Consider the following 72,089-nt stretch of genomic DNA (forward strand, 5'->3'; position numbering starts at 1 on the left):
CCGCAGTGGGCTATGGGCTTGAGTCTTATCAGGCCATACACATTGGCCGAAGCAGGTTGGGCCCCACAGTGGGCCTGCATGGGCGTTATTGGGTTTGGGCCTGCATCACAAATTCACGATCCTATCCATTCTAGTTTTGGCCCATTAATAGATAGTTAACAAGGGATACTAGTATGGTCTACGTTCAATTGAAAAAGGCTCAATATTGGTGGCTAGGATCTTCTCGATCCGGGTGATTTATTAGGACATGGTCCATTGATACGGGTGACCAACAAATCAATAGTCTAGATCACTGAACCATACTCTACTTGAACAAACTAAAAACCAAGGTATTCCAAAATGGTTACACAATAGCTATAATGGTCGTTATATAATGGTAACAGTGATAACCGTTATGCATTACGAGGCCATAATGGTTGTTGCCCAAACAATGGCCCGTAACGGTCTGTTACCGGGCCGATCCATTTTTTTTTTCCGAAAAAGAGAAGGCTGTAACGGCTATTGTAACAATAACAACCACTATTACAGTTATAAAATTCCTTGTTAAAAACCGAAGTATACAACGCATATCCTAGACTAGATCACACAATTTCTCCTCATGATTGACAAATCACTGAGTTTTAGAATTATGGTTTTAAAGAAATGTTTGTACAACATGCAATAACCACTTAAAAAGTAAGGATACTCTCCGTTGCAATATATGATTACTGATCGTACAAAACCAGATTATGGTGTCATAAATACATATCAAACATTACTTACTCAATGCTACTTGAATTTTTGACATAAAAGAAATTTTTCAATGATCATTGGAAGCCTCATCATGGTTTTGAATGACAATATCGGCCGCTGTATCAGCCCCACAGAAAAATGATACGATATGGCATTGCATATCAGAATCGAGCCGTATTGGTCAGAATTTTTTTGTGATGCAAAAAAAAATATCGAAAAAATAGGATAAAATGATATATTCACCAATCTATCATTTTTCTATTCTTATTTTGTATTTTGACGATATATTCAATGGTGTATCGAACCATTCTTTGGTAAGAATGTTGTCCTGACGGGCTTACCTACTGTAAGTTCTGGTGTTGATTTTTTATTTATATAAACTGTTGATATATGTCTATAATTTGATATCATATATTGCTAATAGTCTAATATGCCCAAGAACTATCACTACTCAGTACTCACTAGTCTATTCACTAGCATGTACATGCTTGCTTGGAAAATGTGTGTGACAGATGAGGTGTATCGGAAATACTTAGTACTCACCAATTTCCTTAAATATGAATAATCTCTTTTTTTTTAAAACATTACTCTTAAGTCATAATAAAAACTCACCAGTCACTAAGTACATGAAATTGAAATTAAAGCAACCAAGTAATTTGCATCCCCCTAGAGTGAGCTAGACATGCATAATGCTTTACATTTCGAGTTTTGACATATTTAAAAATTAAAAAATAAAAACTAGACATAATATTTGAAAAATGGTGACCAAACTGCTCAGATCAGATTAAAAAAAACAACCCAAAAAACCCAAAACAATAAACTTAGCCCCCTCTAAAGCAATATATTTGAAAAATATATATATTTTTAGAATTTTCAGAAATCTCCGAATTCCAAAAAAAAAAAAAAAAAAAACCTTCATTTTTTATCAGATCTGATGTAGATCTGTGATCAGAAACATCAGATATATATATATATATATATATATATATATATATATATATATATAGAGAGAGAGAGAGAGAGAGAGAGAGAGAGAGAGAGAGAGAGAGAGAGTCATGCTCCCCTGCGCACCTTTGCACACGTGTCATGGGTGTCTAATCTGAACGGTCCATGTGATGTGGAATCCCATGAAGCCCCATGTGACAAATTGTCACCCTGATCTAAAATTCTGGTGGGCCTTAGCAAAGAGAAATGCAAATCAAGGAAGGAAACTGTTTTCATTTTTCATGGACCATCAAAGTTTTAGATCAAAGTAAAACTTGGTCCTGGGGGCTTTCACGAGGTGCTGCTTCACATGAACAGCTCAGATTTTGGATCCACATCACGTGTGATGAGTTCTCAAAAAAGTTTGTATGTAGTACATACGAACTGGTTCACATATATATATATATATATATATATATATATATATATATATATATATATATATATATATATATATAGATATATATATATATATATATATATATATATATATCAACAGATTTAATAAAAAATTAAACTCTTTTTTTTTTTTTCGATCCTGGAGAGTACATATCTGAGAGCAGATTAAAAAAACGATTTTTGAAAAATAATAATAATAATAATCGGGCATAAATGCCCAAAAAAGCTCAAATCGATCTTTGAAACTGATAGTTTTTGGTCGATCCAGGGGTCTAATAAGCATAAAAATGGATTAGAAGAAGGATCAACAGCAAAAAATGGAATTTTTTTTTACCTTTTCAAAACCGGCCCCAAAATCTTTCGATCCTTCCAATTGGTTGAAATCGGATGTTTTGATCCTCCAAGTTGCTGTTATGGCGCCAAAAATCACTTGGGATTGATTTATTCGAGGTATTCCAGAGATTGGAGGAGAAATGAGGGAGGGAGAGAAAACAAAGGGGAAAGAAAGGGCCGATTTGGGCCTTTTATACGCATATCGGGTTTGACTGATATGCATTCAGGATATCGGACCCAATACAGCCCGTATCGGCCGATATAGATCGATAGTCGATACAGCCCAATATAGGCCACACATTACCGATACGGCCGATACAGGGTCGTATCGCGTATCTTATAGAGCCGATACAGATACAATACACCCATATTGACCAATAGGATACTAATATTCAGATCTATGAGCCTAATGGGAAAACAAACAATAAAAGATTAGTATGACTTTCTCATGGGATCTTTCATTATATAAGGAGCTGGATACCTGATATAACCAGCGTTCGAAGTATCGGTATTGCTACAAGTTTCTCTAGCCGGGGTTACGGAAACAATATCATTATCATTGATAATTCCTGAAAATGTGGGGAAACGTGGGAAAAACAATGGAATTTTCTAGTGAAACTTCATGAGATGCTAAAATACACATACTTGCATATTTAAGAATCAAATAATAGCGAAAAAGACTCATATCTGCATATTTAGGAATCAAATAATAAGTTTCCCTTTAATGGGGCCTAAAAGCATGTATTGTTGACTCAAGGAAACATTGAGGAAAAATGGGGAAAATGGTGGATCCAACCAATCATCCATCCATGCATGCACATGCGTACATACAAAGACACATGCATGACCCATCCATCCATGCATGCATGCATATGCAAACACACATCCATCTATCCATGATCCGTTCATCCATGCACGCATACATCCATCCATGATCCATTCATCCATGCACGCATACATCCATCCATCCATCTATCCATGCATGCATACATATATACACATACAAACATGCATTTTATCATACAACCATGTGCCCATAAAAAAATTGAAATGATTTTTTTATTAATAAACAGATTTTTGGCAATATCCATGCATTGGCAATATTATTGAAATATTGTCGATACAATGCAATACAATCGACACCTAGAATTTACACAGTTGAAAATATTAACGATACATTGGCGATATCAATGCATTGGCGATACAAGAGACACCTGGAATTTACACAGTAAAAAATATTGGCGATACATTGGCGATATCAATACATTGGCAATACTTAGTGATATATTGCCGATATCTGGAAATTTCAGATACTACAATGTTATCGGTATCATTACCAGTGTCATCAGTATCATTACCAATGTTTCGATATTGCCGAGCTAGAGATAAGGATAACATCGGGTATACTCCGAACAATGGATATAACTAAACCATAATCCACCGAAATACTGGAATCTCTATTTCAAATCCTATCTTTAGAAACTGCCACTAAGCATCTACAACTGGGGTAGCCCTTGGCAAGGTTTTAGTTGTTGCGCAACTTGGAACAGTTCTTTTGGTCTTGAGTCAAATTGTGAATCAGCCGCATCACGCCCTATTTTCAATTCTGACTCATGGTTCCAAACCATATTGGACTTGGCCGAGTCCATGTCAACTTCGATTAGTCATCAATCTATGGTCATAGGTTGAGAGTTTGGGTGCTTTGATTTGCGGTTGAACCTGATTTAGTAGTCTAATCAGGTGGAAATATCCAAATTATTTCCTAGCATTCATATTGAGGGTATTGGCTCCCAACTGCAACTATGTTACTTCTAATCTGAGAGCCACTTCCTCGTTATGAATAACAGGAAAGATCAGTAATTTTGTAATTTAATCTTGATTAAACTTAATGACAGAAATTCAGTTCTGTTGTGCTTCCAAACACAACCTTAGGGATGCATCAGTGTCAGGAAATATATTGTTTTTGAACCAGGAGAGCCAACAAACAGTTCTGACATCATTTTCCTGAACCAAGGGAGAGCAAGCTACATCCTGTCATGTCCTCCTGTCTCTGAATCTGCACCTTTTTTTAGTATGTATTGGGTGCTATGTCCGACTACAAGAAGACAGCCCCAATAACACAACCTAGTCTGAGTTGTTGATACCTCAGCTATGAGTGGAATGCCAATTCATTGACTTGAGGGAGGTTGATGTTGTGGTTCGGAAGAAACACGCTCAGAAGGTTCACCATTAGGCTGACCAGCAACCTGACCCTGCAAATATGAACCAAATGCTGGCATATGAGACGTGTGGTACATTTTAGCAGGAGTTTAAGGTACAAGAAAAAAAAAAAAATCATACTTAGAAAACTCAGCATAACACCCCCTCCGTCCGTCCCTCCCTCTCTCTCTCACACACATTCTTGAATATTTCATTTTTTTTCCTTTTTTGATATTTTCCCCAAGTCTTTGGCTTAAAAAGTTTCGACCCATACAAGCCGGTAACGATACGCAACGCTTGTATCATATTGTTTTTTTTTTCCTTTTTGCCCTGCCAGGCCAATACTCCCCTTGATACTGATATTCAGAAAGATGTTCCCTCCCAATACTTCCAACCTATGGTACAAAACTCACTCCCTTCCTCCCGATACTATAACCCTTGGTACATACTGACCTCTCCCTCCCTACCTGCCTCCACGATTGCCAGTTTAGACTACCAGGCTGTTGAAAATATCATGCAGTTAATTAATTGGACCTAGTTATCAATTTTGTGGCATGGAATTGGAGGATTTGATTCCTAACATGGTACGTATTCTATTTATTTAAATTTGGTCCAATTCTTCCAATTTGATATATCGGACAGGTTTGACTGATTCTCTAAATAAATAAATGCAAATGAAAAGTGAAAGGTAGTTTTGGGTCAAATTGAGTTGGCTGGACTTGAACAAGTCAAAGCCAAATCACTTCTATGATTGTAGCCAAGTTCCAGGACTTATCAGAAGACTCCTGGCCTCCTGGGTGAATCAAAAGATGAGTCACCATATTTTAAACATTATTAGAGGCACAACGAACCTGAGGATAATAGTTGCCGTTCCACGTCTGAATCTGTGATGGAGTCGTTTGTTGATGGGGTTGCTGTTGATGCTGCTGCTGCTGCTGTAGCTGTTGTTGCAGCTGAAGTTGATGCTGTTGTAGTTGTTGCTGCTGTAGGTGTAGTTGCTGCTGTTGCTGTGGGTGTAACTGTAGCTGCTGCTGCTCTTGCTGTTGCTGTAGTTGTGTCTGTAACTGTTGCTGCTGTAGCTGATGCTGTTGTACTTGCTGCTGCTGTAGATGCATCTGCGGATGTAGTTGTTGCTGCTGTAATTGTGGTTGGAGTTGAAGTTGTTGTTGTTGCTGTAGTTGCTGCTGCTGATAATAGTACCACATCTGTGAGTCAAATCCTGGGTAACTCTGCACAGGATACTGATAAGCCTGAGCCTGAGGGTGAGAAAGGGTTGGGACACTTTGTTGAGCCTGAGGTACAGAGGCAAAGTTCTGCTGCTGCATATTTTGCGCTGGCCAGTAAGCCTGAGCAGCAGCAGCCTGATATTGTTGATTGGCTTGCTGAACCTGCAGCGCCTGCCAAGGTTGTTGTGGATAAGGATAACCTTGAGTCGCAAGCATTCGAGAGTGCATTTCAGCCTGTGAGTATTGTTGTTGTGGAGAGGCCTGCCATTGCTGTGGCTGTTGAGCTTGAGCATACCCATGAGAACCTGAATCTTTAGGAGACTGCCCGGCATGACTCGTCTGTTGCCAGCTCCCTCCAGTGTCAACACTATGTTGAAATGTTCCACTCATGGGCACCGTTCGCTGTGATTGTGCTTCTTCCTGAGTTTGAGCATGCATTTGAGCTGGTGTTTCAGTCTGCGTGCATGTAGGATTGGATTTAGAAGAGATGCCATCAGTATCATCCTGTGGCTTGTTTATATATGACATAGAGGTCGTGTCAAGAGCTTTGCGGTCAACAGATGTGGTGGGTGTGGATTGTTGAGTTTCATCCTCCTGAGGATTTATTGAGAGAGTCTCCAGAGCTGGCGGTCTTAGATCATCTCGGGGCTCATGATCAGTTTCCATTTGAACTTTTTCTGTTGATATGGGGTATTCTTGTGGCGTCACTGGAGATTGGGGATTAGTATTACTAAATTCCTGCACCGAATCACAAACCCCCACATGGTGTATGGTTGCATCCAGTCCGGTATGTTCTTGAACAACTTCAGCAGATTGTACCTGTTGCAGCCTGTCGTCATTATTAGTCTTTTCTGGTTCAGACTGGTCAGTTGCAGCCTGGTCAGATTGGAGATCGGTAGTTTTCTGCAGTGAAGTGTTGAGCAGTGTATGTTGATTCTGACCTTGAGTGCTGTCATCTCCAGAAGTGTGATGAAGCAGAGGGACAAGATTTTCTTCTCTTCCTACCTTAGCTTTGCCCAAGGAAATATTACTGGAGGCCTTCTCAACACTCTCGTTACATGAAGAAGTAGGCCTCATTTGATACGGAAATAGCTTCCTGTGACGATCCCATGCCTTCTTTATTTCATGGACAGTCCCACAGAGGTCCACAAACTGCCAGCAGTACAGATACATCAAGAAACACATAAAGGCATGTCAAGAAATAATCCTCCAACTTGAACACATGGATACATTGCAGTTCAAAAAATTAATTCATATTTGCAATTCATAAACTGAGTATGATCTGAGGCTAACAGATAACAATCTTTCAGAGAAGCTCGAGGTTTACAACGGTCCGCTGGCAATTCCGAATTCGATGAGGAATTAAGTAAGGGCGTTGTCAATCAACTGAAGCGCCCTGCTGGTAATCGATGTACGAGCAAATGCACATAAACGCATGCCCAAACGTGCAGTAGCTAGTATGTCTGTGCCTAATATAACTTGGACTTGGACACATGTATCGGTGTCAGATGAGCCATTTAAAAATCAGATCAGCAGATACACCCATACAAATATTGAAAAGAGAGAAGTAGAATATTTTAACATTATTACCTCATCATCATTATCATCATAGCCTTGTCCTATGTACTTGGGGTGTATTTAAACAATATTTTGTAAAAAATAAACTAAATAAACTAACAATCAATCATGTATAAGTATAAAATAATAATAATAATAATAATAATAATAATAATAATAACCAAACATTAAAATAAATAAATAAAAGTTTTTTACATGAGTTATTTCCTTGAGTTTCAGACACATGAACTTGCATCTGCACTCTACCTGGCACAACTTCAAGGGGAAAAAAAAAATACCCGTGATTCAGCCTGAATGGCAAAATTTATGCATGCATGCTTGAGAGAGAGAGAGAGAGAGAGAGAGAGAGAGAGAGAGAGATCTGACCTCTAGAAATAAGTTTGATATTTCCTCACAGTCGTCAGTGCTGAAGCCTGGATATACATTTGTTTGTGGAGCTGTCGCTTGAGCTACAACTGAGTCTATAATATCTATCTTTCTTGGTCCCCCGTGCATCATCTCAAAGTGTATTAATCTCTGCAAAAATAATTAACATTCAACAATATGTTGTAGGGCTTGTGAAAGTTGATGTTAAAAATGGCATCCAATGTGATGCTCTTAAACTATATCTTATTCTCTGAGTTATAATCTAGTTATACAAACCTAAGCTTGTCCAAATCCAAGAAAATTTTGACCAGTTCTGAGTGTTATGCATGTACTAATCCTGCCCAAAACTTTGAACTTCTCAGTTTAAGTTCATACTCCAAAACATAGTTGTTTGAATTGTTTCGGGCACAGCTGGCTGATGGGAAGGATCCGCCCAAGCATACATATAATATTAACGATGATAAATCTACACCATGCTGGGATTGAAGAGAGCAAACTCTACAAATCCAACCAATGGTAGGCTGGGGTAACGCACGCCACACCAAAAAAAGAAGAAAGAGAAAACGACTGGATAGCGGTTGCCGTCCAGCGTGCCTTCAACCCCGAGAGAGAGAGAGAGAGAGAGAGAGACGAGAGCAATCCAGCAGACGTTTTGGACAGATAGGTGTCTTGCAGACCGATCCTGATTTTCTTCTAAGAGGTGAGTGGATTTAACCCATTTTCATCGTAATTATATAGTTATTTATAATATATACATGTATATATAGATGATTATATTGGATTTGATTAAATGTACATATAGTTTTGTATATAGTTCATGCATATAATTTTGGAAATATAATATGTACATCATGCTATAGATATGCAACCAAGTGGATTTACATCTTCATTACATGAATATAAGGAAATCCATCCGTACGTAATCTAACACATGAATTGCATACGCATCTTAATAGATTGCTATGCATAACATAATGATTGAACTATATGCCTAACTAGGATACCAGATTCAATCCAAAACTTTCAGATCTAAGTCTACACAAGTCAAGATTATCAGATCTAAGCCTACACAAGTCAAGATAAACATATCTAACTATTATCATTATATTTAAATAATATTATTAGGATTATCTCACATTACCAGATTCAACTGATATTATCAAATCTTAAGCATGCATTATCAAATCCCAATCAATATTATCATAATTAATCTATCACCATCAGATCAAATACATGTTATCAATCCTAAGCATGCATTAACAGATCCAATTCAATATTATCACGTCTAATCTATGATCATCAGGTCCGAACCAATGTTATAAATCCAAAGCATGCATTGTCAGACCGAAGTCGGTTTTATCGGATCTAAACTACCATCATTAGATCTACACCAATACTATCAAATCTAACATCCATTATCATATCCATATCAATCTTATCAGATCTAACTATCATCATTAGATCTAAACCAATACTATCAAATCTCATATGTATCATCAAATCCATGTCGATCTCATCAGACCTATCTATCAACATTAGATCCTGACCAATATAATCAAATCTAACACGTATTATCAATTCCATGTCAATCTAATCAAACCTAATTACCGTCACCAAATCTAGACCAATATAATCAAATTTAACATGCATTATCAAATCCAAAGCTATATGCATGCAATGTTGTCAAAATCCTATGATTAACGATATACGATATACGATTTTAGTTGAATCTTAAGCAAAACGATTTGAATCCCAACCCTGAATCCCTTTTTGTATGAATCCTACAATTTATGATTCAATTATACTTTTTTTCTTTTATTTTAAGCTTCACTTGACTTTCATTTTAATTTTTTTAATTGGTGGGACTTTTACGAATCGTTTAGAAAAGGAAAATTATTTTATTTGTACTTTGTAAGAGATTAAATTATATATATTCTCTTCAACATTAAATCATATAGCTTTTTTTGTGGTTTCTTACTTCTAAACTGGTCGAAACACCAAATTGATGTATGACTTGCCTGTAATATTATTATGGATGGTTACGATTATGCTAACTTATATGTATTATGGAAAGATATTTTGAAATCAAAATATCTTTTTTCGTTGGTCTACAATATCAAAGGCCGCTTTTCCACTGTGATTCTACATTTTAGAAAGGTAACAAGAACATAAATTATTAAAGGACCCTCGCATATTTTTTTAAGGGAATTTCTTGAAAGACAAAAAAAATTAAAGGAATAAGATTCCTTTAACACTATCATGACATGGTATTACTTGGTACACATTGACAGCAAAAGGAAGATTAATGAGTTTTTTTTTAAATAAAAATAAAATTTTTTGATTTATTTATGTTTTTCATATTTTTTCAATTTTTTAAGAAAATAATAAAAATCTTATGATTTGTGATTCCATATGATTCAGCCCCTAGTACGAATGATTTTGACAACATTATATGCACGAACTATATGTACATTTAATCAATCCAAAACTATATGCATTATCAAATCCAACATAATCATCTATATATACATGCATATATTATAAAACAAAATAAAATAAAATAAAATAACTACCAGGAAAATGGGTTAAATCCACTCGCATCTAGGATGTATGGGACGGCCTCTCTCGCATGACCAAAGGAGGGCTTAAGCATATGCTGGACAACAAGGTGTTGTCCCGTTTCAACAAAGTATTGTTTTCAAAACTTACTGGATCATGCCGATGTATGTCCTTTGGGATTTCCGGGTCGTGATGTTGATGTGTCTTTTGAGATTTCTGGGTCATGATGTTGATGTGTCTTTCGAGATTTCCGACCAACTCCCCACCCTTTTCAGCTGCGTCCACAGATGCAAACTCCTCTTATAAGGTAGTCTCAGCTTTTACAATGCCCTCTGCCAAAGAATTCATATCAAAAGCAAATGGCAATGCAAGGACATGACACCAAGGGGGGAAGGTCTTAATCTTAATCCTTCACTCAAAGGAGAACGCCGGGGTGTTGACTGTTACCGTTGCGAATAGATAGGGCACTTTTCTAATCAGTGTCCACAAGCCAGGAACCTCCATTACTGCAGTGATGAGGACCCCTACTACCAAGACGGTCATGAGTATTACAATGAACACATCGAGATGGAACAACCCTACGTAGAACCTACATCACAGCCTTGCTGAAACCGCAGTTGAAGCTGGGATGAAGGCCATACTCTTATCATATGCTGCCTCCTTACCACTACTGAGGAAGAAGAAAACTGGCAACGGACCACTACTTTCCGTACACAAGTAAAAATGCCAAGGGAGGTTATGTAACACGATCATTGATAGCGGCAGTGCAATGAACATTATATATCAAGAGATTATTGATAAGCTCAAGTTGCCAACCAGTAGACTCACAAGAGTTTCAACACGAGGTCATGGGTTCAAGCACCCATTGTGGTGTGAGTGTGTGGGTGTGTGAGGGGGTGTGAGTGTGTGTGTAAAAATTTAAAAATAAAAATAAAAATAAAAACCTCAAGTTAACAATTGAAAGGCAACCAAAACCATATAAGGTTGCATGGGTCATCGACACTACCATCCCTGTGACTCGAAGGTGTTTGGTATCATTTAAAACCGGCATATATGAGGATGATATTTGGTGTGACATAATTCCGATAAATGTCACCCACATCCTTCTCGGTTAACCTTGGCTCTAACCGAAAGGTACAAAGCGACAGTGAAGCTAACATGCATACCTTCCTATGGCGAAGTCATTCTATCCTCCTTCGCTCGTTGCAGCCTACGACACCTCGCCTCATCATTAGCTACTCTTTCAAACCCCCATGGCTCTCAGCATGCCGAAGTTCGAAGAAGAGAGCAAAGAGAGAGGCATAATGTTCGCTCTAGTCACAAAACAGGTGCAGGAGCCTGTTATTGAACAGGATGAGCCTATTCCTGATGAAGTCCAATCTCTGCTGCATGACTTCCAAGATTTGGCCCCTGATGATCATTACAAGGAGTTTCCTGTTGTGCGGGATATTCAGCACACTATAGATTTGGTTCCTAAAGCATCCTTACCCAATTTACCAACATATCGGATGAGTCCTGCCGAGCACGCCAAGTTAAAGCGTCATGTTGACGAGTTGCTTAAAAAGGGGTACATCCAAGAGGAGCCTAAGCCCATGTGCGGTGCCAAGCCTCCTTACTCCTAAGAAGGATGGAAGTTGGCACGTGTAGACAACCGAACTATTAATAAAATCACAATAAAGTACCGTTTTCCCATTCCTCGGCTTGATGATATGATGAACTTGATGCAAGGTGCTGCCATCTTCTCCTAGATTGATTTTCATAGTGGATACCACCAGATTCGCATAGGACCTGCTGATGAATGGAAGACGACATTTTAGACGAAAGGCGACCTCTACGAGTGGCTAGTTATGCCATTCGGTCTCACAAATGCACTACCACTTTCATGCACGTCATGACCCAGTGTTGCACCCTTTTATTAGTAAGTTTGTCGTTGTCTATTTTGACGACATTCTTATCTACAGTAAGTCAAGAAATGAGCACCTCAATCACCTAAGTCTCATCTTGAGAGTCCTTCGTTGTGAGTGCTTTTAAATCAACTTTAAAAAGTGTACCTTCATGAGTACATCAGTGGTCTGCTTACGGTACATTGTCTCATCGCATGATGCAGAACATGAAAATTAAATATGATATGCGAGATTTCAAGCATAAGATCACGTTAGTTCAGAAACAATTACATAAATTCCATATCCCACATGAAAGTCCAAACATTCAATTAAGGGGAATCTATACAGGTCCAGGCCTACACATGATAGGCTGGATCAATAAAAATTATGAACCAAACGATACTCAAAAATAAGAAATAATCATCCACACATGCATAGTAATCAGTCTCTAATCCAAGGGATTCAGAAATTTCAATTCGGGGAACCCTAGGGTAAGAAAATGGGCATAAAATTGGAGATTTGAGTAATTTAGGGTTAGGTTTAGGGATTTTGGGTGAAAGCGGAGTGAAACAGAAGAGAGAGACGAACCAGAGAAGTACCGCACGCGTGGACAATAACAATGGCCCAGACGTACGTGTGTGTGATCCCGGCCGCACGTGTGTGGGGCCCACTTTTCAAAAAAAATGCCACCTTAGCCCTGGTCGGTCAGGGATGGACTCCAAAACCCCCAAATCTCAGCTCGATCCGATGTACGGTTTATGCGGGGTGCTCGGCCGAAGTTTCAACCCTCCTGTAGGGCCAGATTCTGAAATTCTGATGTAGGGAGGAGAATTGTTGCAATAAATGATTGATTTGAAGTGTAGATGATGGGGTGAGATGAGAAGAAGGGATGGTAGAAGATGGGTAGTAGAGATGGCGGTGGATGGGGGCGAATCGGGATAGATATGGCTTCGCACTATGGTAGTTAACCCTTCGATGAAGGGAAGGCTTCACACCCAATTAGGCTTCACAACTCAGAGAGTAGGAAAACGCAGAATTTTTATTAATCTTCAATGAATCAAAAGAACTACAAGGGGTGCCTATTTATAGAAAAACTCTATACCCCAAAACTCGTGCCATGTGCGCAACCTATTACTTGGTGATGAAGTAAACTAAAATAAAAACCAAACAAAAAAATCTAAAGCGTTCATGATGTTCTAAATAATAACAATAAGCAAAACCTAAAATATGAAATCAATCCGACTAGTGGGCTACGATCATGAGATCCCATAGTGGGCTTTTCTTGATTGTCGGGTCTACTCTTTTGAATCAAAACTTCGTCTCCTAACTAGAAGGCCCTCCCTGGACATTGTCATCGATCCAGATTGACGGTGGGGTCTTCCTTCTTCTGGTGTACGTGCGTAGGAGACGACGTGCGTGCGCGTGTGCGTGTGATGTCCCCATCAATTCTCCCCAGCTGCGAAGATTTTGCTATTGGCGAAATAAAACTCCTGAACCACTCCAGGATGTCAGGATCAAGTCTCTGAAACCCCTCCTCAGTGAGCCACGTGCTGTCTGAAGCTGGGCGTGACTTTCATTTAACCAGGTACTTCTGAAACCCACCGTCCGACGTTGAAACTATCTGATGGTCCAAGATATCATCTATTTCCTCTCTGGGTGTGTAAAGGTTAGGTATAGGAGGCAGAGGCTGTGAAGAAAGGTCAGGAAGAGTAGGTATGGGAGATAGAGGCTGGATAAAATAGGTCGGGACGGGTAGGTATGAGACGTATAGGCTGAGAAAATGGGTTGAAACAGGTAGGTATGGGACGAAGAGGCTGAGAAAATGGGTCAAGAAATGTAGGTATGGGAGGTAGAGGTTGGAAAAATGGGTCGGGAGGGGGCCATGGATCAAGGGATAAATCTGGGGAATCAAGATGGGTGGGCGAAGGGCCGAACAAAATATCAGTGGTCCCCTAAAAAGTAACTAGATCCTCCACATTGAATGCAGAACTAATTCTCATGGAAGGTGAAAGATCTACCTCATATGCATTGAGACTGTTTCGTTTTATAATTTTGAAGGGTCCAGCGCTACGCACGTGTAACTTACGAACAGCCTCCGGAGGATACCACTCGGGCCTAATGCGGACCATCACAGAGCCCCTAATATTGAATTCTTTGAAACGTTCATGTTGGTCTGCAGAAAATTTGTAATGTTCATTACTAGTAGTGATCTTCTGCCTGATTTCTTGATGCCATGAATGAATGTGATGCACAAAAGACTCTGCAGGCTCTGACGGCTAGTGGGACAGAGACATAGGGACAATATCAATAAGTTTCTCAGGTTTATAACCAGTAACGACTTCATAAGAACTGAGACCTGTGGACCTATCGACATAACTATTAAACGCAAACTCAGCTGTAGGTATTACGGTGTCCCATGTTCTGGTGTGTTCTATATCCCTCCTAGGGGGAGACTCATCCGGTAGATCATTAGGAAAGACATCATCAAACTCATCCACTACCGGAATGGCATCAATAAGTAACTCTACACTAGCCTCTGGTGCACTCTCTCTGGGCAACAACGAAAACCAAGCTTTAGTTGTCCAGTGCCTACCACCCTCAAACTAATGGTCAAACGGAAGTGGTTAATTGTAGATTGGGCAAGTTATTACAATGTCTTGTCCACAATCATATAGCTATGTGGGGACCTAGTAATGCCCATGGCTGAATTTGCTTATAATAACTCAGTTAACGGGTCCACATGAATTTCACCTTTTAAAGCAGTAACTAGTATACAACCGCGTCTTATAGTTGATTTGGTTCCTCTACCTATAAAGTCGAGACCAAGTGCAGAAGTTGATGACTTCATCCGCCATATGCAGCAGGTGCATGACGAAGTTTGACGCAATATCGCCGCAAGTAATGAAAGTTATAAGCAACATGCAGACACAAGACATTGCTTTGTTGAATTTGCAGAAGGTGACATGGTTATGGCATGTATTCATCTTGAACGGTTGTCCCCAGGTACCTCAAAGAAGTTTCATCCTCGCAATGCGAGACCATTCAAAATCATAAGGAAGATTAGTATTAATACTTGTGTTTTAGATCTCCCACTTGATGTAGGACCGATGCATGAACTCAAATATTGGTGGGATCAATTAGCAAAATTAACTTAATTTTTTTATAAAAAAAATGTAAAAAAATAAAATAAATAAATAAATAAAACATAAAAATTGCTATCATCATCACAAATATCAAAATCCCAAAAGAAGATCATGCATAATTTTAGCCTAGGTTATCAAACATCATCTTACAAGACCATTGAATAAAGGAAACTAAAATCTAATGGATGTAGGGACATCCAAATAGTATAGGGTAAAACCTATTTCAAAGGAGAAAATCTAATACTACCTAGGGTGAAATTAGTATTTGAAATATTGGTATCGCGTTACGTATCGCACCCTTGGGATATGGATACGTATCGGTTATCACATGGGATATATCGGTTGTATCGCGTAATGTATCGTTGTTGTTGGAAACATGGGAAAACATTGGAAATTGGTCGATTTTTTCAATGAATTTTCAATGATTGTTAAAAAAGACATCAATACACACTTACAAATCAAAACATTACAAAAAAACAAGTGCATATCCCAAGGGTGGAAACACAAGCAATACATTCAAAAGTATATGCATTGTCTAACTGAATTGATGCAAGTATATTCAAAAGTAATTCATATAATTTATAAATGTAAGAAGACGTGTGGAAACACAAGCAATACATTCAAAAGCAAAAGAAGAATCACTAAATCAAGTTACATACATGTTTGATTTTATGTTTGGACACAGATTGCAACCAATTTGCAAGAAGTTGGGAAATTTTTATTTTTTTTTCAAATTTCTGCAACTTAGTCCTTCTCCAATCTCAAAATCGAAGCTCCCGATCCATGATTTTTCATGCAAAACATGACAAAACATAGATTTGTAACAATTTGATAATGATTTAACATGATTTACATAAAAAAGGATCAAAAAAAAATCTCACCAGATCGAACATGTGGGATATATCCCACTATTTGTGCGTTTCGTATCGCACGAGTGGGATACAAGAAATATCATGGGATATATCGGCCGATATCGTCGATATTTAAAACAATGGGTGAAATTATTAGGGAAATTGAGGAAAACTTGGAATTAGGGTTAATAAGGTAAATTGGGTAAAGGGGTTAAAGGGGTACCAGGATAAGGGAATTAGGGTTTTGGATGGAGGGAATGTAAGGATTTGGGCTTAATGAAAGAATGTGAAGAATTAGGTTTGGTAATTTGGGAAAATAGGAAGATTTGGGATTTCTAGGTTTAGGGTTAGGGTTTGAATGTATAAGGGATGAAGATTGGGTGGATGTTGATGACTTGGGATGAAGGAGAACGAAAAATTGGAGAACGTGGAAGAATACCTCGATGGTTGATGAAGGGATGCTAATAAGAGTGATAGATGGAGACCTTGCACCTCCGTTGATAAAGATTAGCTTCACACCAATCTTCCTTCCAAATCACATGGAAGTCAACTTCAAATCACATGAAGATGGAAGAAGAAGCAATGAGCTTTTCTTCTTCTTTTTTTCTCTCAAAAAACCTGATGAAGACGATCCACGATCAATGGCCCAATCATGTGATCCATGCGATCCAACAGCATGATCGTCACGTCCCTCGAATCCAACCCACTCCCTAAAGCAGCTCATGTGCATCATCCAAGTGTGTCTTCCAAATGCTCGCACATGCACATGGGGTCTTCAATTTGATCATGGGTACTCGCCTAGCCACAGAGAAATTGGTCTAGCCCACCTCCTCTGATACGTATGCAAAGGTGTACGTGAAGTAATGTCCTCATCACCTCCAGATTTACCTAATCAGTCCTACTTTCAATGTGGAAGATCTTTCCATCTATCATGGGCACCATACTGACGATGGTATCGAAGAACAAACCATCACACTTTCGACCGTTTTACCACCTACAGACACAATCGTTGATGTTCTCAATGACCAAATCGTCTCCACAAGCTAAAGTGGTTACCAAAAGTTTCACGCGTGCACTCGAGCACACGCACACATACATATATTCACACTGTGAAGTGGAAGAACATATTCTATTCACACACAGGCACACTCATAGATACAGTGCATACACATGTCCACAATGCGTAGAAGAACCTAGTCTAAGAAAACACACATGGCACACGTAAACACGGACAAAGCCACACATGAGTGTGCATATACATACATATATTCACAATCTAAGAAAATAAAGGTTTGAAAATACTAATTGTTGTTCTGCAACTGTCACTGACTACATAAAACAAGCTAATAATTATTAAAGAACTAAGGAGTATGAGTTCGTTTGTACTACATTTTTCATCTAGATGGTAACATGGACATAACACTAAAAGCATATTTGTAAGAAAGAAATCAACCATCCCAAATTAAGGGATCCAGTCAAACTACAAGTGTACTTAAAACTCTACAATAAATGGAACAGAAGAGGATATTGTACCTTAAGAAGTAATTTGTTGGGAGGCAAATGTTGAATACCTTTGATCAAGATGTCTCTAGCAGCATCAATGTTACCAGTGGCCTACAAAAATATAAGATGGTAGAAAAAATAATAATAAGATTAAGAATAAAGAACACATCTCATTGATGGGTATAGAGACCAGAGTAACCCTCTTATCTAAAGAAGTAGAAAGTATTTTTGAAACAAATTTGCAGTTCTCATTAGGCATGGCAATGGGTTGGGTTCAGTCCGGTTTGAGGTCCGCCCAAGCTCGACCCATTTAATAAAAAGGTCAAGAAATTTGGCCCTAAGCCAACCTCCTACCCATTACCCGACGACCCGACCCAACCCGCTTAAAATTTCTAGAGCCCAAACCCTACCCAACATGACCCATTTAACTGTAGTCAAATCGAGCTCAACTGACCTGCCCATCCTGACCCATATACTAACTAAAATCTCTCATGTTAGACTTCATGGCTCTTCTTGCAGTTTCATGTGTATGGAGTTCGCTATGACACACTCATGGCCCATCCACGGTGGATCTAACAAACCAATGGTTTGGATTCCTAAACATGGCCAATCCACGATGGATCCAACCATTGTTCAAAGTATCCCCAATATTATCAAAACATCCCCGATATTATCCATAACTCTAGCTTGGCGATACCAATAAAGCTGGTAGTGATACCAATAACAGTGGTAGTCTCAAAAATTTCAGGCATCAACAATGTATCGCTAAGTATCGCCTATGTATCGCTAATATTTTCGACTGTGTAAATTCCATATGTCGCTTGCATCGCCAATATTTTCGACCATGTAAATTCCAGGTGTTGCATGTATCGACAACATTTTGATAATTTCGCCAATGTATCAAAACTGCCAAAATTTTATTTATTAAAAAATTTTATTTCAAATTTTTTTTTTGGGGCCATGGTTGTATGTAGTGCTCAAATTGTCAACAATAATATCAATCATATTGCGATATTATCGTTATCGCAACATGGACAACATTTAGACCACAATCTTCCGTTTCCCATTTCCTTTCTAGTTGTCAAACAATTTCTCGATGAAATATCGTGTGTTGTCAATATTCGGAATTACCAATGGATGTTTGGATGGTTGAATGGATGGTTAGATGGACGTGATTGTTGGACTAGTTTCTTAAGACAACACATGCTTTTAGGCCCCCATTAAATGGAAATTATGTATGCATTATCTTCGCAATTTTTTGATTCCCAAGTATGCAAATATGTGTATTTTAGCATCCCCTGAAGTTTCACTGAAAAATTTCACTGTTTTTCCCATCTTTCCCTGCATTTCCAGTTATCGGCGATGTCGATATTGTTTCCATATCCCCGGCCAGCGAAACTTGTAGAAAAAACCGATACTTCAAACACTAGATCCAACAAACCAATGGTTTGGATTCCTAACCATAGGCCCACTTGAATTCTTAAACATTCATTAGTTTTCTAAATTGTTAATCAAAGAAAACATAATAGACACAAAGACGCCAACATTTGTTGTGGTACAAGTGGCAAGTGAATTGCTAAAATGTTTAAGAGGTCTAGAGGATCAAAACTATAGTAAGCATATTTTTGTTTTGGGTAGTGGATTGGGTTGGGTTAGGTCATTTGGCCCGGCCCATCGATTCAATATATGGTCATTCAGGTCGGGTTGGCTTAAACCAAAACCCAACTCATTAATCTAAATGGGCTGCTTTTTTACCCCGAGCCTAACCTGCAACCCAAATCCAACTTGGCCCGAACCTGGCTTAGAAGTAGGATGGGCCTAAACCCACCACCCCTAGTTCTCACTCTAAAAAGTGAATTGAACCTTTTCATTAATTTGCAGGGTGCCAAGAACTACAAAGCCAAGCCCAATTAATGTGAATTGGGAAGCAAGCACCCGTGACTTTATGGTAACAGTGTTTGTGGACTCCGTAACCATGTCAGATATGAATTTTATGGAAGCGGACTTTGGTAAAAATCCATCTTAACAAAGAGACATTTATTTGAATTAGTAATAGATAACAGTATTCAAAAAGGAAAGCATATCCAAGAAACTAGCATATACTACCGTGTATGTAAATCGAGAAAAATGAGCATAAAGCAGGGATAGAATCCATGGATTCTGTTTCTCTTTTGCCATATCAATTGCTTTCTCATATATTATTGAAGCTGTTTCAACATTTCCCTGGAAACATAGAACTGATGTCAGTACTTTTTCTCTTTTTTTTCTTTTTTTCTTCTTCTTTTTTTTTTTTTTTGTTTTTTTTTTTTTTTTTTTTTTTGTGGGGGGGTTGATATAATGCTGTACTTCATTACTGTATTTGAAAAAGATGTCGAGGGTAAATAAAATACCGAACGTTTTTCCATGTTAGCTTTCCTTGTAACATTCTCGATGAAGTGAGAGGCTAAATCTGGACTGCATGGAAGAAAGGCAGCATGTGCACAGACAGTATCTCCTATTCGCTCCTTAAACCTTGCACAGAAGAGATGGATGCCCGGAACTCTCTAGGCATTCAAGTACCATAAACATCAGCACATGCACAAAGAAAGATCATCAGGATAGCCTGATCCACAAGCAAGAGGTTTGCTAAACCCAAAGGCACCACTCCACATGCAGTGACACATGCCAACCTTGCACGTGTGCAGGAAATCCAAACTAGGCATCAGGTGGCCCCACCCTGTTGATGATCTGCCCAAAATTCAGGATGATCAACTCATTAGGTGAGCTATATATGTATAGAGAACAATGGACAGCGTTTTGGAAAAACGAAATTGCCAATATACATGTGGTATGCCTGATGATTGGACCAACTTGATTTTTTGGGACAGGTCATCTATACCCCACCTGATGCATGGTGTGAGTATCCCAGGCAAACGCATATGCAGTGGTATGTGAAGAAATTCTCTTTGCTCATTGAGTTTGCTTTCACAGTAAAGCTAGTTAAGTGTGTTGGTTTGGTGCAAACACTCATTTACAACATGTGTAAGTGGGATAATAATAAAGACAGCAAGTCAGCCGTCTAAACCACTTTGTAGTCATCCTTCAAGCAGCTGTCTTGTATCAGTTGAAAGAAAATCAAATGCAGAAGGTCCTCTTGTGAACCAAAATATAATTGTCTGATATGAGGTTCATACCATGAATAAAAACAAGACACTAAAATGAAAAATGACCAATGGACATTAATCTTAGTTATGCTAATTGATACCTTTAGAAAAACCTCAGTCGCACGATCAAGGGCTGCATTTGCTATCTCCCGTCCACCCTTAGCTTCCACAAATTCCACATAACGAATCCAGAACTCAGGGTAATTAGCACAAGGAATTAAACCTCTCTCATAAAGCTTTACTGCCTGTCAATAGCATCGAAAATGTTTCAGTTACTAACAGGGAAAACAAAGTCATCCACATTAATAGCACAAAAACAGACCAATGCATACCCAGTCAAAATCTCCTTGCAACTCGACAAAATCAAGATAGTGGTGCCAATTTTCAAGCTGAATGTCATCAAGCAGCTTTATATGGAAATAAGGCCTCCGTATACGACTCTCAAAGCCTTTGATCTTTGCATCCATACCACTCGCTCTTCGATAGAAGTGTTCACCAGCAGATAAAAATTTCTTCAATGTGTCTGGCCTAGGCAGGCCAGCTGGTGGGTCGAGAAGGTCCTCAATCATAATTGAGATTTCCTTTTCGTCATAAGCCTTTATGTCAGTAATTTCAACATCAGATAGACATTCTGATTCTGATTCTGCTTCTGTGGTACCTTTATCCTGACATTTTACATCTTCCTCCCAAATGGCAGCCAACTTCTTAAAACTGAAGTATTTGAGGGATAAAAATGAAATGTTGGTATGTATGTTCTTTGCAATCACATTCTAAGTGGGTCATAGATGTTGATAAAGATCAACATACACAGAATGATAAAAAGGATTGGAAGAATAACCACAAAATACATCTAATAGTAATTGAAAAGATTAGTGTGTGTTACAGTCACATGAATAACCTACACATGCATGCAGTGGAAGAGCAAACAAGAGCAACAAGGAAACTGATCCACCACAAAAAGGAACAAGCCAATATTTTCCAATTTTCTTGAACAATCCCAAGGTAAGATCTGAGACATGCCACATACCAGAAAACAAAAGAAAAGAAAGGTGAGATATACCTTCCATAATAGCTGTTTAATTTTTTTGTAGGAAACCTCAGAGTTCTGATGTAAATATGAGCTAGGTGACTCCATTGCTTCTGAGAGTACTCAAATTCAATATATTTATCCCACAGAAGATGGCACAAGTAATCCTTTCCAACAAAAGATATCCCTCTCTCGAATAACCTGTCAGGTAATTAAAAATTCAAGATAAAATCCCCCATTGAGGCATTGACACACGAAGGTTCAAATTCAATACACAGAATCAGATAAGTCAAATATTGGCTTAAGTGCATCCATTTCAACCAACTATTTAGAATTTTACACATCATATCAAGTGTCAAAACATGCAGAAAATCTTTGTTACCCAGATTTTTTTCATGCAGTGTGTGCTTATTAATTGATGAATTTAATATACCAACAAGGAAGGTGGCTAAAAGGGACGTGAGGCAGGCCCAAACCCTTATGATCATATCTACTCATATATCCATGTATCCACTTACATCAATGAGTGGATTTTATACCATTGGATTGCCATGGTGCTTGCGTGATTTTATCCATGTATCCAGTTACATCAATGATTGTTGTTTCAACAATATTCAGGTGATGGTTGAGGAGGTTATTAGTAGAACCACCTTGTTTTTAGATTCTTGGGTGTGAGTGCATCTTGGGGTTGTATTCTTTTCTCATCTTTTGCTGATCTTGTTTAATAAAAGTTTCGTTACCTCTCCAAAAAATAAAAAATAAAAATGCCATGGTGCTTGCTAAGGTTTAAGTTGACTGGATGGGATAAAGATAAGGACTTGACTGGACAAAGACAAATACATGGTAAATACCAAACAATGGATAGCTTACTTGGCTTGATGTGATTTAAGAATTCAATATTTCTTCTTTTTTTTCAAATTATTAACATATATGTCTGTATCTTTTCTTAACAGCAAATGACACAATTATTAATTTATGACAGCAACAAAGATTTGGGCCAAAGCCATTTGACCTCCAATTGAATTCATCTTCAAATAATTTCTACATAATAAGAGTGCATTGATGGAGACCAATGCTTGTGCAAACCTTCATTAGTGCCAGCCAATGTATAGATAGGTGAATGCTTGTGCAAATGTGTCGGTGCACACATTCATGTGTACATCTTTATCTACCCACCATCATCATCACCACCTTAGCCTCTCTCCCAAAAATTTGGAGTTGGCTTCTAAATATTAGATTGGCAAAAGTTTGACAATCAGATGCCCACCAGACACATCAACCTTCTTCCCTTACCTGGCCTCTTGGGACCAGCTATGGCAGAAGCTCAAATTGACATCAATCACATGCTAGCAGTCCCCCAGTATTGATCCCCTGACCAACTATTACAGGCAGGGCCCAAAGGGAAAGAAAGTAAAACTAGGGTCATGGATGATGTAGTATGAAGCAAAAATTATGCCCAAAAAATCAAAGGATTCGAGCAGCACTGCATGTACAAGATCTGTTGGTCACTTCCCGATTCTCCAACTCAATGACCTTCATGCAGGAAACAAAGGAAGAGGACATATGCAATAAGACGATGGATACAGTGGAATTAGTCACATCAGCCAATATTTTCCGCATCGCAGGTGGAATATATGAAACATAGGGTTATTACAAAAAATACAATGTTTCGGCGATATTGTCCATATTTGGGAATTGAATTTAACGTGATATATCAGCACTGGTCTTAAATACCTAGTACTGACCGATACTTGCAATAATTAAAATCATGAACCAAGCGCACATTCAGATTGGAACTCAAATGTGAGGATAGTTTAAATTTATTTATTTTTCAATAGATTAGCAAGAAAACAAGTGTGTGTGTATATATATATATATATATATATGCATTAGTTTCATGCACTGACATGGAAATCCAAATTTCTTCCGCTTTCACACGTTAAAATCAAAATGTAAATGTTGAGAAAATCTACGTTGATGAATGTAGCCTGATCTACAAATGGCTACTCTTTCATTTTTTGAAGAAAAAAAACTTATTTTTTAAAGATTAAAATTAAATTAAAAATACATTATTTATAATAGAGACATGTAGTGGGCCACCACTTGCATATTTCTTGTATTTTATGACCCTTGAATGATTTGAACTCATTTTGGATATAATTGCATCACTTATGGCCCATAGCGCATAATTTTGTCCCCCTAAACAATTGAAAACTGTTATGCATAATTTTTTAATGTTTTCAGTTCTAAGCGTGTAATCATGTGTCTTTTAACATCTCCAGAAGTTCCACTAAAAAATTCCACTATTTTCCCATGGTTTCCCCAATGTTTCCCTCATGTTGTGATACATACAATATTTCCCTATGTTTTCCATGACATTTTCATATCCCAAGGGTGTGATACCGATACTTCCAATACGGAGTGGAATCACTCCACTAGTTTAAGGAACATCCCATTCCTTGAACAACAACTCATTGTAGGTTCTGAGAAAAGTCTTTATTCATTTTTTATTTTTTTTTTAAAAAATCAAAATATCCATATTAACATTCGTAACCCCCCTTAGGTATAATTTATAACCACCGAAACAACTCTAAACCAATGTTACATAAAACGCGAAACCGTTGCGTTTTAAGTTCCGGATCAAGCATTCCGGATCGTGGATCATTTGCAATCCAAATTGTTGTTTTCAGCGACCCAAATTAGTGCTCTTTATTCTAACTATTGACTGAGTTAATGCAAATTTTTACTCACACCGTAGATATTTATATTTTTTTTAAGGATAATGAAATTTTATTCAAGGCTTGAAGGCAAAAGCCAAAGAGAGAAACCAAGGTGTGCAATATCAGTTACGTATCGGCCCTAACGACCAATACATAATGGTAACAACCTATACCGTTACGTGACACGGGAGTCGAAACGGTGACCCCCCATTTTTTGGATCAAATCGGCCGTTAATGACCGTTACTACCCCGTAACGGTCAGGGAGTAACGGTCCTAAAACGGTTAGTTTTCTAGCCTTTTTAAGTTGCGATTTTTCTCATTTTTTGACACTTTTGTCTTCCAAATTCATTCCTAAATTATTCTACTACAAATTTTGACCATTCTTAAATTCAATTTGAGGATCAAAACAACTTATTGCAAAGATTTGGGTGAATCGATTCTCCGTGGCCATTTTCCAAAAATTAAAATTAAAATTAAAAATTAAAAATTAAGTATTTATACCTTCTTCTTTTTTAATCTTTGTTGTTATGGTTGAATATGATGTGCTATTCAAATTAGAACATATCGATGTGTATTTTAAAGATTATGCAACTGATTTTCTTTTCTTCTTTTTTTTTTTTGCATTTTTTTTTATTTTTGGCCAATTTTTAAAAATTAGGAAAAATCATTTTTTTCAATCTTTTTCTGTTTTAGTGGTTGAATATGATGTGTTAATCATAGTAAAACATATCAATGTTCATTTTACAAATTATACAACTGATTTTCTTTTCTTTTCTTTTTTTTTACTATTTTCAGTCAATTTTTAGAAATTAGGAAAAATCATTTTTTCAATCTTTTTCTGTTTTAATGATTGAATATGATGTATTAATCATAGTAAAACATATCAATGTGCATTTTACAGATTATGCAACTTATTTTCTTTTCTTTTTTTTCGGCCAATTGTTAAAAATTAAGAAAAATCATTTTTTCCAATCTTTTTCTATTTTAATGGTTGAATATAAATGTGTCTTTTACAAAGTATACAACTGATTTTCTTTTTTTTTCTATTTTGCTTATTTTCAAACTATTTTTGGTTGATTTTTAGAAATTAAGAAAAATAATTTTTTTTTCAATCTTTTTCTGTTTTAATGGTTGAATATGATGTGTTAACCATAGTCGAACATATAAATATTGTTTTTACAAATAATGCAATTTATTTTCTATTTTTTTAGTAATTATTTTGTATTTTCAGCCGACTATTAAAAAAAAAGAAAAAATTTAAAAAAAAAAAAATCAATCTTTTTCTATTTTAATGGTTGAATATAATGTGTTATTCGTAATAAGACAGATTAATGTGCTTTTTACATATTATGCAATTGATTTTCTATTTTTCTTATATTTTTTTGTATTTTTGGACTATTTTCAACTGATTTTTAAATTTTTAGAATAAACATTTTTTTTTCAATCTTTTCTTGTTTTAATGGTTGAATATGACATGTTAATCATAGTAGAACATATAAATGTTCTTTAATGATTTAATAAGATGTGGTATTAATATAAGATCACATGATGTGCTTAAATGTCATATACTCATATTGTAATTATTGATTCAATTTTTTATTTTTTTTATTTTTTTTTTATTTTCATATCAGTGACTTTATGTCTATATTTTCTTATTTTGGGCAGGTTTTGGAGCTTCGTAGGGTTAGTACTTACTTTCTTCTTTACTGTTAGATTTAGAAGTTAGAACATTATTTCATTAATCTATTTACATCTAGTTATACGTTTCGAGATTTAATTAATTCATTCTCTTATAAAAATTGTATTTAGACTTAGAGAATCGAGTAGACTCTCACATAGGCCATATCTAGCTACGAAAATGCATGACCAACAAGTGATGATATTGGATGGCAACATTGTCAGAGGGTGGGTGGTGGTAGGCACCAAATGAAGTGTAAATATTGTGATATACTATAACTAGTAGAATTATGCGACTTAAGCAGCATTTGGCACATCGAAAGGGTCAAGTTGCCGGATGTACTAGAGTGCCAAAAGAGAATGATTTTGATGCAAGCCGGTTTGGATGAGTTGAAGGGGAAACAAGTTGTTGTGCAAAAGAAGAAAGATGCGATTTTGTAAGCGGACCGACATGAGGTGTTTGATCCTGAATATACAGGCATTCATGATGAAGAGATCATTGATTCTGACGAAGATTCGGATCAAGAAGTAACTATAGCTCAGAGAGAGTGTGTGCCTTACTCGTGAAGAAAAAGAATGTCGGTGCATGTTTAGCGCAAAGTCTATACATGATACAAGAGTGGGAGCGCGGCTAGCGGTCCGACTGCATCTGCAAGTAGGGGTAGGTTAGGTGGATTACAACGTATGTTTGGTAGCCGACGGGAGACATCTTCACGGCATGCCCTTGTGGATGTGAATGTGGAAGAAAATAAGCCAATGAGACCCTCTATTGATCTGATCATGTTTAGGAAAGAATCAACTAAACAAAAGAAGATAAAACAAATGTAGAGTAAAACTTTTATTGAGAAGCTAGGTAGGGCAGCAGCAAAGTTATTTATACACGCCAACATACCCCCTAATGCAGCCAATTCTCCATATTGGCAGGTGGTAATTGATGCAGCAACAAAAGCAAGAGAAGAAATTAAAATTCCCACGGCTAGGGAGATTAGGAGGAAATGGACAAATGTAGAGTATATAAATGTGAAAGCATATGCAACCACCTTTAAACCCATATGGCAAGCCAGAGGATGCACGATCATATGCAATGTTTAGACTAGCCCAACCAGACGCAACATGACTTTATGGTGTACTGCCACTTAGGAACGGTGTACCATAAGTCAATTGATGCATCGGATGAAACAAAAAATATTAATTACATTTTTTCCCTAATAAATAAAATGGTGGATGAGATTGGAGAGAACAATGTGGTGCAGATTGTGACAAATAACAAAGCAACATCTAAGGTTGTTAAGTAAATGGTCGATGCGGGGGCCGTAATGGCCATTACAGCCTGTATCATAACAGTAATGATGGTGGCCGTTACAACCACCATTACCATTTTGGAACACCTTGGCTGTAAGACAAAAGTTGATGATAAAGAGAGCACATATATTTTGGTCACCTTATATTGCCCACTACATTGATCTTATATTGGAAGATACTAGGAAGAAGAAGAGTGTTAAGGAAATAGTCGAAAGGGCAAGAGAAGTGACGACATTTATTTACAACCATAATCAAATAGTTGCAATAATGAGGAGGTTTACGAAGCAAAAAGAGTTGTTCAACTAAATTTACAACTAACTTTATAGTGTTGGAGAGTGTACCAGTATAGGGGAGAGTTGGGTGAGATATTCACTTCTCGAAATTGGCTAAACACAAAACATGAAAAAAAGACATTAAGCACATCGATTGAGGTTATGAAAACCATAAGGAGCAAAAAATATTGGAAGAAGGTCCAGAAGATCCTAAAGGTGATGGAGCCACTAATGAGGGTACTCCGTCGTGTTGAAATTGATGAACACCTACCATGGGCTTCCTCTACAATGTCATGGATAAGGCGAAGCTGGCAATTCAATGTGATACTTAAAACTGGGAGGTCCACGGAGATGATCGAGAAGAGATAGACAAGACAGCTCCATCACGAACTTCATGCAACAGGTTACTATCTAAATTCTGGATACAGATATGCCAAATCATTTGTTGCAGATGATGAGATTCGTGTCGGGCTAAAGAATGTGATAAAGAGATTAGAACCTGACTTAAAAATGTAAATAAGAGCGTTGAATGAATTAGATACATTTGGAAATTGCCCAGGTAGCTTTCGAGATTCTCTTACACAACATGCAGTATCTAGGTTGCAACCTACCGAATGGTGGATGAATTTCGAAGAGAGTGCGAAGGCTTTACAAAATTTTGTAGTAAAAGTTTTGAGCCAGACAATATCTTCATCTAGCTGCGAAAGGAACTGGAGTTATTTTACACTTATTCATTCGAAGAATAGGAATAAATTGCAGACTATGACATTGGATAGACTTCTCCTCATGCGTTACAATATGAGGCTACGAATGCGGCGACATCATAAGAGCATTACTGTAACTACCGATCACATGGACTACTGTCCAATAAACTTGGACAATATTTATGATAAGGACAACCCACTTCTACCTTAGTTAGAAGTAAGGCAAAAATATATAAAAGAGAATACTGAAGATTTGGAAGTGAATGACCTAATAATATGCACAACGCAACAAGAGAGTCGTGCAACTGTGTTGGACCCAGAAAGAGAGGTGGATTTCATGCAAAGTCCGGCTCAACGGAAGAGTACGAGCAGTATTAGCAACAAGACCGTGACAAATGATTATGGTAGTGGGGGTGATGATGCACTTGATGTTGGTCCCACTTCTAGTGTTGCTCGACACACCGGCATACAGTCATCTGCAAATCGCAAAGCCGATGAGCATCAACGGGGTATGCGAGGTCAGACTTACGAGTCTATTGAGTCACGATATAGACAGCGGGAGGAGGCTTGCTCCAGTGGTACACCAGGAGGTCCGGAACATCAGCAAGCTTATGGTCCCAGGCATTATGGATATTCTTACGACCAATGGGATTATATAGAGCCTATTCTGTCACATTCACATTGGAGTAGTCCTCCTAATCCACATGCTTCATATGATTATAGACATCCAAATCCAAAACCAAGTTATTCATCACGAGCACATTCCCAATCTCAAGATTCTTAACAGCTCGAGTGTGGGCACTAGTACAGCTATTCAATAGGCATTGGTGGATATCTTTACTCGGGGTTGAAGTCGTTGCCTAGTCAGGATCAATTATCCTCTGGTTTTGTTGACCTGATCTTTCCCTCTGGCATGAGATATTATGGATATGCAACACCTACTCCACAACTGCAGCCTGATGATAACGAGGACGTGAAGGTTGAACAACCACAACAAAGCATATTTTTATTTTGTTGGTGACTTGAGAGTTTTATTAAGTATATTTTTTTTTAAATTACTTACATTTAAGGTAATTATTTCTATACCCATTACCCATTCATTCAGCAAACAAGCACACACTCGGCACTACCAAACTTGTGCTTAAGATAACTCTCCTGACAACCAATCAAGTTACATGGGAGTAAATTAGACATTACTATTTAATTTTTTATCTTGAGGATGACAGGACAGGAATCACAACAGAGGAAAAGTCTCTAGCATATTCAAGTCTTCAAATAGAATAAAGTAAACATTGTAATTTATGCAAGTCCTCAGGTATGTAATATTGTAATGTAGAATAAATTATAGAAAATCATAGCAAACACCTACACATGTGAGATATTTTGATATTAAATTTATTCTAATATATCTATCATTGGTATTAGATAGTTAGAAAATTAAATCTATGAGTTTTGTATTCAATTCTAGGCTATCGGGTTCATAAATTCACCAGACAGCCCGATACAACTTTCTTACTAAAGAGTGGACTGTTACACCACCATAAACATGTTCAAAATTATAAATGAATGCATATTTGGAATATTTAGAATTTTCTGGAATTAATGGATATTTTTTCGGTCTCTTTTTTTTTTACAAAAAAAAAAAAGACCATTACAGGGGGTCTATCAGCCATAACCGCTGATATGGCCTGTAACGATAACAGTAATGGTGGACACCGTTACGCCCACCATTACTGCAACGGTACACCTTGAGGGAAACCAAAAGGAAAGCTATCATGACAGTTGCTTCAAAAGAGAGGCCACTCAAAAACTAAGGCCGAAATATTAGATATAACTGCTTCAATTAGAGAAGCAACATTTCTAAAGCAATGTCTGTTCCTTTCGACTCAAACAGCCTGCACACTGCCAGAAGGGAAATGTGTCAGCAACTTGATACCCAAACCTCCTCTATTCCCATAAGAGATCCTTGATGTTATATGGCATTATCCACAACAGATTGAAGGAAGAAAGAACAAACGACCATAACTTGGACGTGAATGAGCAGGCAATGAAACGATGATCGACTGTTTTCTCAGCTTGATGACAAAGAAAGCATCTATTGGGAATGATGAGAGATCGCCCTTGTAAGTTTTCTCTCGTTAAGACTCTCTTCTTCCCCACTAACCATGTAAAGGCCGCTACCTTAAGGGGTATAGCATAGGACCAAAAATGAAAAGTGTGTCCTCCACCTCCTCCTGCTACAAGAGGGCGAAGCAGATTATAAAAGGAGCTCACTCAAAACCTCCCTAAACTATGACCGCTCCAAACCATTTCGTCTTCACCACCAGGAAGAGATGGGGCGGAGTTTGTCCAGAAGAGCAGGGAATTATGCCATTTCCTGATCTGAAAGACCTCTTCTGCAAGGACTTCAACAAATAGAGGAGTCTATAACCAAAAAGCAATCCACCACTCTAACGGCTAAAGAGGGAGCATGATGAGCTAAATTAGGAAAGGCCTGAGATAGAGGAATCTCCTCACACCAAACATCCTCCCAAAACTTGACTCTAGTGACCTAGTCCCATCACCAATGGAGAAGGAGATACCTTTCTTTAATTCATTCTTGATCGACATGATCAACTTTCAAGTGTTATAAGCCCTATATATGGAGTTCCTAACCTCGAGTGCTATACTTGGAAGCAATAGTTTCTCTCCAAAGTTTTCCTTCCTTCGTTGCAAAGCGCCATAGCCACTTCCCAAGAAGGGGCCCTATTCATGCTACAAAGGTCCCTCAAGCCTGCCTCTCCCTCATTAATCAGCTTTCAAACTTCCTGCCAACGCAATAGATGAAATTTATTACCATCTTTCGAGCCCTTCCATAAAAAGTTTCTCCTTAGCTTGTTTAATCTCTTCCAGACCGAGGACGGGCACTTGAAGAGAGACATGAAGTAAAGCAGCATGTTTGAGAATTTATTTAGTTGTATTTATAACACACACTATGCAAGGTCTATATCAATAACATTCATCATTTCATATATAAATTGCAATATGAGTTCATACAAAAAACCATATTACATAGCAGTGGATGTATTGGAATGGTGCACATGATCCTACCCTTAAGTGCACCATGTATTGGAGGAAGTAGCATACCACATACTCATTCCCGTACCACATACCAAAGTGACCAACGATTCAAGTAACATCGCTATAAACCCAACTTTCAAAGTCTAAAACACCGCCAACTAAATTTACTATCTATCATGTGAGGACTTTTTTAAAATCTAATATACCCCAAAAATGGTATTAGATTGGAGTAAAACTTTCTTACCATAAAACGCTTTCCAGAAAAAATAAATAAATAAATCCAACTATGACCGTTCGTGTTGATCATATGCATACTAGTTGTCCCCTACTGGAATGCCAACTACTCATTTCATGTAAGTTATAACAAAATTCTTAGTATCTAATTTACCTTCGGACATCTACTGGATCTTCAAATGACAACATACCAAAGCTACAATAGTTGACCCAGAGACCAACAGAATAAGCTGCCAATTGAAGTGCTCGCTCATAAACTTCGACAACCTTGTCAATAGTGCACAAGCGTACCATGTGATCTGCATACTTCTTCCAGTAACCATAGCATAAAGGAAACTCTGACAAGAAAGAGTCGTACACTTGGCAGATCCTCTGTATATCATTCTGCAATAATTACAAAAAAAAAAATTTGCCTGGTCCATCATGCAGATAATTAGCATAATAGAAACTTGGAATGAACATGGTATCTAGAATCAAAATATCAGTATTAAGATACTAGGGGATAGTAAATGCTCTTGCAAGAACGACAAAATCATGTGACTTAACAGAAAAGCGCCAGTTTTTGCTCCCTTAGAAAGTCCCAATAGGTACATTCTTCATGGAAAAACTTTAACTAAGCATAGGACTTCTTGAAGGCATGTCAAATGACTCAAATTAGTGATAGAAAACTAACAGGTAATAACTGGCATGTGAACAAAGTTCCAACAAGAAAATATAAATGTGGTGCAAATTGCTTTTTTGTTCATTCCTAGTACCATACAACCAGCAACAGTGCGCAAAATATATGATACCTACATACTTCAAAATAGGTAACAATATCCGTATCATATCATGTCAAACACTTCAATTTTATAGGTAAAATCCATACACATGCCATATCCACTGTGTCCATGCTGTATCTAGGTATCTTAGCACAAAATGTGAACCATGTGGAACGAGATGTCTGACAACCCAATAAAAAAGCTTCATTAGGAATGATATGGTTATGAAATAGGCACTATAAGATTACTCTTGGAGTTTACCTTTTAGGGCGCCTTTGGATTTTAGGATTCAGCAGTACCAGTAATGTGTGATGATGGCTTTTTCAGATGGTTGGGAAAAGCTGCCTGTAAATATCAATTTTCCATGCCGACTTTCACTGCAGCCATGGTCAGACATATCTCCTCTTAAACCATGAGAATCCTTGAGAGGATTCAGGCACCTTTCTCATTATGTCGAGATGACCATTCAGCTTCCCATTTACATCGCTGCCCTATGACACTTCACGTATTCCACCTACAAACCCCTCCCACCGATGCTTCTCTCCCTGAAATAATCAGACCTCTCCTCCCATTCAATCCATCTGCAATTCTAGCAACTACATGTATGATGCAGGGACATCTGATGACCTAACCTTAGATGCGTGTATAATCAGGTTAAAGAATATTCAAATAAATACACCAATTAACTAACTGTTTCCAATCAAAGGCATTAGGTAAATCTCAACACAAAGATGAGATTATTCCGTCAAGATCATGCCCCTTTAGCATAAGATCACGTAAACAGTAAAAAGGGAGGACTTAGGATATGAGGAGATCCCAGATCTAGCATTAGTCAGTCTACGGTCAAGTTTGGATCTGATCCTACTGACTAATCATCCCTCCTTTCCGTTCAAACTAAAAAGAGGGTATCTAGAGAGGAACGGATGGGGTGAAGAATGAGGAGTTCGAGATGAAGAAAGTACGGGTCCTTTTGTTGTCAAAAGAAAATAAAGAAAATGATTCTTACCTTTTCTTGCACCTCGAAGATCTACAAAGAAGGAAACCTGAAATCAGGGTGGAATCCTCAACACCCAAGGGTCAATCCTGAAACCATAATCTCTTGAATAAAAAGGAAAAAAAAAAATGAATTTCTATTCATTCAATAATAATGAAAATAGGGTTTCTCAGAACGTATATATAAGCTATGGAAAAAGTAAAAGCGCACAAAAGCCCCTGAAAACAAGAAAATAACAAAAAAAAAAGACGAAAAGTAAAGAAAGTACAATAAAGCCCCTGAAATAAGGAAAATAACAAAAAAAATACGTAAAACTAAAACACCCATGTGATAGCGTGTGAAATCCGACCCATGGATCTATGGTCAGGGTGCGATCATGCCACTCCTGCACTCATAGCGCGTCAGAAAATGGGTCCGATGGACCCAACGTCCATCCACATCAACTCCTCTGCTCCAGTACTCTATCGGTGATGCCTCCTCCTCTGGTACACTCTAAATGGTGCACCACTGATGTCCGCATCAATGTACTTCAAGCATCACTAGCAGAGCACCACATTTTTTAGACTTTCCAACATTTTAATGCCACCATTCACTTGATGAGACTGCTAATACAGTACCAAATGCAAACATTGGAAAACTTGGTCAAATGGGAGGTTTTCACCAGACACGTAATGCAATTTGTAATGATAGCGCTTTTTCCTTTGCATTGCCATGGAATCCTCAAATCCAAACACACCCTTAAAGAAAAAGGCTGGTTTTGGTATCCTCAATTAAGGGAATGTTGCAGTCCACAATGCAAGCCAGTATAATATTAACCACTAATCAAGCTAGAAAATCACAAGTTATTGTGAAGAAACACGGGTGAATCAGATCTCTTGCAATACTATACCTATCCAGAATCTACCAAAATCTTTATGACCAAAGAAATCCAACGACAATTCCAGAAATTAAATCTAACAAGATCACTTGCAGATGAACGATGTCAACCAGCATATTGACATCGATGAGATGAATGATAGAAATCAAGAAGGATAAGCAACATTTGGCCAATGAATTTCTTCCACCATACTCATCTCTCTTGGTTTTATCAGCATAAGTAGAGCAACATCGCTAAAATTTAGTTTCACTACAGAAGCTAAGGTCCAGATCATTTTCAAGAAAATCATTCTTTTCCCACAAAGCAGACAAAGAACCATTCAGTAAATGTATATCCCATGTCTACCATTTAGAGCTAAAATATCCCTCCCCATTCAGGATTTTTTTTCTGAACTTTTCATATTTTCGCAGCATTACTGATTTTTTTTTAATCAGCTCCTCATTCAGCTCAGCCAGTTTTTGTAATGACTCAACCAGGTTGATTTCAAGGCAAATCTCCAAGCAGATGGAACTTTTTCAGGCAACTGGTTTAGACCTACTAGACTGTACCAAGAGGCTGCAAAACCACCTTGGACTAGGCAGTTATTCAATGAAAACGCATCAGGGATGTATGTTTCTATATGCGCAGATACAGGTTACCACCAGGGATACCATTCCAGAAGGAATCCATATTATAGGCAGTTATTCAAAGGGAATCCATATTAACAAAGTTAATTTGGGACTCATAATCAATAAGAATGAATTGGTGAAATGGCATTAGCTTCTTATGTCAAATAAAAATAAACATACATACAAAGAGCAAGAAAAATGCAAAAATCAGAAAGTAAGTTGTCCAAGAAACAAATGTTCAATCATCATATCACCCTGTTGATAGAACATAAACATGATGGATGTGGAGAAAGATATTGAGCAAGCCACAAATGTGAACTTGAAGGAATAAAAGGCAATGGTAGAAAACATCACTTACAGGTGTTGTTTTCTCAACTTCTGTTATAAGTGATGTCCAAGCACCAAAGTCCCCTGGGTTTTCTGCAACCAATGCACGAAATTTCGCCTCAGCAAAAACAGCTGCAGAGGATGGGGAAAAAACTATTGTATATGAGTTAGTTTGGATTGCAAGGTGTTGCCCACACTTCATGAACTATGAAATCAAGTTTAGGAGAGTGAAACATCGAATGTATGATACACAAACAAGTTTTCTAAGAGTCTTAGAAGAAGTAGCAGAGGCTGTGAAACTATAGTCTATAATGTCCAGCTGCTACTGAGTTGTGATTTTGAAAAGTGGTTATGTTAAGGCCATTATGTAACCATATCAGTCACCCCCATTACGCAATAAGAGGATCAAACAGTCTGTTGTGGGGGAAAAAAGAAGAAGAAGAAGAAGAAAACGGCCCATATGGGCACTATTACGGGGCCCATAATATTATTAGAGAAATGATCACATAGAACCATAGGAAGCTAAACTTATCATGCTACAGCAGGCATTTGTGCCAACTGCCGACCTATCATGATGATCACCTGGTTCAAAAATCAGGCTGGTTGACTCATCAGGTAAGCCACACCCATACATTGGATCAGATCTCAGTCGTCCATTGACTGTACTAATGTGGTCCACCTGATGAGCGAATCAGCAGGATTTTGCACCAGGTGAGCTTCATGATAGAGCCCACTTTTTTGACAACTAGGATGGCCTACATATCTGGCACTATAAGAAAATTGGTGTATCCTAGTAAGCTTAGCATGCTATGGTTGTATGTGGTTATTCCTTATATGATCATTCACATGTTAATGCAAACCCCAAAAGGGGAAGCAAATAGATCAAAGATAAGAAGAAAAAGATTATGGTAAAGGACCCAACAATCCTATAGCCAGAACCCAAACCACCCCCCCCCCCCCCCCCCCAGTTCAAACGACTTGGTCCTTACACAAGAAAGTACTTAAATAAGAAAAATCTATGATTACTTGTTGCCTAAAATAAAGATATCAAAGAAAAAGAAAATTTCCTAATTGATCAAGCATGCATGAGATGTGGACCTTTTCTTCAAATCTTGATCAATCGGCATGTGTGGCCATTTGGTTGCATCACATGTAAAACACTATATCATCATTTTTTCTCTAGTTGAATGTGGGCAGTTGCTGCATCTCTCTTCTTAAACCTCAATTTTCGTACTGCAAATTGATCGTATGTGATTGCCCAATCGAGCATATTTTTGGGGCATGCCCCATCAACGGTGGGGCTTAACTGACCAATGCTATAGATCACTGAACGACAGCCCCACTAGTACAAACTACACATTGAAAACCCCAAGGATACTATGCTATCCTCAGGCCGAGGATCATATGATTCCTCTTCAGTTGGATTATCCGGTTCCGTTTTCATTCTAACCCAATGCAGGAGACATTTGAGAATTGAGGGATTATACAATGCTCGGCCGAAATTATTATACACTACCGTTTGGACTTTGAGTTTGTACATGTGAGTGGCCCATGGTTCAGTGATCCAGACAGTTGATATAATGATCCCCGCTGCACAGGAAACCTCCACAATGAGAAGGTCCCAATTCTTCAATAGATAGCCTAAAAGCTACACTTCAAAAAAAAAAAAAATACAGTGACGGTTCACATTCAACTAAAAACTAACCAAATATTCTACAGCTAGGATCATCCAAGCAAAGGTGTCTTTGGGTGCATGAGCCGTTCAAAGTGAGGCCGATCATGTTAACGGTTCGAATCATTAAACCATAGCTCCAGCTGTAGAAGCTGAAAAACCCAAGAGTATTGCACAAAATCAAGACCCGAGCTTGTATAATGTCTCTTGGGAATTAGGTTTCGATTGCGATTTGCGTGAAAAGGAATAAAATAGAAAAGAAGAAACAGTAGTAACCTTGATGGGGCTGAAGTTCTGATTGCTTTCTTGCGACCATTTTTTTGAAGTCTCTAGTTTCAACTGAGAGGAGATGGAGGGTTTAAAATACTTGAGAAAGAGGGAAGATTTTCGCGGCAATAACCTATCTCTCAATTCCTGCGTCTGCATTGGATTTGGGTTTGATGAATTCGGATATAGTATGAATTTCGAAAGGGATTTTTACCGGAACATTCCTCAAGGAATTGGATTTTACCTCATAGTGCCTTTGAAGGGGAGAATCTATATTTCCCCCTTCTTTGGTTTTTTTTTACAACGAGGTTGGAAAAATGGTATGTATCTCACGTCCAACTGATGCACACCAGCATTATAATCGGAGGAACTGAAAATAGGGTGCATCCGATAGATACAGCAAGTCAATTTATTAAAAAATAACTTACACCATTCAAAATATTTCAATTCAAGCGTAGCCCAGCTGATGATATGATTGACCTTATGTTTTCTTAGTGTTACGACCTCTGGTGCATGCGTTTGGTGGTGTTTGCTGTATAGTATTAGATGGGACAAGGTGGGATGGAATTGCACCTGGTCCCATGCAAATTCCATCCACCATTTGGGAGGATGGGAAGGGTTTGAATTAAGTAGGTAGGCATTACCTTGGATCCCTTGCAGGTTTTTGGTGGAATTTGAAATCCATTACATATAAGGGCCCCATATTGATGCATGTGTTTTATCCATACTGGCCATTCATATATGCCCTTTACACGTGACATTCTGCTTACATACGTGTATAAGTGACCAATATTCACTGTGAATTTGGTTTGTTAATAACAATTTTATGGTCCACCAAAGGAGATTTTGCTTTATCCGGTGCTTTTTCCATGGCAAGAATTTTATCTCAAACATGAGAATTAGATGGCCAAAATACCTTGATATCTCCGGACATGCAATCATTGTGCAATAATGATATTAATCTCATTTAATATAATTCCATACTATTTAATCCTGCAAACCAAAAGGGTAACATGTTGGATATTATACACATACCACATGGGCCCAGGAGTCTTAAGCTTCACTACATTTAAAAAATAATAAATAAATGCACTTTGTAATTTCATACCTTAAAAAGCACCTTCGCATAATCTCTAATAATCAAAGCATTATTTAGTAAAATTCAAGTTTTTGAGGAATTTTGCCGTGAAAATCCCATTTGGAAATTACTTTTCTACCTTATGGTAATCCATCGATTTGAGAATTTCCCAAATATTTAAGTTTTTCAAAATTCAGGTATGCCCTAAGTCTAAATTCATGAAGGTGTGGATTTGTGCAACCAAAACAAATAGGAGAGAATTGAAATTAGTGGATTTCATAAATCAAGAGTGTAAATCCCGCACTTCAAAATGCAAAGTAAATGAGCCATTGTTATTATTTATAGGTGTTTGTTTTACACATCAATTATGGCTTATAAATTAAGGGAGTCAAGTGCGGGTATAAATGAAGTAGGCAAAGTAAATAGTAAACATTATATTTTCACACAATCCAATCCTACCCCCAACGGCTCGACAGGAAATCTCTAACTAGTGCACTTAAATTATTATTTTTTGTCATGGATTGAAGACTAAGTGACCGGACTACAAATGCAGGGTGCGAATGGACCTTCTAAGGATCTCATGGTTTTCAAAGAGGGTGTGATATTGACTCAGAGACATGGCGTGTTTGATTTGGAGTCACCAGTGGTAAATCGCCAATGAAGCTTGGAATACTAATACTATGATCGGTTAGACTCCGCAGAATCCTAAAAGGACTAGGAATTCAAACATTCCCTATGAAAGAATGACTCCTACAATTGGTATGCGTCTAGGAATTCAAGTAAAGGACTTGGGTGACAGATAAGGGAATAAACACCTTTTTTCGCCTGCACAAACATGAGATGTTTATTTTATGGAATTTTTTAGATTTTAGGGAATTATGAGCTCTAAAATGATTTATTGCTTAGTTAATTGCAAACTAGATCCAAGATCAGCTAGTGTGTAAATCATGTTACCCTTACTTTCACCTAGGAAACTGCAATGGCTTAGAAATGATGTAGAGGGGTCGCAGACAGTTTCATGGCCAAGATGGATAGGAAAAGGCCCGGTCGACGACAAAAGTGATCCGGAGCGTTGGACCTTAGATCGATCGTATCTCACAATCCGGAATGAGTTATCAAGCGTAAAATATATAATTTTGGGGTAGAACGAGCTACTTTTGCCAACCAACCCTACTATACCGGGTCGCCCAAGCCTGATTTGTGAATACCGCTAGATCGACAGTCATTTCCTTATTTTAATTTTATTTTTACTATAAATAGCAAGTTTTAGTTTGATTATAACTCTTCATCCGTTGGGCTTTAAGAGTTGTGTCCAACATGAAAAGTGCTTAGAATAATTAGGAGAACAGCTTGGTGAAGCCAAATAGGACACTTACTATTTTTGGCCAAAAACCTTACGCACTAGCAGACATCACGACCATTTATAAATAGTAAGTTTACTATTTATAGTAAGTTGCGAATTCTAGGAGTTTTAGTTGTAGTTTGCTTCTGATTTCTCTCCCATTGCTTGGTACCCCTATTTAAAGGGTTGTGAACTCGTTTATTTAAGGAATTAATCAAATTTGGAATTTATTAGAATTTATTTCTATTTTCTTGCTTTCTTTCCTCGTTGATTCGAAAAGTCTTTGTGAGGAGTCCAGAGAAGCTTCATGGATTCAAAGTAGTTATCCTTGAGAAAGATGGTGATCGACCTCATCACGTTCATCCCTGCGTCAATTGGTATCAAAGCGAGGATTCCATTCAGGCCAATGGCAAACAACGAAGGTATGAGTCAAAATCCTGTGAACAATGATCCAGGGATTCGTGACCACGCGAAAAGAATGAAAGTTTTCCACCGAGAGAATCAGTTGACCATGCAAGGGTTGCAGGTAACCCTCGACCGTCTTGCAGATGCCCTACTTCCTCCCCGAGCCCTAAGCGGTGCTCCACCACCTATGGTTGCTCCACCGTCTGTGATTGTTGTTCGACACAACCTCAATTTTTGTAAAGCACTACCAGTGGCAAACCGTAGAGTCACAACAGATTATTCAAGTTCTAGCAACGAGAACAATAATGAAGGTTTTGCCCGACGATCAATCCATGGAGGCGATCATCTAAATCGTGCTAAAAGAGACTATTGAAGTAAGGCTAAACTTCCTAATTTTAATGGTTTATTACGCATATAAGATTTCCTGGATTTGCTAGCCGAAGTAGAGAGATATTTTCATTACATGGACGTGCCAAATCATAAGAATGTAAAATTGATAGCGTGTAAATTAAAATCTGAGGCTTCTGCATGGTGAGAATAATTACAACTCTCACAAGCCCGCCAAAACAATGCGCCCATCTCATCATGGTCACGGATAAGACATCTTCTTCGATCACGATTTTCTCCCCAGTGATTATGAGCAGATATTATTCTAGCAATATCAGAATTGCCGACAAGGGAATCGAACTGTCACAGATTACACTGAAGAATTCCAGCGGTTAGCAATACAAAACAATCTATCAGAATCTGAGTCACAGAAGGTGACATGATTTATAGGTGGGTTGCGACCGACAATTCGGGACCGAGTTCAGATGTACCCAGTTAGGACCGTGGATGAAGCAATTCAATTGACAGATAGGACAAAAACGCAACTTGCGAGGGTTCTTGCTCAACTCTATCCTTCAACTCGACCCACATGATAGGTCCCACGTAGGATCCAGTGCTGACATGAGGAAAAGAACCAGTAGGAGAACGTCCATACGGGGAGTGGCTCATCCAAACCTTAATGTGCAGCACCCACAACAGTGGGCCCAAGTAAGATTTCAAATCCTTATGATCGGCCAAGGTCAAACAATTGTTATCACTGTGGCCAAGTAGGCCACTTATCAAACAACTATCCTCAATGTCCTGTGGCACACTTAACCATAAACGAATGGGGCACTGAATGTGAGGCCGCAGAAGAAGACCCTGACTTTGATGAACATGAACAAGCCACTGAGGAAATAACAAATAGTGATGAATTGACAAGCGATGATCGTGGCGAGTCTCTATTTGTGAGGCGATTACTGTATACCTCATGGAAGGAATTACATCCACAACAACATAACATATTCCATACGCGGTGCATTGCCAATGAAAAGGTCTGTGATGTGATCATAAACAGTGGTAATAGCGAGAACATTGTCTCAAGAGTGATGGTGGACAAGTTGCAGCCACAAACGACAAAACATCCTTCCCCGTACTCAATTGGCTAGATAAAAAAAGTGAACGAGACCAAGGTAACTGAATAATGCACTATCTCATTTTTAAATGGCAAAAATCATAAGGATCAAATACTTTGTGATGTGGTCGACATGGAAGCATGTCATATGTTACTCGGTCGACCCTGACAATCGGACCGTGATGCGACCCATTGAGGACGAGACAATATCTACATATTCGTAAATGACAATCGAAAAATAATCATTGCCCCTATGGCACCAGAGAATCACCTCGAAGCCTCTAAAGTGGAGGGGAGTTCCCTCTTAACCATTCAAGATTTCATGGAAGAATCTAAGGAAACTGACAAGGTATACGCTGTAGTAGTGAGAGGCGAGGAATCAAAACCGTCAAACATTCTTCCAAGTTTAAGACTATTGTTAAACGAATTCAAAGAAATCTGACTTGAAGATTTACTTGATGGATTGCCCCCCATGAGGGACATTCAACAACACATAGACCTCGTCCATAGAGCTAGCTTGCCCAACCGCCCTCGTTATCGGATGAGTCCGAATGAGTATGAGATACTTCAGGGCCAAATGGAGGAATTGATCTATAAGGGTCTCTCAAGAGAGAGCATGAGCCCACGTGCCGTACCAGCATTATTAACGCCAAAAAAAGATGGAAGTTGGTACATGTGTGACGATAGCCGAATAATCAACAAAATTACCATCAAATATCGGTTCTCAATACCATGGTTGGACAACATGCTCAATATGCTAAAGGGGTCAACGTGTTCTCTAAACTAGACCTAAGGAGCGGGTACCATCAGATTCGTATCTGACCCAGTGATGAGTGAAAAACGACATTCAAAACCAAGGAATGGTTATATTAGTGGCTGGTCATGCCCTTCGACCTATCGAACGCACCAAGTACTTTATGCGTTTGATGAATCAAATTCTAAAACTGTTTACTGACTGATTTGTGGTAGTATATTTTGATGACATACTGATATATAGTCAGGATAAGACAGAGCAAAGGAAACATCTCAGGCAGGTGTTGCAGGTCCTACAGATTAACAAGTTGTACCTCAACTTGAAGAAGTGTAGTTTTTAAACAGACAGTCTGTTGTTCGTAAGATTTGTTGTAACGTCAACTGGCATCTGTGTGGACGATGAAAGGTGTGAGCCATTAGGGAATGGTAGATTTCGACAAGCATTCATGAGGTGAGGAATTTTCACAGGTTGACGACCTTCTATCGTCGATTCGTGCGAAATTATAGCACAATAGTTGCACCTATTACAGATTACATGAAAAAAAGGTCCGTTTTAGTGGACCGATGAAGCTGGAAAGAGCTTTCATGAGATCAAACACCGTTTGTCCACAGCACCAGTCTTGGTGTTTCCTAATTTCGACAGGCTGTTTGAAGTAGAGTGTGACACTTCATACGTCAAAATTGGATGAGTATTATCACAAGAAGGCAGGCCGGTAGCCTTTTACAGTGAAAAGCTCAGCGAAGCTCGAAGGAAGTGGTCGACGTATAAGCTTGAGTTATACATAGTTGTTCACGCGTTGCGACATTAGTGGCATTATCTGATTCAAAGAGCGTTTGTTCTGTACACTGACCACCAAGCATTAAAGTTTATTAATAGTCAGATTAACGTGAATCGTGCACATGCTAGATGGGTTGCGTTTTTACAGGAATTCACATTCATTCTGAAGCATAAATCAGGGCAGCAAAACAAGGTAGCTGATGCACTTAACCGTCGTGCATCACTACTTGTTACGATGAACAACGAGGTGGTTGGTTTCGACTGTCTTAAGGAGTTGTATGCCGAGGACGAGGACTTCAAAGATTCTTGGGTGAAGTGCCAAGACGGTCACCCTAGTGACCTTCATATACAGGATGGTTTCCTCTTCAAAGGGAATCAATTGTACATCCCCCAAAATTCTCTGAGAGAGCAGATTATTCAGGAGCTACATGGAGATGGCCTCGGTGGACACCTTGGGCGAGACAAGACGTGAGCTCTTGTGGAAGAGCAGTATTACTGGCCGCAATTGGTATGTAATGTGGGAAAAATGGTACAACGTTGTCATGTTTGTCAGACCTCTAAGGGACAATCTCAAAATATGGGCCTCTTCTCCCCATTATCTGTGCCTAACGATCCTTGGGAGGATTTATCTATGGACTTCATGCTTGGTCTCCCACGAACACAACGCGATATGGATTCGGTGTTCGTGGTGGTAGATCGTTTCTCCATGATGACGCACTTTATCCCATGCAAGAAGATTCTCGATGCAACACACGTGACGAATTTATTCTTCAAGGAGTTCATACGGCTACATGGGGTCCCCAAGACCATTACTTCTGATCGTGACACGAAGTTTATTAGCCACTTTTGACAGATTTTGTAGACTCGATTCGATGCATGACTTTAATTCAACGGTGCCTACCACCCATAGACTAATGGACAGACCGAGGTTGTGAATCACACATTGGGAAACCTCCTTCGCTATATTTCAGGAGAAAAAACGAAGCAGTGGGATTTGACCTTGTCTCAAGCAGAGTTTACATTCAACAATATGGTAAACTGCTCGATAGGGAAATCATCGTTCCAGATTATCTACGGACGAGTGTCTCGCCATACACTTGACTTGGTCCCTCTGCCCAAGCTCCCAGGCACGAGCATTACGGCAAAACATATGGCAGACAGGATCATAGGCATTCATGCGGAAGTGCAGACCAAGCTACATGCCTCGAACGAGAAGTACAAGGAACAGACGGACAAGCATCAGCGATAAAAAGTGTTCGAGGTGGGCGACCGCATTATGGTTCATTTGCGCAAAGAAAGATTTTCAACCGGGACGTACAACAAGTTAAAGAATAAGAAGATTGGACCCATCCCAATCATCCGAAAGATCAATGACAATGCTTATTGTTGAGGGTCAAATATTGCATATTAGACCCCAGTTATTACCTGGATCTACAAGCATAATACCGTTTAGTGGCTGATTTAATCGTGTTTGTGATGCAGAGTGTACGTATGAGCTTAGACTAAAAAAAAGGATGACAGAGTATAAATTTAAAGCTCTGATAACACCAAAGGTAAGGGACGGACCCCAGGGGACCACGATTTACAAATTTACATGCCAGAGATTCGAGAATTTCGAGAAACTGAAGCTCCAGTGGCCTGAAATCGGTACAGAATACAAGATCACAGGGTTCCCACCATCCGTTCAGCTCGAAACTTCATATATGGCCTGAAGACCTTAAATAAGCCGTACACGTCAAATTTCAGTAGTTGGATACCTATGGAAGTGGTCCAACGGTCAAATCAGCCTATGAATTATTGATCTGAGGCCCACCTGATATTCAAAGATGCTTCAAACTCAGGCTTTATCCATTAGATGATATGAGAAAAGATGTGAACGGAACGGATTTCTCACGACCATCATGATGATGGCCCATGAGCATCACATGTGTACAGAGTGTATGTGCACTCAACGTGCACCGGATTGAGAAACCCGGTCAAAGTCAGTTTTGACCGACTTCTTTCTCTAAAACGACAACTGCCGTTACAGCGAAATACACTGTCATCGTCGATTGATGCTGTGGGCCCCACCCATTGTCCATATGAAGAATCCAAGCCATTCATCGGATCCATAAAAGGCCTGCTCACCAAGTCCTAGGTGACAGAATTTCAATGTACAGCGGATATTGATCTTTAACTGCCCAAACGTGGGACGGACGGCTGAATGAAAACATCCATAGACCACACCGATTTTGATCCAAAAATAGTGATTCCCGCCTAGTTTTTTGAGCTGCAACGAATAGACGGAGTGGATCTTTCATTTGAGTTCAATAAGTGGGCCAACACAAGTAACAGAGTCGACGTGCGTCGACTCTGTTCCACAACAGAGGTTGCGGTCCCTTCTTGTGGGCCTCCATGGGCCATGATCCATCTAATCTGGACCGTCCATCAGGAGCCCACGTGCCCTCTCATCTAAGCCTAGGTGATCAAATTACAAAAGACAATGAAGAGCAGTTTTAAAACCGTTCAAACAGAAGATGGACGGTGCAAGAAAGAGATCATCTGTCACACCAAACCCAATCCAAAACCATTCATATCCACCTGGTTTTTCGTGCTGCATCTAATGAACGGCGTAGATTTCTCAAACATTAAAGAAATATGGGCCCCACAGTATTCACCGCAACCTGCTTTACGCAGGGATTGCGCGTCCGCGAATTCCGGACGTTCCGGAACGTTGTGGCCCGTCGCCGTTGATCGGTCTGTCCATCTGGACCATTCAAAACCTTTCCAGGGAAGGGCCGACCAGTCCTAAGGAGTCTGAACGGTTTGGAAAATGAAGAGTCCGGGAGATATCCACCGCAAAATCAAATCGAACGGAAGAGGTTTCCAAATCTGCTGCTGCGTAAACTGACTTACGCAGGGACAGAGTAAGCTCTCCAGGGCTGGAGTTCTACACCAGCCGACTCCTGCTGCTGATATAAAAGGAAAAGAGAGAAAAAAAGAAAGGGAGATTCAGGGCTTGGACGATTGCAAGGGAAAGAGAGAGAGAGAGAAGATACAGAGTTTGGTTTGTTCTTGAAAGTTTTAATTCTTTTATTTATTTGAGAGATCAAGCCCAATCATGTTGGGCTAAACCTCTTAGCTAGGGCTAAGAGGTGAAGCTTGTAGTCTGATGGGAGAGACTTTGCTTGTGCCTATTGTTTAGACTGACTGATGTTGATTTTTGTTCAAATTAAAAGGAATACTTTCAGTTATTTTCAATGGTTTGTTGTGGAAATTACAATCGATCTGCGATGGCTTTTAATATTTCCTTTCCATACACTTTTGATGTTTATGATGTCGAAGCCCTATTGTTCACCATCGTCTCCGGCATGGTCGGATGGCGGTATCCTTCCTAAACTTTCAGGCATTGTTGATTGGTTGGTAATTAGTTTAATTCTGTTGTTTGCTCTGTCTCCTGGGCATGGTTTGATGATGGAATCCATTCTAATTCTTATACCTTTCATCTCGTGAAGACTAAATCAAGTAAGTTCAGTTTAATTTCCATGATTTTTGATGCAGGCATAAGATCTCCCTGATCTCTACAAGTGGATTCTCTGAATCCCTAGTTTCCTTCCTCTGAATTTCTTAAGTTTTAGATTAATCTCTCACTATTATTCATCACTTTATATTGGATTTAGATTTCATCTTAGGCTAGTCTTATTTCTACCTAGTTTCAGGTAACGTACAGGTATCAGTCCCTTGGAATTCGACCTCGGTCTCACCGAGTTTATTACTACATCACAACCCTATACTTGGGGAATGAACACTTATGTTATTGATCTTTCAGATGACATGCGCGATCGCATGGACTTTCAACGTCACGGACCTGACCAAGTATCATGAACCAGAGGAGGACGAGAACTCGAGGACAAGTTCTTTTGAAGTAGAGGGGACTGATGTAGAGCAAGTCACGGACAGTTTCATGACCAAGATGGATAAGAAAAGGCCCGGTTGACGATAGAAGTGATCCGAACCGTCGGACCTTAGATCGAATGTATCTTACAATCTAGAATGAGTTATCAGGTGTAAAATATATGATTTTGGGGTAGAACGAGATACTTAAGCCAACCAACCCTACTATGCTGGGTTACCTAAGCCGAATTTGTGAAATACTGCCAGATCGACGGTCGTTTCCCTATTTTAATTTCATTTTCACTATAAATAGTAAGTTCTAGTTTGATTATAACTCTTCATCCATTGGGCTTTAGGAGTTGTGTCCAACATGAAAAAGTGCTTAGAATAATTAGGAGAACAACTTGGTGAAGCCAAATAGGACACTTACTATTTTTGGCTGAAAACCTTGCGCACTAGTAGACATCACGACTGTCTATAAATAGTAAGTTTACTGTTTATAGTAAGTTGTGAATTCTAGGAGTTTTAGTTGTAGTTTGCTTCTGATTTCTCTCTCATTACTTGGTACCCCTATTTAAAGAGTTGTGAACTCGTTTATTTAAGGAATTAATCAAATTTTGAATTTATTAGAATTTATTTCTATTTTCTTGCTTTCTTTCCTTGTGGATTCGAGAAGTCTCTGTGAGGAGTCTAGAGAACCTCCGTGGATTCAAAGTAGTTATCCTTGAGGAAGACGGTGATCAACCTCATCACGTTCATCCCTATGTCAGAAAATGATTTATGCATACGACGATTATTGCAAAGAAAGTAAAGAGGAGCATACTAGTCCCTAGCTTTTGATGTACTTCGATTTGGGAGCTTGGCAAGATACAAGGCATATGCCAAAGATTGCCAGGAGAAAAGCAAGGTGCCGACGTTTAATAGAGACAAATTAAAAAGAGAGATACATATATAGTGTTGAAAAATTAAAAAGAGAGATACATAAATGGAAGCAGTGGGGATTGAATGCCTAATGTTGAAACCTTCCTAGGCACCATCATTACGTTTATTTGCCATCTAACCTGTTCACGTGGTCACACGGACCTAGATATAAGGAAAACACAAATATCAGGTTAATCCTAGCCTTCCGTGGCTTTAAGAAGTTTTCAACAGTAATCATACAGTTACTGCTATTTCCTGTTTTATGGTCCACTTGAGCTTTTGATCTACCTAGCTTTTTGGCTCATATCATAAAATGATCTCGAAATATGAATGAACAATATAAATTTAATGCACACATACATGGTGGCCCCATGGAAGTTCCACGCCTGGAAACGTGTTTGTCCTTTCTTCTCTTCCCGCAATCAACGTCTTCTCTCTCCTGATTATTGTGTAATAATGATGTTAATTCCATCTAATATAATTTAATACCACCTAATCCCACTTTCCAAACAGGCCCTTAGCCTCTTTAATTTCAAACCTTAATCACAAAAGGAAACTTCACCTTATGGGAAGCTAATAGGTGTAAGAAAAAAAAGTTATATGACTTGCTTTCTACGATGGAGGAGGAAGAGAACCAATAATAAGAGAGGCTCTTAGTCCTTTCTAACCAAACGCAAAACATGTGGCGCTATTGTCCATTAGATATGTTAAGAGAGAGAATTGAGAAAACAGGCAAAACAAGGGCGACAACACATGCAAGGATATGAGAAGCAACAATCAAAGCCATTCATCATCAAGTCTTGTTGTCTAGAAGAGTACAACGAATCACCATTTGGCATAGCTCAAGATATCTGATTAATCCCACCTCTAGTTAGTGGTTTTGTAGTTGATAAAAGTGTGTATGTATGTGTTTCACAGTCCTTGTTAGGAATTCATAACCATGGATTTGACTTTAGGAAAGTTAACACACTTGTCTGTCATCTCCTTGTTAGCGTGCTCGTACGAACCAGCTTACAGTTTTTACTATATTTGAATGTATTCTATTTTTTATATACTTACCATTTTTGTACTCTTTTCACTCGTTATAGATAATAAAATGGGGAAGAAGAAAATCATCCCAAATTCTCTGAAATTTTATGGTATCAAAGATGGGTTCATCTTGTCTGTTGAGATCTGTGTTGGGGAACCGTAGAAGCACATAAAGACGAGTCAAGCAAAGTACACGAATCACATAAATAAGCCTAAACAAGAATAATCTGAATTTTACGTGGAAAACTCTCGAAAAAAAAAAAAAAAACTACAGCACAAAGCGGCGAGTAATGCACTATGAAAACATAAATTACAAGAGAGAGCTTTACCAATTGGAACAAGCCTCAAGTCTACTTCACAAGCCCTAACTATGTGACCCAAGGATAGATGTAATGAGGTCGAGCACCATCTTCCTCATGGGATGATTACTTTGAATCCATGGAACTTATCTGGACTCCTTACAGAGATTCCTCGAATCCATGATAAGAGATAGAAAATAGAAATAAATTCTAATAAGATATGAAATAATTTGATTAATAATTAAAAAAAAAACAAGTTTACAATTCCTTAAATAGTGATATGAACCCTATGAAGAAGTTTCAAATCAAACTCCAACTCAAACTCTCTAAAAGTGTGACTTACTACAAATAGTAAACTTACTATTTATAGATGGACATGATTTCCACTGAGCTTAATGGTCTTTGGCCAAAAATATTAAGTGTCCTATTTGTCTTAACCATGTTATTCTCCTAATTTTTCCAAGTACTTTTCATGTTGGACACAACTCCTAAAACCCAATGGATCAAAAGTTATGATCAAACTAAAACTTATTATAAAAAATAAAAACGAAAGTAAAATGGATTTTCAATTGTCAATCTAATTGAATCTCGCAAATTTGGCGTGGGCAACCCAACATAGTGGGTTGGCTGGCTAAAGTAGCTTCTCCTACCCCAAAATCATATATGATACGTGGAATAACTTATTCCGATTTGCAAGATATACTTATTTTAAGGTTCTGGCAGTTTAGATCACTTTGCCTCTGATTGAGCCTTCTCTAGTCCATCTTGGCCATGAAATGGTCCGCGACCCCCTCTACATCACTATACTTAAACTCTTGGGAATGATTGAGAAAGCCCTAATACACATCTCTCATTCTCAAATCCCAATTATACTCGATATATAAATTATCATGACCGGATTAGAAAACAAATCCCACACTTGTACAACTCTGCACATGCACTTGATGGGACCTTCGATGGCATGGACATCCCATCAAGGATATGTCGATGGCATCAAACTCATTTGATGACATCAAGTAGCAACGCTGAAACATTCCAACAACTAATATGAAAATTTCAGATTTTCCTGATGGGATCGAGCACCTGTCGATGGCAACGACGTCTGCTGGATGGTATTGATAGACTCCGTTATTGACAGATTTAAGACATCAACAACATTATACTCTCCTGGGGCTCCACACTTTAGCGCCATCCATCTGGCTCATCTTGTCTATTGAAATCTGCTCCGCAATGTTTATGCACTTCCCCGACGTCCGCTGCGACTGTCCTTTATCACCATTGGCCGTTGTTCTTATTCCACCGCATTCCCGGCAATAACCAACCAACCACAATCCTGACTCCTACATCCGAAACCCCAATCCCACCCCCTGTTGTCAACACCCCAAACCCCGCATTCATGCTTCAACTCGAGGGTGAGTGTTAGTGTGCTCCTGTGGACCACCTTACAGTTTCTACCATCTTTGCCTATATTCTACTTTATTATATATATATTTTTTGTATACTTACCATTTTTGTACTCCTTTTACACATTATAAATTAATTGAACGGGGAAGAAGAAAATCATCCCAAATTCTCTAAAATTTCACACCTGCTGCAATCAACTCAACTCTATTGTTTGATGCGTTATCTATAGATCTTGGCCTCAGTTCATAGTATCTTTATCTGGAATCCTTTTGGATCGCTAGATGGGGTGTGCTTTGCTTTTCTCCTTCCCGAATCATGATAACATTCAGGGGCATTTTATTATCATTTCTTGGAAGCTGGATAAGTATTTTAAAGGTGGGTGCCTTTCTTTGGAACTTGCTATCAGCAATCTTACTTCAGTGGTCAGCTCTAGCACCATGGCCCCCTGTTCCTCAATAGATTCTACCATTGTTTAATATTTCCTCAATAGATTCTAGCATTTTTGAATGGTCTCATCTCCCCAAAGTAAGGAAAGATTACTAAAATATATATGAGGGCTGTGGGCATTCCAATGCACTAACGCAGATTCCTTCCTTTAATGAGATTCATCTGTTAGGCTAATTTATGCCCAAGAGATGAGCTCTTTTGTATTTTTATTTTTTTTTCAATTTGTTTTATTATCCTGTTTGGGCTAATGCAATAGTCCGCTTCCGTTGTGGCTCTCTCTTGTTCGCCTCTATTGCCGTGTATGATTTTCCAAGCTTTGCTTTCTTTGATTGGTACCCAACAAAAAGCTTTTCAGGACCCGCCATAGGGCGCATGACATAGACTCCCTCCATTGTCTGTGTCAGCTCATGTTAAGAAGCCAGCCCAAAAAATAATGCCGATCCAAAACTCTGTAAGTGGGCCACACCACACTGAAAGGTGGGGATGACTGGGACCCTGCTACTAAAACCTACCAAACCGTAGCTAGAAAAGGCAGATTTTTTGTTTTTCCCTAGCTCTGGTGGGTTTCACTTCCTGTGCCGATTGAATGTCATGGCAAGAAGGTTTCAATGGTGGGCCTCCTTACGCCTGCCACATTTATGTTGTTGTAGCTTACTTGATTTTTAATTTTGCTAAATTAAATTAAGACGGCATAAATGATGGAAGCGGATTGTGTCCTGCCCTTACATGGACAATAATCCATCCAGAGCTCTGTGGGGCCCACCGTAATGTTTGGGTTTTATCCCCGTCGTCCTTCCAATTTTAAAAATTATTTCACGATCTAACCAAAAAATGAGACGGGTTCAAAGGCTCGAGTCAACCACACATCTGGGGATAGAAAGCCCACCATCAAAAGCTTCTTAGGAGCCTTAGAAGTTTTGGATAACTTGATATTTGCGTTTTTCCTTAGTCGAGGTGTATATGACCTTGTGAACAGGTTAGATGTCAAATAAGCGTCATGGTGGAGCCTGGGAAGTTTTTAATGGTAGGTGTCATTATCACTGCTACTTTCTGGATGGACGGTGTATACATCACAGTAGGCTCCTCAGAGCCTTTGCCTAGACGAATTATGTCCACGTAGGACTGGATGCAATCGCTTCCATAGTGATGAGTAAATGATATACTTTGTAGAGCTGGGCGCTGAGTCGAGTCGGACTGAGTTAGGGCTGACTCGACTCGATTCGGTTTTGAAATAGGCTTGACCTGAACTCGATCCAACTTGAGACCGAGTCCAGCATGCCTAGCTTGATCTGAATTCTGTCTGGCCTGGACTGATCCAGACCGAGTTCGATCCAATCAGAAATACCGAGTCAGGTCAAATTGGCACCGAGTCGAATTGAGAGATGAGGGAGGGAGGGAGGGAGTGGAGAGGAGGAGGAGGAGGATGAGGGTGGTGGGTGGTGGTGGGTGGTTGCCGGGCTTGGAAGAGGAGGATGAGGGAGGGAGGGAGTGGAGAGGAGAGAGAGAGAGGAGGAGGAGGAGGGTGATGGTGGTTGGTGGTTGACGGGCTTGGAAGAGGAGGATGAGGGAGGGAGAGAGAGAGTTTGGGATCGGGTTAGGGTAGGGTGCGGCGGGTAGGGTTAAAGGGTCGGGTCGAGTCGGGTTTTGGATCAAGTCGAGTCTAACCGGATTGAGTTCCGGGTTGAGTCGGGTTGAGTTACGGGGTAACTCGAACTCGACTTAGTTTGAGTTCGGATTGGGCGAAGCCGACTCAGTTCGGACCGACTCACCCATTCATTTCGGGTCGAGTCGGATCTAAACGAGTCGAGTTGGCCGAATCGAGTCGGGTCGTGCCCACCTCTGGTAATTTTGATGGGAGTAATCTAATATCACTGAGTTGATGTACTGAGTAATCCGATTAACTCAATATAAATGATATATTGAATTGATACACGTGATCCGATTTCATTTTGGATGCGGACCGCGTACTAATATACTAGCATATTGAATAAATTTTGTGGGGGATTACCATAATTTATGTATTTTATTCACTCCTTACATTCATTTTAACACATAATTTTAAGTCTTAAGCCCAAAAATAATGCATATTCAAAGCTCAAGGGGACTACACCATAAGAAACAATGTGAATTGAATGTCTATCATTAAAAAAAATTATTGGGGTCAATAAAAGTTTTTGGATCAAGCTGATATTTGTGTTTTCTCTTCATCTATGTATGTGTGATCTCATGAACAGGTTGGATGACAAATAAACATCACTGTGGGCTCTAAAAAGATTTCAACCATGGAAATGGTTACCCGCAGTGTTTTCTATGGTATGGTTCACTTAGCTTTGGATATAATTCAATTTTGAGCTCAACTATTAAAATAGCTGGAAAAATTGGTGTGGATAAGCTACATTCGCACTGTGCTTAATAAAGTTTATTTAGTATAATAAGAGCGTATTAAGAGACACACCCTGATCCATGGCTCAAGTGGTCGACTGAGTGAAAGATACCTCGTTTCAATTGAGGTCTTGGTATCGATCCCTAGTGGGGGTGGCTAAGGGTGAAGTGTGAACTGACATGACAGTGGGGTGTACTAACATGCTAACAAAAAAAAAAACAAAGAGGTCTTGGTATCGATCCCTAGTGGGGGTGGCTAAGGGTGAAGTGTGAACTGACATGACAGTGGGGTGTACTAACATGCTAACAATAAAAATAAAAAAAAAGTGTACCGAGAGAGTTTAATAAGTACTATAAAGTATACTTAGCATGCAATTCAATTTCACTTTGATAACAAAATCTTTACTAAACTAAACAAACGAGGTAATAAACGGTTCCATGTGTGTTAGGATAACTTCTTGCACATTATAAACATTGCTTTGTTGCAGGAAATTCGTATCCTCAATCACATACATATGGTGTGTTATAGGAAAAATAGGCCAACAAATGATTAAAGGTCAGGTTGGACCCTTGCACACCTCTCCAAGTCAGACACCATAGTAGGCTCGATCCCATACTCAAAACCTGAGCTTGGAATAAGATCGAGATTGGCATTTCGTCACCAGATAGGGACATTTGCCGATATGCCCAGGCATCTGAAAGAGCACTACCTCTGCCAGTTCCAAAATCCCTAGTGTTCTTCAGGGACATCTTGCCCCACTGCCTGACTAAAGAGATAAGTCGGCATAGTGCAGGTCGGAAAAACCTAGGTCCTCATGACTCAGGTCAACGCGACACTGCGTCTCCAATAATCTCGGATAATCAGATTGGGCTTAAGAGAAATATGTCTGAAGCCTTCACAAAGGATCTTAGAGGATATCTGGGACACGCTTGGACTCCCAAGATCTTTGGCGAGGATCTCAAAAAATCCTCCTAGTAATTCGATATCTGAATCCACTTCCAATACGTATCTAGTGAATAAAAAAATTCCCTCTACATCACTACCTCTCCTAAAAGCTATAAATAAAATACCTCCAGTGGTTAAAGATACATATAATGTACCCTTGGTATTTGACTAGACCCAGATCTTATCCTAATTTAGGCACTGCATGGTTCTTATTCTAGCCAAGTTCTTCCTTATCTTCGTTATCCATTCCTGGTTTAAGTGAACGGTGAAAAAGGGGCTAACCATATTTCTGCATCAGCATCAACATGGTATCAATGCGTTCCTCATGTGATCAGTGGACCAAACGAGGTGCTGGATCCTGACGGTCTATTTAGTGGCTCCTTTTCGACTAAGGGTCACGGTCGAAAATCACACCGAACAAACGATCCTTTCCCGTGGATGGCGGCCTTGGAAAATAGCCACAAGGAAAGGTTATTCGAAAGGGAAGGATAGGATCTTCCGTTGGCTGCCATTTTCAACCCAGGGCCTTCTACAGAGTTGCAAACCGTCCCCGTTAGATGCACGACAACACGTCCACCTCTACTCGTGACACGTGTCCGGACGCAGGCGAATTCCAGATCTATCTCTTTCTCCGACACGTGTCATGAGTGGCGACAAGCAGTCCGGAGACACTGAACTGGAGAGAGGAAAAACTCTGTACTCTGTCAGATTGTGACAGATGATAGCAGGCCCTGAAGGAAGCGGATTGGCTGGTGTACCTCACAAGTCACACCAGCTATGTAGCTGCCGTATTGAAGTTGGCAAGTTACGTGGGTCTGATCACGAGGTATGTGTTATATCCAAACCGTCCATTAATTTTGTGAGCTCGTCTTAAGTCTTGAGATGAAAAATAAAACAGATCTAACCATCAAGTGGACCACACTGAAAAAAATAATGAGAGGTTGAGCATCTACCATTGAAATCCTTTTTGGAGTCACCGAAGTTTTGGATGAATATAAAATTGGATGTAATAACCTTATGGACAGATTGAATGGAAAATAAATGTTATTGTGAGCCCTACGAATTGTTTAACCGTGAAAATTATCATCTTCGCTGTTATTTGTGGTGTGGTTTCTATGATCTTTTGATATGATTTTTTTTTATTTTCTGCTCTGAAATGATTTCTAAAAATAAATGAATGATTTGGATATAATAAATACATCAGCATGCAACTTTTATCTCCTTTGAACCGTCCGTACAACTTGGATCTCGAGGAGCGCCGGTGCTCGTCTTCGCGTGACGCGTACCAACAGCAGCTATATAACTGGTGTGTGGTCCACTTCCAGCACTTACAAATTGGGGACGCGGATTGCGTCCTACCCCTGCCCGGACCATGTTCCATCCGGGTAGGGCTCTGTGGGGCCCACAGTGATGTAAGTGTCTTATCCATGCCATTCATCGCTTTTCTCATAAACGAAGCAGGTCCATAGCTCCAATGGACCACACCAAAGGAATATGCAGTGATAATGAGGCTACCATCGAAACCTTTTAAAGGGCCAACGTGGTGCTTTTTTACCATCCAACCTATTTATAAGGTCATATAGACATGGATGAAGTGAAAACACAAATATCAGCCTGATCCAAAACTTGTCCAGCTCCCAAGAAGTTTTTAATGATGGACGTTCAATCCCCACTTTGTGGTCCGCTTAAGATCTGTACCTGCCTCATTTTTAGCATAATACCTTAAAATTATCTGAGGAAAACGGTTAACAGCGTGGGTAAAACACCTACATCACGGTGGGCCCTACAGAGCCCTGCTCAGACGGGGGTAGGACGCAAGCCGCGTCCGTCCCAAATTGGGTTGGCGCAATAAAAGTAATTTAAATTATCGCGGTTTAATAATACCGTGAACTTCAACGGACGCTGATTTGATCTGAACATCGATTGAAATTCAGTGGACGGTTGAAAATGAAAACATCCAATGGTCTATTATACAAGTTCAACCAATCTAATTTGGGGATGTGATTTAACGACAGTGGGGTTCGCAACTCAAACTTTGAGGCAATGTATGACACGTGTAGAATTTTGAAGTGCCTGCTTATCAAATGTCATACTCCACCAGAGTTCCAAATGATTCCCAAATCGGTGTTGGTTAGTTGCAGTCAATTTCCCGGGGGTTCCTTGTGGCTACGCCACTAGCAAAAGTCGGCACGTAGTCTACGTGCAGAGATGGACGGATGATAGGAACTTATTTCTTTCTGGGAATTATTGTGGACATGAATCATTGAAACAAAGCCTTTCTAGATGAAAATTAACCACGGAAAAGAAAATCTTTAACGGTAAAGGTTCATCTTGACAAATAGATTATCAGAGTCATATTTTTAGATCGATTTTTCTTTGAAGGTCAATATACATAAGCTCCCATAGTATGAATGGATCTGATCATCTGAATATCTGTCCACGGGTGCCCTGTATAGGCGCGTGTGCTGATTGGCCTGAGTCGCGAAGGATGAAGAGCCAATTTCATTCCATGCGACGAGATGAATCACATGGTCCTCGACACCGAGCGGATTAGGGCGCTTGGGGCCCACCTTGATTATGTGTAGTATATCCATGCCGTCCATACGCTTTTACCGCTCATTTTAGTGGATGATTCCAAAAGTGAAGCAGATATAGTGGACCACACTATAGCAAACAGTGCTTATTAAACGGCCGCAATTAAAAAATTCCCAGGCCTCACTGTAATGTTTATTTGCCATCCAACCTTTTATAACATCACACAGACCCGGGAAAAAAACAAATATCATTTTGATCCAAAAATTTTGTGGCCCGCAAGAAGTTTTTAATGGTCAGTCGCCATCTTTTCCTGCAGTGTGGTCCACCTAAGATTTGGGTCTGCTTAATTTTTTATCTGATGTAATAAAATATCTGGAAGAAAATGAATGGACAGCGTGGATATATTACAAATATATCTATATACATGAGAACATTCCGTGGGCATATCCATTGCAGCAGTTCCCGGCAGAGGAATCATCAGGATTGCTTAAGACGTGGGCGCCGCTTGTTAGGACTAGGGGTGTACATCGAGTCAAGCTGGCCTCAGCTCAACTCGGCTCGAAAACTGGCTGACCTCAGCTTGGCTCAGTCCTTGAGCTTGATTGGCCAGCTCGGCTCGGTTTGGTCAGCAGCTCAGGCCAGCTCGGGCCGAGTTCACCATTGAGGCATTCCACAAACACTTGAACTGCAACTTCAAAAACTCACTGTTTTACAAATAGAGGCAATGGTTTTACAAGTGTTTTATTAAACACCTTCTAAGTAACATAAAAACCAAAAAACAAAAAAGAAAGAGAGAGAAAAAAAAAGATATTTATTTAATGTACATGCCTTGCTTGCCACCGGCCAAACCTTCATTGCCACCAGCCAAGCCTTCCTTGCCACCAGCCACATCTCGTTGAGTCATCTTATCAAACAGTTGGTGAGCAACATCAATGGCAAAGTAGCCGAGTCACCAAACTAGTTCAATTCGAGTTCGATTTGAGCCAGATTCGATCCGAGTCGAGCTGGGGCTTGCTCGAACTCATTTTCGAGCTAAAAAAATCAGCTTGACTCGGCTTGAACTCAGCTTCAAACCGAGTCGAATTGAGCTTTTTCGAGTCAAGGCGAGTTGGGCTAACCGAGCTAGCTCGGTTCATGTACACCCCTAGTTGGAACTAAATAGCTGGAGTATGGATGTAAGATGAATGAGGAGATGACAAGATGGAGCCAAGGGAACGTGAATATGATAGAAGTATATCTCCACCACACACGTGGTAGGGTAATATATTAGTTAGAGCCGTCCATCTATTTTCTTGAATTGTGAATAGAAACTACATAAAAAATTCCATTATGAGAGAATATCAATCTGATAAATGGCTAACAAAACTGCGTCTAAGAGTAGTAGGTGAAGAAAAATAAGCAAAATGGAGCGTTTGAGTGTGTGAGATTTTGATAATTTAGGCTACCCAAGATAGATATAACCGGATGAATCCAATACTATGCTTGTCACGAGCACAAAAATCTTACTTTCCTGCTTTGTGATTACGACATCACTGACGTTGTCAGCATTGCTGTTAAATGTAGCGTGTGATGATGTGGTCTAATTAAATTGCAATAAGCAATATTTTCCTACTCGCAACAAGCAAAGGATCTAGATTCTAATCAGATGTATTGATGTATAAATTGTTAAAAAATATTTTAACATAATAATTTATATATCAGAAAATAAAATTAGAAAATTGACTCAATCAGATTGAAGCACGTATAAGATACGTTGTCCTTAGAGCGTGATTTGCTCACTCTCCTCTTAGATTAGAGATTGTTGACAAATTGCGGGTAAATTACTTCCAAGATAGTACAAGCCTTCTCTAGTCTTGCATACAACAATCACGAAGGGATCATTGTAGGAATTCCGCTAACATATAGTTAGTCTTTGTCAGATTCAATGAGTTTTAGGACTCAGTAACTAAATGAGTTTTAGAACTTAGTTTGTTTCTTACTTATCAAAAAAACAGAGAGAGTTGTCTTCTTGTAAACAAAATGATTGGTTTGTTGATTTTCTGATGCTCTGGACTTGGAAAGGTATTGTTTATATACATGAGGCGAGTGGACTGTTGATCTGAGGCCATTAATGGTTAGAACATTGCAAGAGTTTAAAATTTCTTAGATTGTTTATCACGACATGTGTGAAAGCTTAGCAGAGCTTAGAATTATGGCTAAGTTCTATATAGGGGGTGAATAAAATAAGTGGCTCATCGATAATTTTTAACTGTTCATTTAAATGTCAAATATTTGCATGTCACGCCCAAAATTCGGCACCAAATTACGGAGACTCCGATACTAAGTTTCTAGGTGTGAACCTAACAAAAATGCACGTGAGCGAGTTCTTACGTGCCTGCGCAGTCTAGTTAACATTCACCCATGATCAATAATAAGATTTAAATCAATAATAAGAGTAGCTTTAAATCATCGACATTAAAAGTTAAGTAGAGATAAGTAAACATATAAATGTATGACTAAGATTCAAAATGTACACTTTTCAAAACTGATGTCCACCCAATTTGGGGTTATACAAGCCATAATAAACATCTTACAAAACCAAACCACATAGTCCACCCTGCTGGAGACTCCAATATATACATATTCAAAATGAGTAAAATATAAAGTTTTCTGTTTCTGCCCAACACTCCAAAATGTCATGGCAATGGTGCAAGCCAATCTAAGATTTGGATGGGTACCTGCATCAATAATATCGTTTGGTTGGTGTTTTAAAACATAGTCTCAGTTGGGAGTGAGTAGCTAACTCAGTGATACCATTATTTAAGTTACACATGTTATCAAAACAATCAAGTATAAGTAATAATAGTATAATAAAACAAACAACTTTCTATATAGTCGTTTTAGGTGCATGAATGTTATATTATGATGATGCATGCCCTCACAATACAACACTCCATCAACAAGCAACTTTAATGCCTATTTCATAAAATACTAACACTACCTTATTAAGGGCCTATTTGATTTTGAGGGAATAGAGAAATACCCTTGAAAAAGGTCGTTATTACCTTTTTCCCCTGTTTAAAATTTCAAATGCATTTTCTTCTCAAAAATTGGTCCGAAAAAGCTGACTTACATTTGTGGACCCCACTGTGATGTGCATGACATATCTACACCATCCATCTTTTTTATCAGGAGATTTTAGGGCCTAAGTCCAAAATTGAGACAAATTCAATGCTCAAGTGGCCCATATCACAGGAAATAATGGCCTTAAACGTCCACCATTAAAAGTTATTTTGTTTATTGGGCCCACATTAATGTTTATTTGTCATCTAACCTGTTTATGAGGTCATAAAAACATTAATAAGGGGTAAACACGAATATCAGCTTCAGCCAAAACTTCTATGGGCCACGTAAATTTTTATACGGCAAGCATTCAATTTCCATTATTTCCTGTGGTGTGGTCCACTGGAGCTTTGGATCTGCCTCATTTTTGGGTTCATGGCCTAAATCAGGCTGACGTATAGGATGAACGGTGTTGATACATCACGTACATCATAGTGGGCCCTATATTCATTTGGCAGCCATCCTCGATTTTAACGCCAAAAAGCTAAGCCGTAAACATAGGCGCAGGAAACGATGGGGTAATTCCTGGTAAGTAATTATTACTTATTTACCAGGGAATTACCATTTACTTAAAAATCAAACAGGCCCTAAGTGACTCCAACACATTTCGTGAACTACCTAGTGCAAGAATGTCATGACATGCATGATTAAGCTATTGATTATTAATCCTAATTCACACAACATATTGGTGAAGCTAGGATACTACCATTATTTCGCGAGTCTAACCAAATCACGAGGCTTGTTGCAGTAACGGCTCCTCACCTGTGTTCTTTGATCTGTTGTAGGGTTCATCACTTAAGGACAATCACAAATAATGTAAGGGTCATCACTCAAGCACAAATATGGTGAAGTCATGCCATTAATTCCATTTATAATATGGTAGGATTGTGGCCTTTACTAGTGCTTAATGGTCACTACAATGGGTATTGTCAACCAATTTTGTACTAATATGGCGGGCTTGTCATCCCTTTTTTTTACCAATATGATAGGCATGTTACTCTAGCATGACCGGCTCATGAGACTTTTTATGATTGTAATACACAAATGGTTATGAATAGACTTAAACCAATGGTAGCAATGGTATTCCAGATTCCTTTGAATATTATAGAACCACCAACTATAAGAATGATCTAATCATGTATTTAACTGGTCTGATTAACAATGAGAGACTTTAGACAAAATCAATATTGGGTGTGAAGCATACCGTATAGCTCCAACTACTGCAGATAATCTGTCTTTAACTCCGATCTACTGTATAAGTCTGAAATAACAAACCCAAAGTTAACCATCTTCTTACTTAACATTTTGCGGGGCTTGATTCATACGATTATAAATTAGATTATCAAATACATAAACATAATCATGAATTAACTAAAAACCGAACATTTGTACAAATTAATATAATTTAATACATATCTGTAACGCCCTGTGTTTTCAGGACCGAAGTATATAACCCGTTTCCCAAAAACCCGAGTGTTAGCTTATAAAATCCAGTGTAAATTTGAACCGTTTATCATTAATCAGAGTTAACAGCAACGAAGCTAGATTAAACCATGCATTGTATAAAAACATTCTGATCATTACAAAATTTCAAATGTAGCGCCCATACAAGACTTATACAATCCCAAATAACAAAGTTTGTATAAGCAGAAACAAGATTTTATCAGTAAGTGGTGGAGTTCAATATGGGCTGCAAGGACCCCGCCTAGCTCCCTAGCTACTTGATCTGCCCCAGCAACCTAGTGAACAGCATCGGCTTGCTCTATACTTGCATCAACTATTACGGTTTGATAGCATCAATGGCTATCGCAGTGAGGAGCACCCTCTAATATTACACACTCATCGTTCATAATCCAACATAGATTACAAGTCATGAAATTAGATACACTAAGCAGGGCGTTTCATAGTCATACTCATATTATGAAAATCGAACCAATCAACATAATTTCATCATAAGCAAAATATAATGGCAGTTGCAATACAAGGAAACATGTCCAAATAACCAAACAATCAAACATACGATTTTCTATTGCGCCCGAAATCACATTGTACGTGAACTCCGCAAGATGACTAGAAAATTGATAAGTGAACTGCAGCTTCACCCAAAAATTATGGTACATGTGCAATTCGCAAGGTGAATAAAAAATCACCCTTTAAACCCCCACTTTACACGGGAATCATGTCGTACATGAACACCGCAAGATGGGTAGGAAATCGCTAAGCAAACACCCGCTCCACCCAGAAATTATGGTACGATTGAATACCACAAGATGAAGAGATAAACAACACATAAAATCTAGACCACCCAGAAATCATATCGTACGTGAACACCGCAAGATGATTAGAAAATCGTTAAGTGAACACCCGATTCACCCGAAAATCATGGTACGACTGAACACCGTAAGATGACTAGAAAACCAACATACAAACATCTACTTCACCTGAAAATTATATCGTACATGAACACCGCAAGATGGCTAGAAAATCGCTAAGCGAACACCCGCTCCACCCGAAAATCATGGTACGACTGAACACTGCAAGATGAAGAGACAAACAACACACAAACTCTAGACCACCCAGAAATCATATCGTACGTGAACACCGCAAGATGGCTAGAAAATCGCTAAGCGAACACCCGCTCCACCCGAAAATCATGGTACGACTGAACACCGCAAGATGGCTAGGAAACCAACAAGATATGCGAATATAACTATTAAGCCACAAAAGGGCACCAATGACCCATCAAAGCCATGAAGGGCAAGTAACAATCCAAGCCACATAGGGCAAGTATGCGGTCCAAGCCATGTAAGGCAAAGTGTGATATATGAACCGCAAGCTGGTGAGTTCGGGACAGGTTCATTCATTACATCACTCAATCGCAATCGACCAACATATAGTTAATTAACAATGTACGACTAAAGATAGCATGTTATCACCAAATCGTTTATGCATGTTATAATTAAAGAGATATGTTCATTATTTACCACAAGAATCAGATGTGCAAACGTTATCATATTCACATAATAAGTTAAGTAACAAAATCAAGTAACTTAGGAGATACTGAATGGAAAGGATTAAGGCAATATCTATGATTAGATTGATGAATTTAAGTGGGAAGCTCAAATGGTGAGTCCTCACCTTATGTTTGAATCGTCTGCACCATTGTTAAGAATTGCGTGCTTCCTTGAAATCAATTCATACCATCAATTGCAAAGTTGTACAATTAGACCTAAGCTTATACATTATTTAGGATTAGGGTCTTAACCTAGCGGTTGGATTACCCAGGTCTAGGGTTTTGTGTAGGGCTTAGGGTTTTCATCATAGGGTTTAGTTATAGGAATAGATCTAAGATATATGAGTAGCTTAAATACAGTATAATAATAATACGGTTACTCATACTTTAACGTTAATGATATAACTAATATTTGTGACCATGGTAATAATTAGTACTATAATCGTAATAAATAGTGTAACCTATTATTAAAGATAATATTCTTAAGTGATGGACGCCATGCTAATATCATTAATGGTAGATTCATCCATGATAACTAATGTTAGCGTAACATGTTAATAGTAATCATCCTCATTCATAATTAATATTGGAATTATAATTGATGATAACAACAACACTAATTAAGACAGTGCAATATTTATTTATATTTCTAACAATGATATTAATAACAAAAGTAAATAACAAATCTGATTGATGAAAAGAGGTGGAAATCCTCACCTTAATCAATCAAAATGAAATTAGCTCGGATCGCATCAATTTGCATAAATTCAATCTCGGAGTCCACACCAACTCAACTTGGACTCAATAATAGGCACCTAAAGCAGTCCTTAGAGAATTTTTATATTCAACCAATATAAGAAAGTTAGTAACCTAAATAGAGTTTTAAATACCAATAGAATACAACTAGAGAGTCAGCTCACCTAGTCATCAACTCATCCTCAACATGGTCCCCATTTGGATTAAACCAGCAAGACAGTCGAGTCGACTCGGCAATGACCTGGCTCAATCTCTCACTTTCATTTTCTCTCCTGTTTTTCTTCCTTTACTCCCTTGCTTTCCCTCTCCCTTTCTCACCTCTGACATATCCAGGGGATTGTTAGACCCAAACCCGTCCAACCAGCGAGTCGATGGCGAGTTGGTTCATCAACTTGGTTTCCCACCAAGTGAACTCCTTCTTCCCTTCTCTTTCTCTCTCTTCTCCTTATGTTTCTCTTTTTCTTTCTTTCCTGCTGGAGTTCTAACAAGACTCCAGCCCGGACCAGATCTAAGCCCGTCTCGAAATCGGACCTGGCCCGAACCAGGTAGCCACAACCTAACAACAGGTGGACAGCATTTTGTCCCTCACCTTCCTTCCCTCCTCTCATTCGGTTGTCCCTAGCTGAGCCAGGGCTTAGCCAGTTGACCCAGATGGTCCCGACTCGGGTGCAACACCACCCAATCTTCCATCGCTTTCTTCTCTCTCTCTTTTTTTTCTTTCTTTCCGATTCCTTTTTCTTTTTGTCTGCCAAGGCTAGGAGTATCGCTGGATGATCAGACTCGTCCTGACCATAGCCGAACCCGCCCACTCGGTGCGGTTTGAATGGGGAAGACGACATGAGCGTTAATGGCAGCTTCACCCTCGATGCTCGTTTCTTCGAAACGCTGCTTTCAGAAGGTCGGGATTGGTCCATGGGAGCTTAAGGAGGTGGCTTTTCGAAGCTTCTTGGAGATTCAGGTGGTGGGTTCGAAGGAAGAAGAAAAACGATGATTTTCTCTTGGATTGCTACGAGGATGGGGAGATAGGGCGTTTACTCTCCATCTTGTAGGGATTCCAACCCTCTTAGGCCCGTTGGATGTGAATGGAAGGCTAAGATTGATCCCAGCATCTGTGTAACACCCTGAAAATTGGGGGTCATGCATGCGCTCGACTCCTAAGTTCCCGGGTATCACTTAAAACTAATTTGTACTGTTTTGCGTTTAATCTGGTTCACTGAGCAGCATGGAATTAATGGATACATGAATCACAATTCATGACTAGTCTACTGGAAAGGAAATGGCTAAATATATATACAATGTCTAAAAATATAGATGAGACGCACAAGGCGTCGCCCAGAAAAAATACAAAGGAATAATATGTCTAAAAGAATAGTGTGCTGAGTTCACTACTCGGCGACTCAAGTCCGCCTGCGAAATCTACGACGAACCGCCCATCAACTGGAAATAGGACAGTTCGTCCTCCTCATCCAGGCTTGCACCGAAAGGCTCCTCGTACTCAGCGTCACCTGCATCTACTAAAGAGTCTGGTTGGTGTTTTAAAACACCGTCCTAGAGTGGGAGTGAGTGATCAACTCAGTGGGTGCTATTAATCTTAAGTTACATCAGACATCAATCATATTATGCATTTAATGAAAGGCAGACATTCATAAATCCTTAACTAATCTTGTTAATGCATATGCATGATAAATGATATGATGCATGACCTCACCACAACACTCCCTTGAGCGACTCCGTCTAATGATCACACATGACCAGCACTCCCTCATTGCGACCTCAACTACCGAGTCTCTAAATCCTAGCTAATGCAATGCATGAATAATGTTAACCGAGTATTTAGTTAATTTCGTTCATCTAGCAGATTGAGAATCTAGTACACCCCACAATATCAATGCCCTTAACTAGTTGTGAGGCCAAGGCCCTCAATGCGTGAGACCAAGACCCCGCGATCCTTGATCCCATCGGGTTCTCCATCCCCGATTTCAAGCACATGGGGAGTGCTGGGAAATGGATCGCTCACGGTCACCACGGGGAGGCTCGTCACCCTAGCATAGGTCGACAACTCGAACATAGTGTCCCATTTCACCATGCCCAGCTCTCGAGACAGTAGATCAGTTTCCAATGGTTATCAATGGGTTTCAGTGGGCAAAGGGTGTCCCAGGTTCTATTCAAGCGTGAGCAGACATGGTTAACAAACATGGTTAGTCAGTAAGTAGACTAGACTGCACGAGTTCAGGCGAGTACGTGACAGACGACATCGGGTATAAGTGACCCATTTAGTCTAACTACTGTCGCCCATACGCACCCGCCCAAATTCACAGGTTTAGCCTCAAGGTAGTCCTACCAATGGGACCACCGTCCCTCTCCTCAGATTCCTGACCAACCCAAGGGTTTTGATGGTAATCCATAACACTTCAACAATCAGGGTTATCAAACTAACATAGGCAATATCATGCATTCATATTTCCCAACATAAAATTCAGATTTTTCTACAACGTAAATGCTAACATTTTTGTGAAATAAAGGTGCATATGTAATGTGTGAGTTAGTGAGGAAACCAAATATTTCATATATTTCCTAATACCAAAAATATACACAAGGGTTAATACATCAAACATGTTATGGGGAATTATCATACAAGAATTGAGCAAGGATTATACAAGTAATCATCAATTTCATACCTAATCATGTTGAAAAACGTCAAACATTCTATCATAATTCCATATTGATTTGGGGGAGGATTTAAAGTATAATGACTTATCTAGTTTTTTCTAGATTTTTCAAATACATCACCCAACAAGCAAAATCATTAGATTCATATTAAAATTGGTGGTAGGCCACCTAAGAACACTAGTCCGCACTTATGGATCGTTGAAGACCTGGGGAAATGACTTAGAAGTGTCGAACTCATGGTTGATTAGACGGAATCCTGCGTCAATGCGTTTGCATGTTACAATTTCATACAAATCCTAGCTCAACACAAATGATTACAAAAAGGATGGATGCTTACTTCCCTAATCAGTTGGAAATTGCTTGTATTTGTGGATGTGAGGTTTCTTGAGAAAAGGGAAGAGGGGTTTCTAAATCTCACCTCCCTTGGGCCCACCTTTCTCTCCCTTCTTCCTTCTCTTCTTCTCTCTTTCTCCTATTTTTTCCTCTTTTTCTCTTTCTCTTCTCTAGGATAAATTCGTATGGGGAGAGGGGGTGCCCAAATGAGGCCCTTTTATAGTGCCAGATTTGGTGTAAATGGCTCCAATGACTAGGTTTTTACTATACTAGCCCTATGGGAAGGTCTTTCTAATCTCTAGGGCTCACTATGGGGTGTACATATTGATATACACCGTAGGATAGTTAGCCCTAATGATGATCTACGTATGCATATGATCGACCCACCATTTGGATGCGCCGATCGACAGATATGATTAGAAGTCTTGTTCAACAGTTATCGATAGTCGATCGGGGCCGCGGCTATATGGATATGAGAAGGAAAATGTCCTTACTCCACGAGTAAAGTTTGGTCGTAAACCGATGGTCTAAAATCCTCAATTTTACATAAGAGTGGACGACTCAATTCACTTAAGTTTCAGTTCATTCTTTTAGAGTATTTGCACTTCTCATGTACTTGTCCTTTAGCTCAAGTTGAGTGGTTCTGGACAGCACCTAGGTCCGACTCCCGCGATGGACGTTAAGCCCAGTAAGATGGATATTATTCTATAGTTTTGGAACTAGTGGCCCACTAACGAGCGGTCTAGAGCTTGTTCGGAAAATCGGGGTATTTCTGGAATGAATCTGGTAGTGAGATTTCTCGTGGGCCATGATTAGGGTTTGGATTAACTATGTTCATAGTGTGGCCTATTTATAACTAGTGAAGGTGGAGATTTGGTCATGATTACTCTAAACCGTCGGTTTTAGGCTAAAAGAGTAACAGGGTTGATTTAGTCTATTATTCAAGATCCGGGTCTTATCTGACTCGGCCCTGCTTAGATCTTTAATTTATTCATGATTGTTTTGATTAGTTAGTGATGAGTCCATTAGATTTGGGTCATATGTGAGTAAATCATGGGGCTATACGTGACGTTCAAGTGATCGGGCGGATTCGTTGGCTTCCTACGGTTGATCAATCGGACTGGTGCGGTTCTTTATTAGTACCACCCCTGTATAATCTAACATTGAGTGCTAATGGTCATTAAGTGATATTATAAGTTAATTAATAAAAAAAGAATTTCAAGGATTTTTAGAAATCCAAGATAATGAAAATCTAGGATGTTACAATCTGGTTTTAAACAAAATCGCTAATGGGACACAGTTTTGGGCGTCGGTTTTATAGGGAAAAACCCTTCTCCACGTGGACAGTGCTCGGACGGTCTAAATGAGTCTAAAATAGAGGACTCTGATTGGAGGATCCCTCCTCTCGCGGATCGCCAACTTGGTAAACCGAAGGAGGAAGAGTTTCCATTTTCAGAAATGCCGCACGTGGCTCTGTTTGGGCTGGGTTTGAGTACATGCACGCGTGCATGGACCTGCACGGGTGGCATGGTTTTGGTAGGATAGTTATGCTCCACTCGATGAAGGGTTTGGATCAGCTCAAGGTGGCCCACCTTGATCACAAACGGTCCATTTTTACCGAGCTAGAAGCACATATCCGTTGTACACCGTCTAGTCGTGCCCATCATCTTGTGCATGTACGAGGTCCCGCATGTGAGGTTTTGTTCGGGCTTTGGTCAGTCTCATGTTGCGGACATGATGGACGCCCTGGATTATGCGAGCAGGGCCAGATGGTGAGCCATCTCGTGATAAAAACGGCTCGGTCCATTTAAAATCCTTATAGCGGGAAAAATGGAAGAAAGGGAGGGAGACCTCTCCCACTTTTGGAGACTGTTGGGTTAGACCGACCTGACCGTGTCTCCAGGATCCAGTGTGTTGTGACTAAACACACCCTATGTGCACGCGCACTCTAAAGTGGGGCCCACTGAGGTGTTGTTGACGAATCTGCCCCATCCATCAAGTTATGTGGGTCCTCTTAGGACATCTGGTCAAAGGTGGGATAAATCCAAGGCTTAGGTGGCTCATACTCTATCAATTCGAGTTATCTAATCGATTCTAGTCAATCCGACGGTCGAATTGTTCCAAATTTGAACATCAGTGGTAAAAAGTGTCTCAGGGACCGATCATTTGTCCAATAACCCCTTGCTGGGCCCAATGTTCATGATCTAATGTTTTAATGGGTCACAAAACATGAGATTTTGTGTTTAATTAATGTCCACGATCAATCCAACGATTGATATTAAAATATGACGGTTAGATTCTCACAGAATTACTCCTCTACGGCCCTATGTATTGTATTATCTATCTGAAGTAGATATAACCATAGAATTTTCCATTTAATAGTTGAATTGTGTAGGTAAGTAATGGATTATTGTGCGGGCCATGATTCTCGATTGGTGTTTTGTTCTCCATTCAAGTACGTAGCCGATAAACAGTGGACCTCATAGTCACGGCTTCTAGTTTAAGGTGTAAAGTTATATCCTATCTATTTAAAGAGAACGAACTCTTAAAGATAGGCTTCTTAGTTGATGTGGAGATTCATTTTGAAAATAGATGGTTGGATGGCCTGATCTAAGGATGGGAATCCTGCTAATGGTCAAGTTTAAGTTAGATCGAAAGCGAATATATAGATGAATTAGATTTGTGTTTGCACTAAACTTGATTCTAATGGTAACACTCGAGTACAGAAAAGTACGGGGTGTTACAATATCGATACAATCCAACATATATTAACATCACTTATCAATTGGTATACAAGAGTTCTAATAATAGAAATTTCATCTTCTTCAAGCATTTTATCAAACATATTAGCTACCAACTTCAAATAATATTAAGGACACAATAAAGAAATCTAAACACAAATAATATATGAAATCTTAACAATAAATTTTTTTTATTATCTAACACTATCAATGGTTAAGAAAACCTATAAGAATGGTCAACACATTATAGGGTTTCAGCAAACCTACTCACACATGTAGGTTTAGGATTTTAAGGGAAAACATCGATTCCTACACAAGCATAAAAAACTATGCAAGATACATATAAATTATCCTAAAAAAATTAGATCGGGAAGTAGGGTTCGTTTCTTACCTCCAATAATTGACAGAATATATTTAACAATTGATTCAGTAATGGTTAGGGCTTTAGTTGGAGGGAATCGATGAAAATGAGTACTAATCTCTCCCACTCTCTCATTCTTCTTCTTCTCTCTCTCTCTCTTTCTCTCTCTCAAACCTAACAAATTCGGGTTTGAGGGAGGGGAGCCCAAATGGGATGTATTTACAGTGCTAGAAGTAGTGCTTTTGGCCCAAAGGGCTAGGTTTTTGGTCATATAATTCTATTGGATGTTAATTCTATCTTTTGGGGCCCATGTGGAATTGTACGGGTTAATCTTTGCCTTAGGAAAACTGGTCCTAGTGATGATCCACATAAGACTTCGATCGCCCTGCAATTTGGACGTAACAATTGATAACTATAATCAAAGTTAGTTTGACAATTATCAATTATTGATTGGGGTTGCGGTTATACGGATATGAATAGGATATTAATTTTGGTTGGTGCCTTAAATTTAGTCACGATTTAACAGTCTAAAAGCTACAATTTTGGTAAAGATCAGATGTGGACAAATAACTTAAGTTCCTGATGGTTTCTAAGGGTATTCATATATCTCATGCGCTCACTTTGTGAAATCAAGTTGAGTGATTCGACGCGCGGTCTTAGCTCGATGTCCCATGATGGACCTTAAGCCTGCTGAGGCGACATCTTTCTATAGTTTCGGGTTTAGTGGCTTACTAATAAGCGATCTAGAGCTTGTTCGGATAATTAAGGATTTTCTAGAATGGATTGGGTAGTGAGATTTCTTATACTTGATGATTAGGTTTAGATTAGGTAAGTCATAGAGTAGCCTATTCGCGATTAGTGGAAATGACAATTCGATCATAATCACCCTAAAACCAGTTTGGTTTGTTAATCAAGATCCGTCCCATAGTTGTCTTGGTTTTAGGTAGGGCTTTATTTAGTTATGACTATCTTGATTAGTTAGTGATAGATCAATTAGATCTAGGCCCTGGATGAATAGGTCACAATGGTAGGCCTAAGAGTTTAGTGATCAGGAGTATTTGTTAGGTTCTTATATAGTTAATTAATCAAATTTGTGCAGTTTTTTACTGATAATACTCGCATATAGGTTAATATTGAGTGTTAAAAGTCAGTAAGTAATAAAATAAGCTAATTTATCGATTCCCTAGTGGGGGTGGCTAACAGTGAAGTGTGAATTGACAGTGGGGTGTACTAACACGCTAACCAAAAAAAAAAAGAAGAAGCTAATTCTAGTATTTTGTTTAAGAATTTTAAAATTCAAAATAGTAAAAATCTGGAACATTACATTGGATGGTTCAGATCATTATATTGATGCAATTTTAGTGTTGCAGTCGATATTTGGATTGTTTTGGAGTATCAATAGCGAGTGTCTAATAAATTAATAGTCTAGAGGCACATTTGTTATATGTGTGATTCTCCTACCCTTGAAAAGGAGGTAAAAAAAAGTATTTCCTTTGGATTACATTGGAATCTTATACCCTGTTTGGCACATTGGATTTGGTGCTAAATGGGTGTATTCTTGGATTATATATCTTTTTAGTATGTTTTGAAATCCCAGTAAAATGCTGAGATTGGAGAGTAATATAAAAGAAATATAATTTTTTTTGCCTCCTTTTTAAGGATAGGAGAGTCTCATATGTGACAAAGGTGTATTTAAGCTATTAATCTATTAGGCATATGGCACGTTGATGATACCCAAAACACGCCAATAACAATCCACTTATGGGCTACAACACTAAAATTACATTAATAGAATGATTTGAACCATCCAAACGTTGGACATTTAAATGGACGATTAAAAAATGTTAATGAGTCGCTTGTTTGTGATCTTTGCATTTGTGGTCTACCTAAGACTCGGAATTTTCTATTTTTTAGGGCCAAAGTTTATATTTTGATGAGCTTGTTATTATCATTCTATCAAATATCACACACACACACACACACACACACACACACACACACACACACACACATATATATATATATACGCACTAATTTGGGATATAAAAGGTGATTTAGTTTACCAAATCTATGTCATG

The 72,089-nt window shown here is 38.9% G+C and overlaps 1 protein-coding gene across 5 annotated transcripts; it reads right to left on the minus strand.

Annotated features, from left to right (window-relative positions):
• Positions 1–4,301: 4,301 nt before the first annotated feature.
• Positions 4,302–37,638, minus strand: LOC131245617 (pre-mRNA-processing factor 39-2). 5 transcript variants are annotated; one of them, XM_058245194.1, is made up of 13 exons: positions 37,412–37,637; positions 37,169–37,287; positions 35,495–35,595; positions 32,051–32,280; positions 21,960–22,127; positions 21,232–21,610; positions 21,001–21,144; positions 20,147–20,299; positions 19,863–19,979; positions 17,787–17,867; positions 7,818–7,967; positions 5,499–7,025; positions 4,302–4,700 (listed from the first exon to the last, which is right to left on the minus strand). In XM_058245194.1, exons 2-13 carry the CDS (start codon positions 37,260–37,262, stop codon positions 4,617–4,619), a joined length of 3,228 nt encoding a protein of 1,075 aa, XP_058101177.1. In that variant the 5' UTR covers positions 37,263–37,287; positions 37,412–37,637; the 3' UTR covers positions 4,302–4,616. The 5 variants fall into 5 exon arrangements, with proteins under 5 accessions (XP_058101177.1, XP_058101179.1, XP_058101178.1 ...); XM_058245196.1 differs by lacking the exon at positions 37,169–37,287 and having other exon boundaries at positions 35,495–35,556; XM_058245195.1 differs by lacking the exon at positions 37,169–37,287.
• Positions 37,639–72,089: the final 34,451 nt, after the last annotated feature.

This window comes from Magnolia sinica, chromosome 5, assembly GCF_029962835.1.
Source record: "Magnolia sinica isolate HGM2019 chromosome 5, MsV1, whole genome shotgun sequence".
Lineage (NCBI taxonomy): Eukaryota > Viridiplantae > Streptophyta > Magnoliopsida > Magnoliales > Magnoliaceae > Magnolia > Magnolia sinica.

Coding starts and splice junctions, on each gene's coding strand:
- LOC131245617 (XM_058245194.1), bottom strand. CDS start 37,262: ATGATTCGAACCGTTAACATGATCGGCCTCACTTTGAACGGCTCATGC. Junction 35,596..37,168: donor TCCTAGCTGTAGAATATTTG/GTTAGTTTTTAG, acceptor CATCCTCTGCAG/CTGTTTTTGCTGAGGCGAAA. Junction 22,128..32,050: donor GATCCAGTAGATGTCCGAAG/GTAAATTAGATA, acceptor ATTACCTGACAG/GTTATTCGAGAGAGGGATAT.